General features: G+C 47.2%; 1 long non-coding RNA gene across 1 annotated transcript; it reads left to right on the top strand.

Annotated features, from left to right (window-relative positions):
- Nucleotides 1–26,262: 26,262 nt before the first annotated feature.
- Nucleotides 26,263–38,031, top strand: LOC118498199. The gene is made up of 3 exons (XR_004900722.1): nt 26,263–26,418; nt 29,990–29,996; nt 38,021–38,031. It is a non-coding gene; the product is annotated as an uncharacterized LOC118498199 (long non-coding RNA).
- The last annotated feature ends 34,058 nt before the right edge of the window (nt 38,032–72,089 follow it).

Genomic DNA, 72,089 nt, shown 5'->3' with positions numbered 1-72,089 from the left:
AAATTTGAAATTTGTTTTGGGTTGTTTTTGTTTTTTAGATTTTATCTATCTATTTTTTTTTTTTTTTAGAGAGAGGGGAAGGGAGGGAGAAAGACAGGGACAGAAGCATGGATGTTTACATCAGTCAGTTGCCTCCTGCATGGGCCCTGACCTGGGACTGAATCTGCAACCCAGGCACGTGCCCTGATGGGGAATTGAACCGATGACCTTTCGCGTTACGGGATGACAGCCAAGCCACTGAGCCACACCAGTCAGGCCCCGTTTTGAGGGTTTTCTCCAATGTAAGCAACACTGAGGTGGGGACTGCAGAGCCCGATCTCCTCCCTCCAGGTTCCCGGAGAGTGAATTCTTAGGGCGCGCGGGGACGGCTGCCGTCCGTCACTTTGGAAAGTCGGGAGACTCACAGGGACAGACGCCTAAACAAAGGACACGGGCATTAACAAACCTGGCTGCCCAAAAGTCGGGGCTAATGTCAACCAAGGTGAGCGTCGCTGCGATTCCATCAAGATGTCCTGTTATTTATTTAACTTTTCCATTTTCATTTTTTATTTGGGTAAGATAATTGCTTGCGATAAGCCTCGGGCGGGGAGGTCTGGCGCACACGGAGCGGGAGGCAGCCTGAGCCGTCGTCTCCGGACGCGCCGGGAAGGGAGACGGCGTGTTAACATATTGAAATGATCTCAATTAGTGTCCTTTAATGGTTTTCTTCAAAAAGGAGGACCTCTCCACAGCAAATGGCCTACTTGTTACGAACGGTAAAAAAGCCTGTTAAGAAGATAATGTGTTTACTTGCTTAAGGAAAGATCTCTTGTGAGTGGATTTCATTAGGAACAAATGAAAAATATATTTCTAGTGTTTCTTCTCCCGGGCCCGATACCACAGTGCGACCCGTGTATTTCACTTTCCTGGCACCCACACCAGTGTCTCCCGTGGCTTCTGGCCATGACCGTAAACTAGGCAACCTTAGGGCTTGGGTGCCCTAAGTCCTAATATGGAACTTTGACAAATGAGACCCGCTTATTTAAGCAATGACTTAGCACACGATCCCAATCCTCTGAATGGAAATACAGCCACAACCACAGGCCGCCGTGTGCCGCTGTGCGCCCCTCTCCACCACCCTCACCCAACACCCAGGAGCCTAAGTAGGAGCAAGCCTGTGTGTGGCGCCTGCTCCTGTGAAGCTGGTTACGGCTGGAGGCATAGTCATGTGCTCAGTTGTGTAACGAGGAAAAGAGCCACCGGCGCTTGGTGACGCTCACAACCAGCCCCAGGGGTGGCCTGGCCGGCCTCCTGTGTTTCGGACGAGGAAACCGATGGGGAAACTGATGAGGAAACTGAGGTGTGGAGAGTAACTGGCCCAGGGTCACATTTCTACTGCCACTGCTGAATCCCATGAACAGCATGAGGGAGGGGAGTCACTGAGACCTTCTTCCTTCCCCAAGAAACCCTGCCTACCGAAAACACTTAAAAATAAAAGTTACATCCTTAAACTCCTTAAAAAAAAAAAAAAGACGGTACAGGCAGTCACCCTTAGTAATCTGCGGGCTAACATCACTGGCACTGCTGTCCTCGCTCGGACGCCTCCCGGAGGCTGTCCTGTCTCCATCCCTGAACTCACTCCGCAGTCCAGGTCCGCCCGCCCTCCTCCCCACCGCCTGTGGCTGAAGGGTGCGGTGCCCTTCACTCGTCCGAGGCCCGTGGTCAGTCCCTCCTCCCTCCCACTTGACCTTCTGTGCGTGCGTTCTGATGCCACTTCAATCCATGTCCTTCTCTTTTCCCCTTGTTCTGTCCTCCTCCTCCTCCACGTCTCACCTTTCCTTCCTTCTTTCCTTTTCTTCCTCCACCTCCTCCCTCCTTCAAGTGTGGTGCACTGCTGTGTTTTGTTAAATATGCTGCAGACGATGAACTAGACCTGCCAGACCATAACGCACCAAGATGGGTGACTTAGCCCTTCGTCCATCATCCCAGCGCTGCCTGGAAGCTTAGCCACCAGGTGGGAGGGAAGCTCATGTTCCTTGGAGCTTCCTGTGGCAGCCATCCCCGAGCAGAGCCCATGGCCGGCAAGTGCAAGGCCTGAGACACACAGAACAGAGAAGCAGGAAAGAAGGCAGTGAGTCCTACAGTAACTTACATGTAATAATCACAAAAATTCTAGCTGTGTTTGAATAGAATTGGGGAGCGATCAATTCTCTGGTGGAAGAATCATTCCAAAGGGGAATGGCTTCCCGTTCCACAGAGAAAGGAGTGGTCTCCCTGCGACTCTCTGTAAACTGGACCCACCCTCCTTTATTCTGGGTGCTTTGAATCTGACACTGATGACGCCTAATGGCAGGAAGGTGGACCTTAACTTTCAAAGGGCCTCCCTACCCTTGAAGATGAGCCATCACCCCATGGACCCTCTCTCCCTATGCACACCCCACCCCAAGACGGCTATCTGGAAGCCATGGGTCAGTTCTCCCTCCCACGTAGCCTCAAAACAGCCGGTGAGCAGGTCCTGTCCCACCGCTGCCTTGCTGTGTTTGAGTTCCTCCTCCCCAGGCGGCTCTCCTCTGCGTGGCGCCTGGATCACCGTTTGCCCGGGGCCCCGTTGGGGCCTCCTATGTAGACTCCATGCCACCAGCGTCACCCTTCTCCTCCAGCGTATCACTCAGCGCTGCCTCCGTTACGCCACCCGCCTCTGCTCTGCTCACCACGCCCCGCAGCTCGTCACCAGCCCTGTGGCTGGCTGAGCCCAAATTCTGCAACAAGATCACCAGGTTTCCAGGAACCCCTCCCACCTCCTCTTTGCCACCTCCTGGATCCCCAGCCATACCCATGAAAGTCACTTTCCATTCCTGAACGGGCCTCTCTCTCTCCTGCCTGGCTTTGCATTTCCCGCCCCTTCCCCACGGATGGTCAGTCAAACCCTTGGTGCCTGGACATGGCCCAGTTCCTCTGTCCCTGCTCCCCTGTTCTCCTCAGGAGCCTCAGCACAGCCCCTGCCACCCTGCCATGTAAAGGCTGATTCACTTGTCCCTTCTCCTTGCCTGACACTGGGGGACCAATGCTGTATCTTACATCACCATATACTGCCTAGTAATAGCATCCAAAGTACCAGTTACGTGGTGTTACATGTAACTTTAGAGTCTATATGTTAACATCCATGGTTGAAACTGCACCGTGTCTTCACTAGGTCGTGAATGCCTGTCCCATTGCCCCAAATACATTCTAGGACTCTGAAGACTGAGGACCAGTTGTTTCACTTCCCTTATCTTCTCCGTAGTTCCTGTGGCCTCACGTGGGGAAAATGAAGAGGACCAAAAGTCAGCACCTTGGGGAGAATGGGCGATGCAGCAGAGAGAGAGAGAGAAATGATGCACCCAAACCCGGAGGGAAGGAATCTTTACTTGTGGAGACCCCACCCTGCTGCATCTAACTCAGCACCGTGGTCCACCCCATCCATCATAAGATGGGGACACTGACTGTATTTCCCCGTTCTCCCCCACAAGCAGGAGGAGGCTCTGCTGCCTTTACACCTGTGTGCCCAACGCAATCCAAGAAGATGAACAGGATCACGGATGGCAAATCATTTCCACCCCCATCCCCCGCCCCCCGACACCCGCACACTCGGGTTGGTGGCGGCTGTCTGCAGCGCTGCGCTGAGAACATTTAGGAGCCAAGTCAGGGCTCAGCAGAAAGTGTGGTTACTCAACCAGCAATGGCTTCCAAAGGCCCATGAACAAGACAGTGTCCCACGTGCTAGAGATTTTCCATCCAGACCTAGAGACTTCAGGAGGTGAGGAAATAATTCCTTCTAATCCTTCAGCACTCGAATTGGACAGATATTAAATCACTTCTCCCCACCCACGGATGGAGGGGGGCAGGTGGCAGGAGGAACGGACTAAGTCCCAGAGTCGCGTCAAGCATAACACCACCTCCTCTGGGCCAAGGAATGCCTCTAGAGAACCTCACCCCCAGAACTTGGGGTGCCCTGTTCCACCCAGAAAACTCCTGCTCAGTCCTTGGGACATGCTTGAATGTAAACTCCCTGGTGAAGTCTTCCCCGGGTCCTCCAGCCTACGCCATCCGTGTGCACGGCCCTGGGCCATGTCCCACTGTGATACCAGCGCAGTGGGCACACGCCCTCTTGGTTTCTACACAGCGGTTTCTCCCGCAGACCACAGCGCTCCATGTGCGTGTGCCCTGAGTCCCGTTCCACTCTGCATTCTCGATGCTTCTTCACCCAGGGAGCTGAGTGGACTTGGATTTTTACTGAATTGTAAGCTTCCCTTAAAAAGCAGTTTCGAGGCATTGCTGATTTTAAAAACCAATTAGCAGTGTGCACGTTTTCTCACTGGGTAAACTGAGGTTCGGACCCTTCATCGCGTTGCCCAGATCACTTGGTCCAGTGGCGTGGGCGGATCCAGCAGATCAACCCAGGGGCTCGGATACCCTGTGACGACGTCACTGCTCCCCTCTCCTGACATCCTCCCTTCACTAGAGGCGGCTGGGCGAGCTCGGCACGAACAAGACACAATCCATGCTTTACCACGTCTGTTACCACTTGCTCCAAATAGCACCACTGCAACCTGTGCTGGTGCTCACCTGGTTCGGTCTGACCCTCTGGGGACACGACAGGCAGAACAGAGAGCCAGCATGGAGCAGGGCCCCTCAAAAAGTGCCCCCGAATCCCATTCACTCTCCAAGTGGGAGAGTTTGTACAACTAGAAACTGCTATGCTTCAGGTCAAGCAAATGAGCTGCGGCAACAGCGCCAACCACAGGCAGGGACGTGAGTTCTTATTTATAAGGGCCCCTATCATGTCAGAATGTGTTTATTTTTCTGCAAGGAAACCAGGCCAATTCGTTCAACTGTTTGCAATGCCATCATGCGCTGATGAAGTGGAAGTTTTCTCTGGGCTCAATGTGACAACATGCCGGCTGCTGACTTTTGGGGGCCCATCACCAGGGAGCCGGAAGGGGAGGCCTGTTGGTTTTTCCAGCATTCACTGAGCATCTTCAATCACCCAACACCGCACGAGGCGGAGCATGCTGGAGGGGGAAAGAGGCGAGGGCTGTGTCAGAGTCCCCTTATCTGTAAAATAAGGATAATATCTGCCCTGCCTCCATCAATGAGTCGTGGTATGGATGAAATAGTGGGTAAGAGAACCCTGTGTAAACCACGACCCACAGCTTTCTCTCACAGCACCCTATTCCCTCCCTAACCTTTGTAATTATCCGTGAGTGTTTTGTTCATATTGCTGCTTAGTTTACCATCTATCTGCTCTGGTACAAATGCGAGCTCCCTTTGGGCAGGAATCTAGAACAGTGGCTGATGCTGTGGTCACTGTCATCCTCCTGCTATCCCCCCTCAAGGCATACTTGATCCTGCTTCTGCACTTCTGCTCCAGTGCTCCCTCCCCTCATCATGACAGCAGTCTGAGCCCTAGCAGTCCCTGAGAGGCCACTTCAAGTCTCACTGCTCCTTCCTGTGAAGTTGTTTTCTCATCCCTTTTTAAAACCTCCCTTTGCCAGGCAGTTCTTCACCAGGGAGCACACTGTCCACGGCCCGCGGTCACACAGGTCCTCGCCTGGCACGGGTGAGTCACTTGGTATGTTTTCTCCGCCCTCCTAAATCCAGTGTAGTTCCCGGTCCAGCTCTGATTCCGTATTCCCTAACAAGAGGCATATTTCTCACACACACAACACACACACACACACACACACACACACACACAAACAGAAGAGCGTGTCCTAGAACAGAAGACCCATAATCAAAAACCCTACAACATCCCAGGTTGAAGGAGATGCTGGGCCCAGGATTACTCTGCAAACTTGCCAAGGAGCTGACATTGCCTTCCCGCTCGGTTACCTCCACCACCCTGATGCTTGCTGACCCTCCACACCTGGAAACCGGGGAACTTCCCAAAGGAACTAATTCATTCCTACTCCAAACCTAGGAGGGAGCTTCCCTGGTAACAGTCAGGTGTCCTGTGGGCAGAGGCTCCTGGGAATTTAAACTCTCCCCCCATGTGGCCATCTTCCCCACCCTCTTGGATTCCCTTGTCCCAGATGGATCCACCCCAATGACTCAGCCATCTCACAACCGATTCTCTGCAGACAGTACCTGGGTGTCCTACAAGTCACTTCCACGCTAACACTAACCGCCCAGTTAGCACAGAGCCACAGGGTAAGGACTCAGGCCCACGTAACTGCCCCCCCACTTAAGACACCAAGGGCAAGCAGTGAATTCCCACAGTCATTTCGCTCTGTCCATGTTGGCTATAAATCCGGACTTTCCTCCTCTCCTCTGCAGGTCTGTGATTTCCTGGGACAGCCCACAGAACTCAGGAAGTGAGTTATAAGAACTGGTAAACATACTTGACTTATGTTTACCGGTTTCTTATAAAGGACGCAACCCAGGAACAGCCAAATGGAAGAGATGCACAGGCAAGGCGTGGTGGGGGGTGAGGATTCCATGTTCTCACCAGACCCACCGCCCACCCAGCACACCTCAGTGTGTTCATCAGCCAGAATGCTCATCAGATCTCCTCGTTCAAGAGTTTCATAAGCTTAATTCTTAGCTCCCCACCCCCAACCCCTTCATGTAGGTCGGCGGGTGAGGCTCAAAGTTCCAACCCTCTAGTCACGTGGTCCCTCAGGTGACAGGCCTGGCCTTAAGTCACCCCATTAGCATAAACTCATAGTCTAATCACAACAGCCAAGTGTGCTAAAGTGTCTCTCTTGACTTAGGTGAGTTGGGGGCCCTCTGAGAAGTTATTATGCTTTCCGCTTTTGATAATGACAGATGAATTCATCTGCTTTCCATCTTGCTCTGGCTGCTAGGAAGCATAATATGAAATTTGTTGCTTCATCACAACAATTGTGATCATCTATATGATGGGCAATATTTGATCGCCCTTCTTTGGCTCAGTCAAGTTTTCGGCTTTTATCCTATTGCACTAACCTTATTATACACGGTCCCTTTAGAGTCTTCCTGAAAAGAGATGAGGTATAAATAAACTACCTGACAGCATAGCTGTAGGGCCAGTGTCTAAAGAGGATTTAATAAAATGAACACCCACATGGAGCCTGCTGAGCTATGTCGATCAGCTTCCTCAAAGCAAAGTGCACATACCCCTGCGAAGTCAAGCCTCTGAACAGTTTTGGGGGCCAGTGGGATGTCACATAGAACCCTACCCAACATCATATGTCCTCTGTGTACACCCACGGGGTGTACTTAGCCCACAGGGTTCACCATGCCTGGGGGTGGCAGTGAAGTTTGGAGTGTAGAAGAGGAGAACGTTAGCAGCCGGCCCAGGAATACGGTGCAGCCCCAAATCAGGGCAGACTGCCACAGGCAAAGTTTGTGTGAGTGAGACGGGACTTCAACTGGACCTCTCCTGTTCTGAGCTATGAGCTGCTCAAAGACAGTGGCTGGGTAGCACTTATTTTTCATTCCTCCACACTCAGCAAAGTGCCTGGCACACCCGGGATACTCAAGGTAAGTGTTTGTTCTTCTTTTAGGGTTATGCTTTGTTTTCCTTCTAATGTTGAGGCTTACGACTGGGAGCACCAGGAAGCAAATTGATAAATTTGTTTCCATGGCAGAAGAGAACTCAGTGTGAGGAACCAGCAGACCTGGGCTCTGGGCCCCCTTATTGAGGAACTCTGTGATTCACACAGAACAGATGGCAGCAGTGGGGGCAGCAGCTGAATCAGATTTTGGATTCCCACACTGGCTCCTCTTCCTGCTCTGTGTCTCTGGGCAGTCATTCAGCCTCTCTGTGCTTCCTAGTTCCTCCTCTGCAAAGTGAGGGTGAGCACCTAGCAGGCGTTTGGGGGACTAGATGAGTTACGTTGTGAAGTATTCGGAATACTTCCTAGCATGTATTAACTAACATTCATGTTAGCTTTTGTTATCTTTAATAAGTCACAGTGTGTCTCAGCCTTGACTTTGGGCATCCCGTGAGAGTCAGGCTAGAACTGGACGAGAGGTGTCCGATATGCAGCAGGCCAGCATCACCGCTTTCTAATTCTCTGCCCACAACAGACATCACTAATTGATCACAGCACTCTCTCCCACTAAGCTCAGTCAAAGCTTTAAAATCTTTCCCAGGGCAATACTCCAGGCAGTCACTGTGAGTCTTTCAGAGTTAACACAAGAAAGAAATCCAATTTGCTATCCTGGGAAGAGATTCTCTTACAGATTGTCATTCTTAATGAACAGACATGAGGAAGGGGTGAGGAGGGCATGGGAGAGGAACGCAGCCAGGTGGTTGGGGGCTTCAGGGCCAGTCCAGGTACATCCTGGATCACCCAGCCCTGCAGACACACAGCTTATGACTTTGCTATTCCTCAGCTTCCCCCGGGACAACGACTGGTCTATTTTCTCCTTCTGCAGTGTAATCGCAGAGATAAAATGGCGTGTGGCTAATTGCTGGGTAGGCCACAGACAGAGCCACCCCGCATGCAGTTTCAGACTGGCAGAGGCTGTTAATTCTTCAACATGATACCTGAGCGATCACAGAGGCGTGTGGAAGTGGAGAGGAGGCTGCCGGGAGACAAGGGTGGCTCTGGAGAAAGGCTGGTCAAGAGCAACCTGGCGTAAAAAGGACAGATGTACTCTGGGCAGAAATACAAGGGGGCAGCTGAGGCTCAGACCTGGGAGAGAGGTCTTTTACCTGTGAGAATTAGTAAGCTGCCATTCAAAGTTAGTTCTTAGTTATCCATGAAAATCCACGCATAGTACAAAATAACATGTACCATGTGGATTAAAATAAGCCAGCTGAATGAGCATATTTGTATTCATCTAACCAGAACTCCTTGCTGTTACTATATATATTAGTATCTGTGATGACAACTTTCCTTTCTCCGCTTCCCTCTGTTACTCTGTGATCTTCTTTTGCTCCTCCCTCTCCCTCCAAGTGCTAATCCCATCATCAGTGTGTCCTAGTGATGGTCTTCCTACCTTTCTGTTGTCCCACCTCCAGTGCCACTGCCCTCCTTCGGGCACAAGCATCACAGCTGGCCCCGGGCCCCGACTTCTGGCCCCGGCTCTTCCTGCACATCACCCTCTGGGCCAGGTTTCTCCACCCAGAGCCTCCCATGGCTCCCCCTGCCTGTCAAGTGAAGCCCAAGCTCCCAGCCTGGCATTCGCTCCATCCATCTCTCGGGACTCCCCACTGCCACCTCCACTCCTTCCACTAGCCCCAAAGAGCCTGGAAGCTCCTCATGAGATGTACTGTCTCCCCCTCTTGGAGCCCGTGCTCGGCTGCTCCCCCACGTGAACAGCCTCCCCAGCAACTCTGCAGGCCAGGCCGCGGTGGCCCTGCAGCATGTGTAAGTGTGCTGACGGCTACCCCATTGAGTCCCACAGCCGCGACACCATTCCCTGGGCAACGGGAGCCCTGAACACGTCCTACCTCCTTGGAGCCCCTCCCTGCGTGTCCAGCCCCCCAGGGCAAGGGCTCCTCCAGCCGGGGCCCCAACCTGACCGGCCTTGGCCTGGTGGCAATGGGGGCTCTGCTAACCTGCTGTTAGGAGAGGTGGGAGCTGGAGAAGGGGTTGGCAGAGGAGCATGGTGTGTAAAAATCTCTTTGGAATCCTCTCTCGTCTTTATCTCCTATATCTTCCGTGTTATTCTCTGATTTCCCAAATTCCCTTTCAGGCCATTAAATCAAAGGCACAATCTTCTGATAGGTTCCAAGTCATTTTCCCCCCAACACAAACCCTAGCCAACTAGGTGCAGGCTAAACATAGACCTCATCCCCCTTGAAGTCCTGCCTTATAAATCTGAGGCGGAGGGAGTCGTCCTGACACAGCCTCAGTTGGAAACCAAACCCGCACCACCTCCACTTCATGCACCTCCAGGATGGGGCCGCTTTGGCTGCTCCCCACCCCCTCTGCCCATCTGCTGGGATGGCGTGGTGCCCGCTCACAAGTTGGTTGGAGCCTATGGAGGTGCCAGGCAACAATGTGTTTTGATGGGCAGCCTGCAGAAGGTGGCAATTGCCATCTCTTGTGACTGAAGGCCATAAGCGGTGCCAGCCCTGGCATGCCAGGTCTCTGTACACTTGTTCACACCTGTTGACTCTCCAGTGCCAAGAAAAGCGTACTTGAGCTGGGGACGAGCATGGGGGAGCACACGTTCCCCGAGCGCCAGCCTCTCTGGGCTTCCCTGTGGGGGCGTCCGGAACGTGGAGGGAGGCAGTCAGCCCGACCCAGAGCCACACCTGGGTCCAGCGCTGGGATGCGTGTCTGACACGAGTCTGCGCTGAGGAAACGGTGCCCGGTGGGGGACCGCAACACAGCGCAGTTCCACACAGACACGAGCCGTCTTCCCAAGGCAGAGAGGAGAGGCAAAGCCAGGGCTGGGCTGAGTCTGGAAGAGCCCTTCCCACTGACGGCCTGAGAAGCTCCATCCCATCCACCTGAAGGCCGCCACTTCCTTACTCCCTGACCTGTCCTTGGGAATTGCGTTCCCAGCTGGGGCCTGAGCCCAGCTCCAGAGTCGGACAGGCCTGTCGCTCAGCTCCGCTAACTGACCAAGTTACTAACCTCAGCTGAGCCTCAGGCTTCTCATCTCTAAAATGGGCACAACCACACCTGCCTCCTTGGATGGATGTGAGAATGAGATGGGACAAAATACGTTAATGCCTAATGTGGTGTCTGATACATAGTAAGTGCTCATCAAATTAGTTTCTTCTTTTGCCTTGCTGTTCCCTGTCTTCCTTCCTTCCCCATTCCAGACCGGGAATGTGTTTCAGGAGCCAAACGATACAACAGATGCCAGTCTAGGTAGGACTAAGCAGCTGAAGAGATTCCAAGGTAAACACAGAGGGAGAGAGAAAGGAAGGGGAAGAGATGGAAAGAGGCGAGGAGCACACTGGGATTTCCTTCTGAAAGGCCCCTTCCGTCTCCGCGCTCCCTGGCCAACTCCCCAGCCCCATTGAGCCAGTGCTCCACGCCCCGTCCCCTCCCGAGCTCACCACTGCCTGCCCACTCCTTCCTCCCATCTCCTCCAGATGCCCACTGAACATGAGGACAGACAGCACATAGTGAATCCCCATGTTCTAGAGGCCATGCCCGTGCACACAGACCAGCCTGCACCTCGCCCTTCACACTGTCTCGCTCACTCCCCAGGGAGGCCAGCAGCGCGCCCATGGCAGCGCTGGGCAGAGGGAGGATGACCCGGGCAGGAGTGCTGCCTCCCAGGTTCTCAGTGAAGGAGGAAGAAATACGCTCAGATAACCTTGAACAAGCCAGACCGCACTGAAGCGCCAACCAAGACCCGAGCAAACAGCTCGGGGAAATACGGCTTCAATCTGTCTCTGCCCTCCACCTTTGGCAGGTGCTCGCTCACATGCCATCCTCCTCGGTCAGACCCGCCTGCTGCCACAGGCCCTGACGGCAGGGCCCACGAGCATGCTGGCACGCCGGCACGTGCAGCGCAAGAGGTCTCACCGACCCAGACAGCCTTGTTTGCATCGGAAAATAGGAGAGGCCGTGAGATGTTTATTTGGGTGGCTGGTCCGATCCCTCTGGTTTCACGGCCTTACTTTAATCCAGTGGTGGTCCATTGGATTTTCAGGGTGAGTGACATATTTAGTGACAGATCTGGATGCTGGAATGTCATATGTAGGAACATGTAGGAACATTCCTGTAGGAATGTCACATGTAGAAACAGGATCTTGAGTCTGTAGCTAAAAGCCTGAAAGACAGCTCAGATCTGCTGGAAATCCCCGAGGGATTTCCCTGAGGAACTTCCCTCCATGCTGGATGAGGTACGTGAAAAAGGAAATGAAGAGCAGCAAACCAGTAGAAGAAAATACTCAGGCAAACCCGCACCTGTTTCCCACCATGGGGCAACTAGGTAAAGAGGAGAAATGGAATGGGCCAGGGGGTGAAAATGGAAGACCGAGTCTAGGAAGTGGAAGAAAATTCTCGCAGGGGATTTTGCTGATGCCTCAGGACCTCCAATGGAGTGTGGGCCCCTCAAGCTGCAAGGGCGCTTGAACAGAGTGGGTGGGATGGATCGCCAAATCCCAGACACAGTCTAGAGTTCATGTCCATTGAAGGCCGAGGGAGAATCAACCCACAAGAAAGCAGTCACTCAATTCACAAAACAATGTATTTCCCCTAGGAGCCTCTTTCCAGGGACCAGTGGTGAGCTCAAACACAGCCCCTACACAGTTGTTGGTAATCCTCAAAGACCATGGGACAGAAACAGGAAGCCTCAGGAGGTAAGAAAAGGGTGAACTAGAGTCCTCATTATGTCGAGGTGAGGTAGAGGGGAGATTTAGGAGAGCTAGCTTCTCTGCCTGCCACAGTGGCCGATGGCTGCCAGGGACGCCCAGCACAGCTCCACCGCGACCTGGACCCTGAAAGCCACCGAAGTGCCAGCAGAGCCCGGGCACGCTGCCAGGCCTGGGAGAAAATAGACTGTCCACTCCCCTCCCTGCTCCTCCCCGTCACCCAGGAAGCAGGGCCCTACCCTGCCCCAGGCCAGTCTGCTCTGTGCTGCTGTCGCTCCCAACTGTCTGAGAAGGTCACGGGCTCGTCTCAGCCAGGTCTCCCACTTCCCTGAAGGGAAGGGCCAACTCCAGCCCCAGACCCAGCCCCGCAGCACCAGTCTCCGACTCAGCAGACCACTAACCCGCCTTCCGAGAGAAGAAGGGAGCGTGGGGGCTGCACTTGGGCTTCTCCTCCCAGGCTCCACCTGAGTCCCTCAGAGCCCCTCCCTCACTCATTGAATATCTGTCTGCCCAGGGGGGGAAGTCTGGGCACAGGCTTTCCTCAAAGACCAGAATAAAAAGTCCCATCTCGACCACTCGGTGCGAATCCTCAGAGCACTAAGCCTCAGTCTCCTCATCTGTAAAATGGGGCTGAATACCACCTGCTCATAGGACTATCCCAAGAGGATACAAGAGATGGTGTAAAGCACACACGTGGGACCTCACACATGCACTCAGTAAAGGGTCAATGGCATGGTTATTACCATGAACCTGACCTGCACTAGGCAAGAAGAATCCCTCGCTTTAGGAAGATGAAACTAACAACCCACATTTACAGCCCCTCACAATGACCACTCCTCAGATTTGCTCCTAGATTACTAGCTGTGTGGTCTTGGAGCAAGTCCTTTAACTGTTTTCTGCCTCAGTTTTCTCATCTGCAAAACATGTATAATAATAAATCCCACCTTGTAGGATTGTTCTGATAATTAAATATATACATTGCCAAGCACCCAGTAAACATTTGTTATAGTGATAATTATCATTTTAACTTGGATTATAGAAAGGTCAGTGTGGCTGTGATGGGGGCAAAGTAAAAACGGAGGCAAATGAAAGATATCTTATAGTAAACCAGGCAAGAGAGTGGCTTGGATCAGAGCAACAACAGGGCTGGAGCGAAGTGCCTCGATTCTGGATCTAGACAGAAGGTAGAGAGGGAAAGTATTCGCTGCAACATCAGTGGTGGGGGCGTGAGAGCGAGAGAGCAGCTAGGATGACTCCCGAGTGTGAGGCTTAGCCATTGGAAGGCTGGACAGAGGGAAGAAGGTGCAGGGGTGAGGTCAGGGGTCCCTGATTTTAGGTGCAATTGGTCTTCCAACTGGAGACACCAAGCAGACAGCTCTATGTAAAACTCAAGCTCAGGGTGAGGTGCCCGCTAGAGGTATGAATGTCTATCTAAAGCCAGGAGACCTGGGTGAAATTATTAGAGACCAGGAGTGAATATAAAGGAAAGGTCCAGAGAGCGAGACCCGGGACCCTCCTGCACTTAGACTTAGAGGTTATAAAATTAAGAGAGACCCATTAAGGAAAGCAACAAGGGGCAGCCAGGGTGGCAGAACAGAGAGAACATGGTCTTGGGCTACAACTGAAGCAGGGACTTCTAAGGGAACAACGGATCAACTGGACCGCATGCAGGGCTGTTGCCTGAGTAAGACGGGGCTGAGGACTGACATTGCACTTGGCAGTGTGGGGGAACTGGTTACTTTGAAAGTTTTCTTAGGTGGTGTGGTTGGGGGTGGGGTCAGCCTCAATAGAGTCCATCTAAACAAAAACAAGGAGACAGAAAGTAGAAACAGCAAGTGTGGATGACGTCTTTAAGGAATTGTTCAGGTAATGGACAGGGAAGGAATGGGCTGTCCTGGAGAGAGGGACAGGGTCCAGGGAGGGTCTTAGTGTGTCGGGGTTTTTATCTGTTTAACGGGAGATATTGTGGCATGTTTGATCATTCCCAAAAGTAGTCCCCCACAGAGGGAGAACTGCAGTAGAAAGAAGGGATGCCTCCAGGAGTGATGGCCTAGAGCAACCAAGATTACCTGGGGCAAAAGCAGGTGGACTGACAGGTGTAGCAGCCCAAGTGTTTATTCCCTTCTGCTCACGTGATTTTCTCAGTGAAATGTGAAGCAAGCTCATTACCAGAGAGTCCAGAGAGGACGCCGGAAGGTGACTGGTAAGAGCAAGGTGGTGTTGCCAGCCAGGAGACGGGGAATGTGGTAGATGTGGAAAGTGGGGGGTGGGAGGACTCCTGGGCCCCTTGAGCTTGGTCAACCACGAACTTAGGCAAGGCAGTTAGTGTGGCCTGTGCTGCTCTCCAGCGAGGTCCGGCGTCAGGGTGGAGCACGGGAGGGGAGGAGGCTGGAGTGAACGAGGGCTGGGGTTCTGCCAGGCAAACGTGACGGAGAGACAGGGATGAGGAATATGAAGGTTGATATGCTTGGAGAATTAAATCCGTTAGAAAGAATAAGAGCTTCCCAACAGCTCAGACCCAGCCATCCAAACTCCTAATTCGAACAGTGACAGTGTCACCCTGAGTCATCTCCGTTCCAAGTCTCCTCACCTATCAAATGGGGATCGTAACCCACCTCAGAGGACAGTTGTGACGGGATGTGATAGAGGTGACGGTAATTTATGAGTCAAAGCAAGGCATCATTTACAAGCCGAAATTCTAGTTGGACATTCTTCGTTAGCCCAATGTGACTTACTGTTCATTCTTGAAAGTAATAAAGAATGCATTTCTCTAAAACAGCACTGTATAACTAAAAAATGTTTCTTTACATGTTTTACATGTATACTAATTCACTAGCACTAGATTTACATGTAATGATGCGGAAAGATGTTAAGTGAAAAAAGTTGCAGACCAGAACGTATACAACAAAGATATTTTACTTTTAAATCCATGTGCATATTGTATATGGGGCACAGTGTGTACAACTCACTAAGCACAGAAGTGAATCTAAGACTAAACATATCAAGGTGTTGACAGTGGTTACTGCTAAGAGGTTACTGTAATGGAGGAAACTTTAATTTTGTGTTATATATCTGTGTTGTTGGAATTTTTAAATATATAACCAGTAACTATTTCTTTTGAAAATAAAAAATGAAAAAAAGCTATATTTTTATTTGTTTTTGAAGAGAGAGAGTGCACCCACTTACTTCCTTGAGAATCCCCCAGTGAACCCATGCCTAAATTAAATCCGAGGTCTGTGCTCCCTTGGAGCGAGTAGACATGGTTCTAAATCATCCCTCATGACCCACTGCCTACTCTCTTGCCTTATCTACTCTGGAACTTGGCAGGGGGGGGGTGAATATGGGTCAAAATAGATAAAAAGAAAGAAACGAGAGAGAGAGAGAGAGAGAGAGAGAGAGAGAGGGAGGGAGGGAGGGAGGGAGGGAGGGAGAAGGGCGTGAAAACAGAAGAAGGGGAAGAAAGAACAGAGGTCCTTCTACTTCCCTCTCCTCCCCGTATGTCCCCCCAAGAGCCAGTGGGGGTGAGAAGGAGGGAATGCCACCAGCTGTAAGGACATGTGCCCATGGGACGGGCAGAACAGCACAGGGTTTAAACGCAGAAGGTAAGAACCACAACAGTGACAACTCCCATCACCAGGTGCTGACTATTGGGCTGGATCTTTTACACACATTTGCTCAAAATAAGGATTTTAATACCTAATTATGAAAAGACGCTCACTGTTACTCATCATCAGAGGTATGCAAATTAAAACCACAGCGAGCTATCACTCCACACCTGTCAGAATGGCTATCGTCAGTAAATCAGTAACAACAATTGTCGGTAAGGATGTAGAGAAAAGGAACCTCTGTGCACTGTGGTGGGAATGCAGACCGGTGCAGCCACTGTGGAAATACTATGGAGGTTCCTCAAAAGATTAAAAGTGGAACTGCCTTATGACCCAGCAGTTCCACTTCTGGGTATTTATCTGAAGAAATATAAGGCACTAATTTGGAAAGATATATGCACCCCTCTTCCTACAGCATTATTTACAATGGCCAATATGGGGAGGCAACCCAAGTGTCCACTGGTAAGCAATTGGATAGAGAAGATGGGGTACATATCTACAATGGAATATTACTCGGCCATTAAAAAAAAGAATGAAATCTTGCCATTTGTGACAACACAGATGGACCCTAGAGGGCATTATGCTAAGTGAAATAAGTCAGACACAGAAAGACAAATGCCTTATTATTTCACTTACATATGAAATCTAAAAAACAAAATAAATGCACAAACAAAACAGAAATAAACTCATACAGGGAACAAACTGATGGTTGTTGATAAGAGAGAGGCTTGGGGGCGAAACCTGGGTGAAAAAGCGGAAGGGTTTAAGCAGCACAAATTGGCGGTTACAAAACGGTCACAGGGACATAAAGTGCGGCTTAGGAAATAAAGTCAATACTATTGTGACAAGTGTGTAGGGTGCCAGGTGGGTCCTAGACTTATTGTGGTTATCACTTGTAATTTATATAAATGTCTAGCCACTCTGCTATTACCTGAAACTAATATAATATTGAATGTCACCTGGAATTGAAATTTTTTTCATTTAAAAAAAAATGAAAAGCAAAAACTCTGACTTCTTAGAACGGTAACTTCCCTCATTATCTTAACTTTCTCACCTGTCTCACGGGGAAAACTTCCTACCTTGCTGGGCTTTTGGAGGATCAAACAAGATCCTACATAAATAAAAGCATTGTTCATTCTATAAATTGATGATATTATTGTCACTCCAGCTACTGAGCCAGACTGGAGAATGCTCACTGGCGTGAGGTGCAGCGAACCTGGTACCCAGTGGTTACCATGTGGTTGCTCTGTAGACCTCCAGAAAAATGGTGACTGTGGAAATAATTCTAGTCCCATTCACAGATTTTAAATAACTGAGTGTATGCAGGGGAGAGGATTTGGCTGCGGGGAGGGGTGGTCGCCAGTACCACGCAGCTGCTATGGCTGTGAAAATTTAACCTCAAGCAGCCTAAACATTCATTTTACAATGTACACTGCTGATTACTTAATTATGTCTAAAATATAAGTCAGACACACTACAAACCCCAGGGAGTAAATTACACAGATCTATGAAGCAACGTCTCTGCACTCGGTCTGGTCTCACATTTCTGAATTATCTTTCCCCCCCGGTGAATCTGAATAAGCTCTTCCTTTTCTGCAAAACGTATGGCTATTGCAACCGAACGATCGTTTTCTCAGTATCATAAGGTCCGGGTAGGAGAGCGCCTCTTCAGCAGAGCATTTCGGACTCTCACCAACAGGTTCTTATCTGTATGTATGTTTGAACTAGGAGATCTACATATGCTTGATCTCAGCATGAACTTCCCTATGACCTGATTTTGTTACCATGGCCACCAATTATCAGATGAGTCTTGTTGACTGCAGAACAACAGTCAGAGGATTTCTATTAAGTTCCAGGGTGGAAAAACAGTCGTATTTCGTGAACACATTTTATAGATTATTTTCCCCATTTGCCTGGCCCAAGGTCTGACTCCCTCTATCTGCGGACAACGTAGTTGTTACATAGAATCCAAATGAAAGGCATCCTGGGGCCAGTAATTAAATTTTCCCATGAAATGAATGGACCCGCTGGGACTCCCATTCCCCACTTCTCCCTCTGAGACACAGCCACGTAGGTCCTACCCAGAACCCACCTACAATCCTGCTTTCCTAAAATAATTTCCAACCCACTGCACAGCCTCACAGGGGTACATGTAGGTGAAAACACACTATACCCTCTGCTGATATCCGGCATCCCGTATGTGCCAAACTCCCAAGAGTATTTTCGAAAGGCTCCGCTGGGTGAGTTTTTCATTTAATCATTCAAGCCAGTGGGAGTGGCCCAGTGATCCAATGATCTCGTGAAAACCACACCTGATAATTTACACATGTTGACACTAACAGGTAACACGCAGGCACGGGATGTTTTATGACTAAAGGAGTCTCCAGCAGCTGCCAGAAGCAATTAACGGACTTGGTGACTTAAAGCAACAGAGATTAATTAATTCTCTCAGGGTCTGGAGGCCAACGCCTTGATTTCAGACCCTTGAGACCAGCAGCGCTCTCTCCACAGGCTCCAGAGGAGAATACTTCTCTGCCTCTTTCAGCCTTGGGCAGCCCAGGCATTCCTTGGCTCGCAGCTGCATCACTCCAGTCTCTGCCTCCGTCTCCATCTCCATCTCCGTCTCCACAGGGTCTTCTGTGCTGTGGCTTCTCCCTCTTCTTCCACCTAAAGGTTCTTGTTGTCAGATTCAGAGCCCACTGGATGATCCAGGATGGCCTCTTCTTGAGAACCTTAGTTGCATCTGCAAAGACTCTTTTCCAAACAAGATCGTAGTCACTAATTGTGGAGGCTAAGATGTGAGCGTGTCTGAAGATTTTCTGAAGGTTTTATACAATTAAACTTAGAATTGTTGTATGTGCAATGTCAGGTACTTATCACCAATGTTGAACTTAAGACAATTCCAAAGACTATTTACAAACATGTACATACCTCCCCTGAGCATTTATTAATCAAAGGGGAAAAGTTTGATTTTAAATTGGCAAATCAGGTCTAAGAATGCTGAGAAGGCATAAAACAGCCTAATGAAATAAACATCTTAGGATTTCTCAAAATGGCTTTAAGACCGAAATAAACTCCCAACGTGAAAGGCATTCTGAGGATAATGAAGAAACAGAAGAATGACTGGAATTGAGAAGACCACTGAAACAGCTCAGAATGGATCAAATGGGAACTAATAAAATGGGTGAAAACAATCAACAATCCATAAGCAACATGGAAGACACAGCACTGACACATGCTCATACACACACACACACACACACACACACACATAAAATCAGCAAAGCACTGGGAGCAAGGGCCACCAGGGATCTATTTTGCTGATGGCTATAAGGATGGCTGGACTGGTGCATGTTGCACTGATAAAGCTTATCATCAGTATTACCTTGTAGCATCGTACGTACTGCGTGCAATACTATTTTGTTCTGATGACGGTTGCTTTTGACCATGTAGCTTCATGTTCCAAGCTGTTACAGGTGTGAATGTATTTATTCTCCCCTGTTAAAACACTGTGCATGCCACAGACTCTGAGATGGAAAGTTCAAAGGCTTTTTGTTTTTTTTTTGTTTGTTTTTTAGCTCCTGAGAAATGCAACGCATTTAGAATGGGGAGGGATTAACGTTTGTACTATTGTTGTCGAGAACCCGATGTGTGTGCCCATCCCCTGTCACGCCAGGATCCTAGGGAAAGGAATTATGTTCTCTGTCTCTTCAGTTGCCCCACCACAAAGTCCACCAATCACCCTGGGTAAAGCATTAGTTTCCTGCTGCTGCTGTAACAAATAACCATACACACGACGGCTTACACAACACAAATGTATTATCTTACGGCTTTGGAGGTCAGGAGTTGGAAACGTGTCTTGCTGGGCCACGATCAAGGTGCCAGCAGGAGTCTTTCCAGCTTCTACAGGCTGCCCACAGGCCCTGGCTTCTGACGATGCTCCTCCTCCATCTTCACGCCAGCGACCATGGGGAGGTCTCATCACATCACTCGGACCTTCTTTGCTGCCTCCCATTTAAGGACCCTTGTGCTGACATCAGGCCCACCTGGATAATGCAGGCCACTCTGCCCATCTCAAGGTCCTTAACTTAATCACACTGACAAACTCCCTTTTGTCCTGTAAGGTGATATGTTCACAGGGACTCGGACCTGGCCAACTTCTGGGGGGTGGGCAGGGCAGGGCGGGCACTCATGCTCCCTACCTCAGTAACAAAACAGGCCAACAGACAAGGCAAACTAACTCCTTGCAAACCACACACAGGCCACCCCTCCAGTCTGGGCATGCCTCTAATCACCAGGATTTTTCATTAACTCCCGTGTCCCTAGAGGTAGCTGGCAAGAGAAGAGGAGTGACAGTTAGAGATAGGTGGCTAAAGGTCAGGTCATCGGCAGCTGGATGTTTGTCATGTACAAATAGAGAACTACCCCTTTGCACACAATCGCCCTAAGAATTCCACCCCATGGGAAGCGAAACACAGGTGAGCCTCATCACAAGCGCACGGCACATCAGGAAGCCTGCCCTCGCCTGTGCAGAAAACTCGCCAAATCAACAAATCACAGCTCAGGAGTCGACCAGCCCACACCCTGCTGGAACCCCAGCCGGCCGTACCACTTAAACGTGGACAAATGGGCTGACGCCACTGCTAATGGGCTAACAAGCTGGCCATTAACAGCTTCTTAAGTAGCAGGCTAGGGGAGCTACCAGTGACAGACACTGAGGAAAAAGCTGTTTTTGCAGTTGAGAAAAGGCCCTAAATTGGGACAAGAACTGTTTTCCCTAAAGGTCTGACTTATTTGGCTCCAAACACCGAGGCAGAGGCAGCCACTGTTCAAGTTACCAAGGAATTCCTTCCTTTATAAAGATATTCACTCTGAAGCTCCCTGCCAGGTTCTTCCTCCGGGCATCTAAGTGCTGGTTTATAGACCATGAATTACTTCCAGAGACACTAAAGAACAGAAAAATGTGTAAGTGGAGCCTTAAGACCTACCGTTTAAAAAATCAGTCAGATATGAAGATGGAGCCTCACCACAATTGCAACGTGAACGTCCCCGAGCGTGACCCGCTAAGAGTGCAAATGAAGTCAAGGTCACGTTAAAAGCTCACTGTCTACCACCATTACCACCACTAGTCAAGCCCCTGCTGCTTACTCACTCAGTTGATAAATGCAAACTGAGCACACAGTGCGGAGTGATCTAGGCACCGGAGAACCTCCGAGGGTGCACAGGCAGAACGCCGTGCCGTTATGAAATTTGCACTCTGTGAGCCGGATGACCGAAACACAGAACAAGGAAACGATGTAACATCTTAGACGGTGAAGAGCACACAGAAAAGGCTCAAGGGCAGGGGAATCAGCAGAGCTAGGGAGAGGGCAGCAGCGAGGAGGCCCGTCTCCTTGAGACGACCTTTGCACCAAGGCCGGAAAGAGCTGGGAGGGACGGGCAGGAGGAAATCCGGGCGCGGGCCAAGGCCTGGAGGCAGGGCAGCTTGTAGCCGGAGGACAAGTAAAGATGGAGAGGAAAAGGAGATCAAATTAGCGGAGTAACAGGCCCTAGATGATGTGAGCCGTTAGGCCATTATGAGGGCCGCGGCCTTTCTTCCAAGAGGAATGAAGGATTCCACTCCCACATCAACGGTCTCCCCGATTCTTCCAGGGAACCCCAAAGCGAAGCCTGCAGGTGGTGGTGTTTGCCCATGGGACCCTCCTCACCAAGACACCTCTCCTCAATCCCACCACCACTGCCCTCTGCGCAACGCCAGTGCCCGGCCAGGCTGCTGCTCCCTGGTGCCCCGGGATGGCCAGCCCAGGTGTGTGCCAGAGTGGTGTCAGTCCGTCAGGTGTGACCTTTCCAGCCCTGTCCTGCCCGCAGGGCCTCTTCCAAAGCCACGCAGCTTCACACAGACCCTCGGAGACTTCCAGGAGAACAGCTCCTCCAGTGTCTGGCCTTCAGGCGTCCCGTAAAAAGGGCATTCCCCAACACACCCCTCCAATTCCCGGCATAGACTTCTCCTGCCGTTGAACATCCTTCTTGAATTGGGTCATTTCACAGCTCCATTTCCCACGAGCTGCGTGAATCCTTTGACATCCCCCTGTAGGAGTTTGAAATCTAGCTTTTATTTTCACCTCCCCTTTGAATTTCCCCTATTTGGGAACCCCTCTGATGGCAGGAAATATCTTTTATTGTACTTTTCCCCTGATACTGAGCACCAAGCTCTGCATACAGTAAGTAATTAATACTGGCTAAGTGAGTGTTCATGAATTCCCTATGACCTTAGCCCTGTGCTAGGTGTAAAAGCAGTCACAGAAGTACAAGGCACTCCCTTCTCCAAAACAAAAGCTTATTAAGAAAAGTATGGGAAACGGCATCACATAATGGTACAACATGGTTCATGATAAGAACGGGATGTGACAAATTCTGGCTCCTGTGAATTCAAAGAGGAATGGGTGGGATCGGAGCGATGGAGAATGTCTCCCCCGAGAGAAGAGGCCCGGAGACCTGGGAGGATGAACAGGGACAAACGAGACGGATGGAGTCACCATCCGCCATGACAGAGGGAGACGGAATAACCAGCAGCTGCAATTCGTGTTGCTTAGGCTACTTTTACAACCAGCCTTGTTAATGCCTATGCTTTGGCTGGTAAACCCCGCCTGGAGTTTCACAACATTAAGTTTGGGAGTATAGGACACATCTCAGCAGAAACCCTCTCGATGTTCCGCCGACACCAAAAACAAACCACACCGTGCCTACCTGCATCAACTGAGCTTAAATGACAAAGATCGAAGTGTCTAACTTGTGGGTAAAAGAAGTCAGGTAGACACTGAAGGGTTTGTTTTCGGTATTTAGTATGCAGGGATTGGCACGGAACGACCACAAGTACCTAGTGGAGGGAACTTGTTTAGGGACAGGTGCAGGTAATGCACAGGTGGCAAACACAAGGCCCATGGGCCGAATCCTGCCCTCCACCTTGTTTTATCTGGCCCTCCACCTTGTTTCTACTCCGAAGCAGCACTGAGCTCTCACTGCGCTGTTGAAGAGTCGTTACATTTTTTCAGTCCTAAAATTACACTCGGCCCTGTGAAGTCAACTGTGAGGCTGCTGTGGCCCCCAGTGAAGATGAGTTTGACACCCCTGAGGTAACGTACGGGGCTTAGGAGCTGACAGGACACGTAACTGAAGAGGGAACTACCTTGGTACAGAGCATTACACCAAGAGGCATAACAATGCTGTCCAAAGTCACTCTGGCAATTAGGTCTCCAGTAAATAATTAGCACCCTACTGTAAACAGGAACCCAAGAAGTTGTTGGCAAACAGGCAATTGGACATGTTAGAGACCAAGTTGTGAGAAATCAGTCCGCCCAGGAAGGAAAGAGACCAGATATTCTGCTTTTCATAAGTGTATAAAACAACAAACATTGATAGTTTTCTTCCACCAATGAAAAAAAAACTCAAGCATGTGCTTACTTGCTTCCATAAAATACAAAAGAGCTAAAAATAGCTGTAGAAATCATGAGGTGTCAGTGTAAAAATCAGTTATCTAAGAGATTAAAATAATTTTTATACATTAGCATTAAAATTCCCAATATCTGGATGTTGTCTGCTGAGGGGCAGAAAATTTTAAAATTCATTAACCAAGGTCCAAATTATCCTCCAATAACCAGGAGTTGGTATCTTTTGGTGAGATGCCGTATGTGTGGATCCCAAGGGTCATCATTTGATTCTGCTGCCTGCGCTCAGGCCCATGCTAAGAAATTAAAGTTGTGTAAAGTGTAAAGACTTTGCATTTGCGCAACAGATATTCTCCAGCAAGAGCTGAATACATTAAATCACATACAAAAATAAGTTGCTGATTAGGAATCCGGTAAGTCTTCTCATTATGGGATAATTATTTTGAAAAGTGAATGGCTATTGGCTAATATACATAATGCATAAAAAATAGACTTGCTTTTGGGGTTATCTGAAAGTCAAGTATTACTTGCCTTGCGGGCTCTAATTACTCACAAAAAATATCAACTATTTTTCTTTCATGAAAAAACACCAACCAACCTCCAGAAAGGGGTACAGGGAGGCCCTTGAGTCACTGTTTTCCATTCTGCTCCCTTGCGGTAGTTCCGAGCCAGACTCGGACTTGAGCTGCGTGGTTCTACATCCATCTCAGGCACGGGTTTCCCCGGCAGTGCTGGGTTCCACCGGGTGTACAGGCAGTTATGATTTAACACACCCATTCTGAAAAGGTCCCAAGCTGCATGATGAATTTTAGGGCCACCCTATCTATTACAGATTCTGAAGAGGTAGGAATCGATTGCATTTTGAAATCAAAAAAGGAATATTTTTAATTATATTTTATTGATTGTGCTATTATAGTTGTCCCGATTTTTCCTGCTTTCCCTCCCTCCACCCAGCACCCCGCACTCCCTCAGGCCATCTCGACTCCATTGTTCATGTCCTTAAGTCATGTGTATAGGTTCTCTGGCTACTCCATTTCTTATACTGTACTTTATATACCCATGGCTATTCTCCACCTATTTGTACTTCTTCATTTCCTCACCTTTCCACCCACTCTCCCCCACCCCTCCTCATCTGACAACCATCAAAATGCTGTCTCCATGATTCTGTCTGTTATTTGCTGTTTGTTTTTTTTATTCAATTCTTGATAGATATGTATTTGTTGCTATTTTATTGTTCATAATTTTTACCTTTTTCTTAAATAAGTCCCTTTAACATTTCATATAATAATGGTTTGGTGATGATGAACTCCTTTAGTTTTTTTCTTGTCTTAGAAGCTCTTTATCTGCTCTGCAATTCTCAATGGTATCTTTGCTGGGTAAAGCAATCATGGCTGTAGGTCCCTGTTTTTTAAGACTTTCAATGTTTCTTGCCAGTCCCTTCTAGCCTGCAAAGTTCTTTTGGAGAAATCAGCTGGTAGTTTTACGGGAACTCCCATGTAGGTAACTAACTTCTTTTCTCTTGCTGCTTTTAAGAGTTTCCCTTTATCTTTTAACCTTTGGCATTTTAATTAGGTGTCTTGGAGTGGGCCTCTTTGTGTCCATCTTATTTGGGACTCTTTGTGCTTCCTGGACTTGCACCTCTATTTCCTTCATCAAATTAAGGAAGTTTCTTTATGTTTTCAAATAGATTTCCAATTTCCTGCTCTTTCTCTTCTTCTGGCATCCCATGATGCAAATGTTGGGATGCTTGAAGTTGTCCCAGAGGCTGCTTATACTACACTCATTCTTCTGGATTCTTCTTCTTCTTGTTCTGATTGGTTGTTTTTTGCTTCCTTATGTTCCAAACATTGATTTGATTCTCAGCTGTATTTGCTCTTCTGTTGTTTTCCTGTAAACAACACTCGAGGTGTGTCCTTTGTGTAGGTTGAGTATACCCTCCTCTGGTAGTTGAGCCTTGGTTGCTGTTCGCAGGTCAAAGAAGGGATGTACCCAGGTCAGTCCTGCAAGGACTGGTTGTGACCACCGGCCACCAACCTCCTCCCCTCTGTGGAGGATCAGCTGTGCAGGCGCCAGGTGGTGGTGCTCTGATTGGTAGCTGTAGCTGTCCAGTGGGTGCATAGGCTCAGGTTTCCCAAGTAGTGTAGGCCAAGGTCAGCCCCCACCTGTGTTCTGCCCAGGGCCACTCTGCCTGAGATATAAAGCAATCTGAGATGGCTACTACTTGTGAATGGTTTGGAGATTCCCAGTCAAAGCTAAGCTGTGAATCTAGGCTGGCTGCTGCTAGTGCTGGGCCTGGAGCCACTTATCAAGAGGTATGGGGGTCTGGGGGACTCACTGAGGCTGTCTGTTGCTTGTTTGAAAGGATTTAGGAAGTTGTGAAGCATGAGCCAAGACCAGCCATTCATATGGGAAGGTCACTGTTAACAGTTTGGGAGGGGCCATTAGTTGGGTGGGCCCATTAGCTGGGTGGGATGGAGTCTCAGGGGAGCTCCAGGGCAGGACAAACAGTGTGAGGCAGGTTTATGGAGTCTCAGATACAGCACCCACCTGCAGGCTCTGTGGCTCTGTAGGGGGAGGGTTCAGAAATTGGACAATGGCCTCTACCAGCCTTTCTGTCTGGCAGAAAGTTGTCCCCAGCTCTCGCCTTGATGCCAAACACCTCAGTTCCTCCCTCTATGCCCCTGGTACCTTTCAAGCTGCTACCCTACTGATGGAGCTCAGAGGAAATGAGTCTTGAGTACGCCCGTGTATGGGTTCTGTCAAAGGAACTGCTTGGGACTTTAGAAGTTTTTCCCACTGAATCAATCCCCACTGGTTTTTGCAGCTAGCAGCCATTGGGTCTTACCTTCCTGGCACTGAGCCCTGGGCTGGGGGCCTTGAGTGAGGCTGGGGCTCCTTACTCCTCAGATATCCCTCCCAGATTTTTACCCACCACACGTGGGTGTGGGACCAGCCCATCCCACATCTCTGCCCCTCCTACCGGTCTGGATGGATGTGGTTTCTTTCATTCTTAGTTGCCAGACTTCCATTCAGCTCGATTTCTGAACAGTTCTGGGTGATGGTTGTTCCATATTTTAGCTGTAATTTTGATGAGGTTGCGTGAAGAAGCAAGTCATGTTTACTTATGCAGCCAGTGATCTTGACTGGAAGAGCCAAAGGGCAATATTTTGGATACTATTCACAAACTCACAGCTCTTTTAAAATCCACTTGGAAGATTTTGCTAAGTATTCAAGCTGTACCCCCCACCCCATTCCATGAATTTGCCGAGCGTGCCTTTCTGACCCCAAATCAAAATCCTATTGTTACCTGCGTCTCTCTAGCACCCAGCACCCTTTGTCAGTGGCTCCCTGAGCACAGGAGATATCAGTTGCATGTTAGCAAATGAAGCCAATCAACAAGAATTTATGGAGCCCTCTGAATGTATCTCAGATAATGCAAAGTCTCCATAGTACCAATCAATTGATCAGATTATAATTCCTCACCATGTACAATGCACTGTCCCAAAATTTGTCTTCCTGGTTTATATGTGGAAACTGAGACTTAAGAAAAAAAAAAAAGGAAAAACTCTTTGGGAACACAGCCTCGTAGCAACTCCAAGCTCTGCCCAGCAAACATCACCCACAAACCTGGCCCAAGACAAACACACACACACACACACACACACACACACAAACCCTCCTAGTAATAGCGGGAAACCTTCAAAGGAGACACAGACTCATTCTACAAATGTCCTATTTTCCGGCCCTCTACCTTTTTTATATGCTGAATTGGTAATGGAGCTAATAAAGCTTCAAGATTGCTCTTTCTGGGGGCCAAATTTTTCTTTTCTCCGTGTCATGCTTTTTATTCAGAAAATAATTTTCCTTGCATTGTTTTCACAAAAGCTTTCTAACACCCCCAAATAATGCAGAGAAATTGGCTTTTATTTTTTGAGCTGGCTGTTTTAATGCACACTGTATCTCTCAGCCTATCTATTATATTAATCTAAGCCTTAATGATACAATGGGTAAAAACAGTGTACGGATGTGTATAAATGAAAAATTTAATAGATTTCCCTCTTAATGTAATAGAATTGGCATGAGGCATTGGGAACAGGAGTGAAAGTAGTCACTCAAGCATTGTGTTTACATGATATTTAAATACAAGTGCCTGGGGTATAAGTACTCCTGAGTACACCTGAAAGGGATGGTGCCTTCTAATCATTGTTTCGGCAAGTGACAGTTGTTTACACAACAGCAGCACATTCGCTGCTGATTTGAATAATAAACATGCTTAAATACCAGCTGGATAATAGAAGGATAATTGAAACATAGTTTAAAGCTCTGATTTACAGGCATTGTAGCAACATTTTTATTTGCTGTACAATGCCCCACTTCTGTGCTGCCTCTGAAAAAAAAAATTTAAGGCATTGTTTCAAACACTGGGGTCTATTAAATTTGATTAACACACCCAGAGTACGTATCCATAGCTCAAGCCATGCCTGGGTGTACTTGAGACAGCTATTATGCAACGTGTTTGAGCAAAACACTCGAGGCTATAATAGAACCATTCAAGGAGGCCCGTCGGGCAGCGTGTCCACCCGGGCCTGCGCAGCCGTACCTGACACAGACCCACGGCACGTCACCTTGGTCTCATGACTCACGGGTGAAAGACAAGGGGTTCGACCTGGATAATCTTCAACTGTGACATTTTACAAAGTTATGGTTCTAAACCCTATCCAATCTGTCTCGGTTTCTTCTTTCTTTCCTTCTTTCAATGGCCATTGCTGTCATCTTAGCTCAGGCCAGTTTTAGTTCTTCCCTGGTCAGTCGCCGGAGAGTTAACCCGGGCATCTGCTCCCCGGGCATTCCTGTTTCAGCCGCCCACATCACACCCCCAAGTCAATGGTCTCTCTCCAGGCGGGAGCTCCAGAGCGCAGCTGCTCCTGCTCAGGCTGGCCCTCAGAGCAGGCCGCTCCTGGCAGGTGTTGGTTAGCACTCCAGTCCTCTGATTCAGGGATCCTAAAACACGATTAAACCTGTTCACTTGGAATAGGTTGTAGTTGGGGAAGTTACTCCTATAACCAAATTAGCAGGAGCCTCATTTGCCAACCAGAACACTAATGCGTTCACTGATTTATCAACTTACCATGGGAAATACATCTTAGAGGATCACTCACATGGGCCATTCGGAACGCTCACCCAGAACGACTGCCTCAGAGGAGCAAATTGTGTCAAGAAAGTCACGTAATGAGCATAGAGTAAGAGCAAAAGGAATGGGATGAATTGCTACTTTGCACTCCAGGGAAAAAAGTAATAGCAGCCAGGCGCCAAGCCAGACACCTATTATCTCTAATTCTTATAAAATCCCCCAGGAATTATTTATTCCCTTCGATATAAGAAACTGGGCTAAGGCCACATCCTTGCTGAGCTATAGCATCAAAACCACATATTTGCTCATTATTAATCTTCATACTGATGACCCAAAATAATGACCAGATGTTAATATTTAGTTTCTCCCTCTCCCTCTCATGCATAAGAATGGACAGGTATTTCTTTTCTGGCTCCTTTCTCAGACAGCCACCTGAACCAGTCACCAGGACCGTCTTACACCTTTCAGAACTGGTGGGTGCCCCACAGACGTTGAATGGGTGGCTGAGTAAGAGGTTAAGGAACCTTACATGACTGACTTAATGCCAGACATGTCTTTCTGAGAATACAGCCTGGGGCGTGGTAAGCCACTTTGGACAATCATTGCATATCCAATCCATTAGGAAATGGTGTTGCTCCTGCAAATAGCTAATCGCGTGTGGTATGAATGGCTTGCTAAAATCAAGTTCCCATCACAACCATATCCTGAAATTCTGAAGACGTGTTACCAGCACTCTTCCCTGTACAAAATCCACTTCCAAGGGCCATTGTCTCCCCTTGTCACTCACTCATTCAGAACCAGGTCCAAAACTAGGAGACCCATGGTCAGAGACGGACAGCAGGGCCAGGAGCCTTTACTGCCATGCACCAGCAGGTCGGTCACGGGGCTATCTTGCCCCAAGGTCCCCTTCTGAGAGAATCTGCCCCCATCATAGTCCCTGTTAAAGTAGGTGCTTTCTACTCTCTGGCCCTCGCTGCATGGAAGGGAAAGGGCAATGGCCCAAGCACAGCAGATGCAGGGGCTGGTCAGCAACCTACAGCATGGCCTGAGCTGCCTCCTGGGGCCTTGGAGGCCTTGACCTTACCTCAGCTTCATGGAGCTAGGAATCAGGTCAGTTCCGCAGTACAGAGGGATGCTTTACAATGGGAACAGGGCACCTCTCCCCTTTCCTAAGCAAGAGGTTCTATGCCAGGTGCTTCACTGTTCATTTTAGGGGAAGGTAGAAGAGAGATCAAGCAGCTATAATCCTTTGAAATTTTTTATTGAAATTGAATTAAATCTATAGATTATTGAAATCTTTAAACATTTTTATTCATTCACTCAAATTTGCTCTTATGTCTTTCAATAACATTCTATAGTTTTAATTCAATAAGCTTTTTCCTAGGTATTTTAGAGATTTTCTTGCTATTATTGATATAATGCTTATCAATTTTCTGATAAGTATGATAGATATGAAAGCAAGTGATTATTTTCATTTGCTTTACATAGAGGTACACTCCTGAACTCCATAATTCATTCTACAATGTTTTATCTGATATATTTCCAGATGGATAATATTACCTGAAAATAATAGTAATTTTGTTGAGTCCATTCCAGTTCTAGACCCCTAGCTCCTCTTCTTGTCTTAGACGGTGGCAGGACTAGAGAACAATGACAAGGCAGAAGTGGAAACAGGCACAGTGACATTTAGTGGGCCTTCCTCAAGTGCTGTAAACTGCTGATGATGCTAAATGTTGATGTAAAATAAGTACCGTATTTTTCAAACCATAAGACGCACCTAGGATTTAGAGGATGGAAAAAATTTTGAAGCAAAAAATGAGGTTAAAATATTTAATAACATAAATAACATAATATTTCACCAATGTAAACAGAACTCAACAGCAGCATTAACAACCATTATTCCTCCCAAAATTTGTGGGGGTGGGGGTGCGTTTTATAGTCCAAAAAATACGGTAATCTGCAGCAAGTAAAGAAAACACACTGATGCTATTGAGAAGAGCTGCTTAACTTTGTCAGTCTTTCTCACCACCCATTGAAATGACGTGCATTTTTTTTCTTTTCTGAACTATTATGATTATTATTGTAAGAGAGTTTCAAGATGGAAAAACCTGGCATAACTGAAGTAAAAAATTCTTGGCCATAGTGTATTTTTTTAACTTACGGGTAGATTTTATGTGCTAATATAGTATATACTTCTCTTATGATATGCTCATCATATATGTTCATAATAGATCTACAAGAAATTGGTTGTTAATTTTGGCTGCTTTCTTTGTCAGGTTGTGGAATAGGATTATGCTCACTCCAGAAGCTAGATCACAAATCTATACACTGTTTTCATTGTTAGAAGTACTTTAAAAATATAGTCATTATTCTTTAACAGCTTGAAAATACTCAACATAAAAAGGCCTTGAAACTTTCTTAAGGTAATAGAAAACTTTCTCAACTTTTTTGATCATTACTTTATTGAGTTTTATATTGACATAATTTTTATAATTAGTAGAAAAGAATTTTAGCTAGCAGGCTCTTAAATTTTTTAACTTTTTCTACATATTTAATTACATTCTATTCTGATTCCTACACTATGAGTTTTTTCACTTATATTTTCTGAGCTTTAGTAATATTTTGGTTTCAAATACCTAGATCTTGGATCTATTTACTAAGTACACTCCTTTCTAACTGTTAAAAAATTTATGAATCACTGCTTTTACCTTTATTAATTCCATCAACTTCTCTCCTTGGGACTATTTTGTTAACTCTATTTCTAATTTCATGAGTTGAAATATAATTCATTTATTTTCATTAATTTTTACCTAATAGCAAAAGCATTTAAGACAATGAATTTTAATTCCGTTATTGTTTTTGGTTGCATCCAATGAGATTTGATATGTAGTTTTCTTGTTATTTTCTAAATTACACGTAACTGAAATGTTAATATTCTCATTTACTTACAAGCTACCGAGGGAGGCTGTAACATTGTTTTCTTATTTTCTGGTTTCAGTGGAGCTTTCATTGTGCTTTGTGTTGTTTACTTGGGGCAACTTTCCAAGTGGTTGGGTATATTTTTTCTTAACTTAAACTTTTGTTAATAACTTCTAGTTTTATTACAGCAGAACCAGAGAAGTTAGCCTGTACCATATTATACTTCTGGGAGTTTGCTGAGACTTTTGGTTGAGGCTTAGAGATTGAGCGGATGCTGGAAAAGAGCAAACACGTGTTATACACTGTTTGATAACTGCACATTTCTCCAATTCTTCATATAATTCAAATTCTCTATATTTATAGTTTGCAGGTTTACTCTATCAAAAGAGTGAGAAAACAGTACAGTTACTTAATACTATTGTTTTTCCATTGATTTCTTTCTGTATTTCCAGTAAATTTACTTGATATACTTCAATACACTGCACATGGTACATAGAAATATATGATGCATTATTTCCTTATTGAATTTGACTCTTCATTAATATAAAGTAACCAGTGTGATGGCAGTAGTAAACTGGCTGGCTGAGGAAAAACTCAAAAGCTCTGATCTGTAGCCCCTGCCAGTTCTGTGAGGTGAATGTCCCCAGCATGGTGAATTGCAGCGTGCTAAGGTGAGGTCCCTGGGTTCAGTGATGGGGTGAGCCGGACACAACCGGCTTTCGCAAGCCTGCACCAGCCAGCTGCAAAACGCCACTGAAAGCACAAGTAAGTGTGTTTTACCATCTTTGACTCCACTTCAGTGCTCAGAACATGTACTTGGTTTTTGTTTGTTTGTTTACATCTGCCTGATCTATCTTTGCCTGTTTGTTCATTTTTATTCATATCATGTCACTATTTTTTAACAGATACGTCTCTTGGGAACCATATTTTCAGATGCATTCTGAGTCTTTATGTTGTAATGGACATATTTAACATTTATATTTATTGTTTTTGCTGACATATTTGGTCCTACATTTTTTGTTTTGTTTTAAGCTTTACTTTTCTTTTGCTTTGTTATTGGTCTTGCCTTCTGTCATTTGTACATTTATACATTTCACATTTACTTTTCTAGATTTTATGTCTAGTATTTATTACCTTTAAATTTTTTCGAGAAATACACCCTTTGGGTGTATTTCTCTAATTGTAAGATTCAAGACTGAAACAGTGTATTTTGTGATATTTTGTGATTCTCATATTTAACAGCAGAAGTTTAGGACACGAGGAGGGGTTGTGATTTCTCAGAAAGCTGGGAGAGAAGTACTCATCACACACACATGTCTTGGTGTTCAATTATATTATGAAAGCTTGTAACCCCCGATCATTATAATTACTTTATATTATTTTATACTCCTTTTTAAGAATAAGGCATTTGCATTCAGTTTTATAATCATACATAAAAAGCAAAGTACATGTTATAATCTGTACTGAATACTTTTGGAGCTGACCGCCAGCCTTGTAGGACGAGGAGGTAATGTGGTATGAGGGTGAGGAGGAAGGGCCCCGGCACCAGACGGCCTCCGTCCAAGTACTGATTGCACCACCAACCCGGCATGCCACCCTGGGCACGGTCATTGAGCTTCTCAGGCTCTCAGCTCCTCGTCTGTAAAAGGGGCATGTTAAGAGTTCATGCTTCGTCATGTGGTGTGAAGTGTATGTCAGCTAATGTGAATACAAGTCTTAGAACAGTGCCTGGCACGCAGCAAACACTGCACATGTTTGTTGTTGTTATTGCCATGATTATTATTACTATTATTTTATTTTAATGTTGTTCTCTCTCTTTCTAAGGACTCTCTCCGAGGGAAACATCTTGAGTAACATTTCAAGATGAATGTATGAGGTATAATTTCTAAACTCAGGGTAGCCAAGGCTATCGCTTCACACATTGAAGACAGTATGACTGAGCTTTAAATTCTTGGATCCAAAGTATTCACCCTCACAATCCTACAGATAATTCTTCAGTACTTGCTGAAACTTAATGTAGCTAAGAAATCTAAAGCTGAACTTGTTTCTTTGTAGGTAACCTAGTGAATTTTTTTAGGATTTTTTTCACCACCGTCATAATTCAAAGTTTTTGTCAAAAGGTCTAGGTATGGTTTTCTTTTCACTAGTTTTGTCAGGAATAGTCTTTAAAATCTACCTACAGTCTTTCTTCAGTTCAAAACATGTTTTCTTTCATTACACATTTACATTTTGTGGGGTTTGCTCTTTTCTATTGATTCTATCTTTACTTCAGAGACGCCAATTATTCATGAGTTGGCTCTTTTATTCTCTCCACCATTTCTATCATTTCTCTCTTGTAATTCTAATCCGCTTTTCCCCTCAGCACTCCTAGACAGCCTTTAAAGTTTGTCCTTCAAGACAATGTGATTTTCTAACATATTATTTAGTGTTCTCCACTGACTCCATTTTACATCTAAAATTTTGGGGGGGGGGGTGCAGTGCTGGTTCTGTCCTTCCATCTCTGTCCATCTTTCTTTCTCGCCTCATCCTACTGCATTTTTCTTTCATCCACGTTGATTTGGACTCAACTGAAGGTGTCCAAGAATTTTCTAAATTTTAAATCTGAATCCCGACACTGATAAATTTTAGCAATATTCATTCCCTTAAGTCTTCCTTTATTCACAATGTATTAATAGTTCTTACCTATCCTTGAACAAGATAAACTGTATCTACCCTTAGCATTTGTCAAAAGACAGGGGGAACTGATTGCATCACTCTCATTTCTAAATGTGTTTGGCAGTCTCGTCTCAATCATTCCCATAGCTGGGGAGCAGGCTGATGGCGTAGCTCCACATTTAATTCCCAAATACAGCAAGTTCACCTCGGCCAGATCACCTCTGTTGTGTGAAATAGCTTCATTTACTACAGGAGTTCTCAGATTTCATCATGCATCCAAAACACCTAGAATGTTAAGCCACAGATTGTTGACCCCTATCCCCAGATTTCTAATTTTGCATTTCTAACAAGTTCGAAGATGATGCCTCTGGCCCAGGATGATGCTTTGAGAACAACTGATCTATAAAACCACTGTCTGGTTCTCCAATCCTCTGAAATGAGGTCGCTTACAAAATGCAACAGTTTTCAGCTCACGCTTCTCTCAGCACAGCCTATAGTGTTTCACTTTTGGGTTCTTTAGAAAACCATGTGCCTCCAAAATCCCTTAATTCCACTTCCTACCTAGTTATTTTCTAGGAATCTCTGACTTCAAGTATTTATGAAAATGTCCCTGGCTGCTGTGGCTCGGTTAGTTAGAGCATCACCACATAGACCAAAATGTTGTGGGTTCAATCCCCAGTCAGGACACATACATAGGTTGCAGGTTCAGTCTCTGGTCTGGGCGCGTAAGGGAGGCAACTTGATCAATGTCTCTCTCTCTCTCTCCTCCCGCTTCCCTCTCCCTCATGCCTCACCCCCCTACTGCCTTCCTCTCTCTAAAAAGCAGTGAAAAAATGTCCTTGAATGAGGATTTAAAAAATGTCACATCTACCAAGAACTCGATTGATTTGCAAAGGGTTATTACATATAATTGTTTTAAAAAAATGATGGAGGGTAGAAAGAACTCTATCTAGAGAAGACAGCAACTCCCCCAGTGTCTAAACTTTGGGAACGTTGGGTTGGTGCCTGTAAAACTCAGTGCCTGGGTGATGGAGTAGGGGAGCACACCTAGTGCCTCCCTACCTGCCTTCTCAGGTCGCCTCTGTTTCCTGCAGCCAGGAACGCGTCGGCCTTTACCTGTTCAGTGCTTTGTTACGGGCAGTACAGCTTCATCTTACATTTTGGCACTTGGCTGTGTGCCACTCCATTTTTAATGTTCATAAATGTTTCAGGAGCTCTTTCATGACAGCTTTCTCAGAGTCTATGGGCCAGGCATCATTTCTGAACTAAGACATCATTTGAACCAAAACTCTTTTTGCACAACTTGACTAAGATAGAAAGTTCAGGGATCCTGACTTCTCACTTTCACATCTACCCCAATTCCTGGCTCCATACCATTAGCATGAACCCAAACACATAAACCACATGCAACCAAAGGTTTCTGACACTAAGAGCAAACTGCCACTACTTTGTAACCGAAGCTACTGAAGGCAGTCTTTCACGAGCAGTGAAATGTTCCTGTGGAACCTGCCCCTCCTCGTTTTATACAGAACATGTGACTAGGACTACAAATGGCGTCTCTTCTGGTATCCCCACCTCACCATGGATGGCATTACCAATCTCTCTCCGCCACCCCCAGCCACCACCCAACCCCCTTCGGAATGCGGCCACTTGTAAACCACATCAGCCAGCTCAGGCCAGCACTCCACCCACCCTGCCTTCCGCGCGCCCAGCAGAACCCTGCCTGGGGTCTGCGGGAGGAGGTGGCCACAGCGGTTTCCCAGGGGAACAGGCGTTCCCACACAGCATCGCAAGGACATTCCTGCTTCAAAAAGGTGGGGATGAACATTTTCAGAAATTGCTCACAAACACGTTATTATGAGGAAGAGACAGCACATGTGCCAGAACGAAAGTAAGTCCAGCAGCGCTCGGAAACACGGAAAAGGACATTTCTCGATTGGTGACAATGCCTATTATAGGGCATTCAAATACCACAAGTGCTATTCAGCTGCTGGGAAGTCACGAAAGGTGAGTGAGAAAACAACTCCTTTGTAGAAAGGGAAAAGGAGGTGGAGAATCCTTCACACAAAGATCCACTTTGACTCAAAATACAGGGTACGCCGTGCTAGAGACCTACGTGAACAAAGCCCACCCATTACAACTCCGAACAAACAGGGCGCTTCAATACCGCAAGGCTCCGTGGCTAGTGTGTGGTTAGTTATGTCAAGGACACTAAACAAAGCTGCTTTTCATATGTCAGCTTGCACCGTCCCCATTGATAACCACGGAGACTTCGGGGCCGCAGCCCCAAACGGGTGGCCACACTGTGCAGGAGGAAACAGCGATGGGGGTCCCAGTGCGGACAGCAGGTCCCATTTGAAACAAGCTGCTTGTCACAGGCCTAGAGAGCAATTGAGTGTCTCTCACTACCTTTCTGTGACTCCCAGCGTCCTGCTGTCCTGAACCTCCCATCCCTGCGTGAGAGGCAAAGCACTGGCCTGGACCAGGCAGCCAAAGGCCAGTGCCTCTTCCCTCCTCCGATGACTGCGGACAGCTGCAGGCCTTCCTGAAAGGGCCCACCTTCTGCGCTGGCCACGGAACCATCGTCTGAAGCCCAAACGCAATGAACCCCTGCGAGTGCACAGAAGTCCAGGCAGAGGCAGCGCACGGCCCAGCTGCGCCCGCAGTGGAGTCGGGAGGAAAGCTGGCAAAGGCTGGCCTCCGAGAGCCCCTCCGTGCGTGTCACCCACACACTGACCTTGGCCTCTGCTGCCAGCGCTGCGAGGACCCACATCAGTGGTCTTTCCCTCAAGTGCAGTCCATTGTGTTTGTTCTCCTGTTAAGCAGCTTTCAACTTCTGCAGGGGAAGGAGGGTGAAGGCTGAAGGAAGGGAGCTGGAATTTGCATTCAATAGGACGCTGATGGGAATGGGAGTCAAAGAGCTTCTTTCCAGATAAAGTTAGAAACCACAGGGGGTGGGGCTTCAAAACCAACCCTTTCTCCAGATCCCCCCACTGCCACTCGGTGGCCAGGACTGTCACAGAACCCTGCCGCGGCAGGCCCTGCCCCGGGTTCTGCCTGGCTCCACTCTGTCCTTCCCAGCGTTTCCAGGGCCCATCCTGGAAATAATAGCAATCACGCTGCTCCCTCGTTGGACTCCCCAGCCAGCCCCTCTGGCTCCAGGCTTCGTCCAGCTTCCAGATAAATCCCATTCTCTGCTGCCACCCACCATGTGCCCCGTCCCTGTCCCCCTCCGCCCATGCAAAGCTCTAGCCACTCTGAACTTCCTGCTTTGAAGAAATTAGGCTCGTTCAGAATTCTAAGCCATCGGGATACTGTTGCTCTTGCCTGAAGTGCCTTTTTTTGGCCTGTGGTTACTGTGCATCCCAGCCACACGTCACCTTTCTTGGGAAGTCTGTTTGGAGTCCCTCCTCCGCCGGCTGCACCGGACACCTCCGTCCCGGTCTGCGGCAGCCTGTGGTGTAGACTCCCGTTCCTGGGTCTCCCCGACTCCCCCCTGCACTCCTCTGAAAGGAGGATGGTGTACAAGGGGGGGCCCAAACAAAAGAAATTATCTTCAGGAGGGTGGGCCCCTTGTAGTCCAGGCTTCCCCCGCTAGGTGAGTGTTCTAGGCACCCATCTGTATCAGTCTGCCAGGAGGCGTTGTTGGAAGGTGTGTTTGGCTTCAGTGAATTTTTTTTTGAAGACTCTTTCATCACATTTGCCTGTTTCACGATGGGTGACTTATGATAACACCTGCCCACACTGCGCTGAATGTTCAGTGTGTTTGACCAAAAATGGCATGACCTCCCGGCCCCACTCTCCCTGATCACCTGACATTGCCTGGAGTGACTTTTTTTGTTTGTTTCCCTGGATGAAAAAGGTACTCAGAGTGAAACATCTTGCCAACGTGGAAGAGGTGAAACAAAAAAACAGCAATAGTACTAAAAAGCTCCCAAACTGACAAGTTCAAAAACTCTTTCGAGCCATGGAAAGAACATCTCAATAGGTGTATTGCAGCAAATGGAAAGTACTTTGAAGGTGACTAAAGTTTAAACATATGAGAATAAATATACATTTTTATAAATAAATCCCTGGGTTTTGAGGGAATCCCCCTCGTGCCATGTTCCTTGTATCCTCAGCGTCTAACACAGACTCTAGAATCAAGCAGATGCTCAGGGAGTGTTTGCTGAATGGAGGAGCCTGAAGGAAACCAGCCTTCTCCACCCTTCGACCTATGACATCATCCACATAACCAGCTGGGGGGCTGGGAGGGGGTTTGGTTCCCAAGCACTGTGACCCTGACCCCATGACCACCCAACTCCCATTTGCTTCTCCCCCGCTGCTGGCTTTCCTGCCTTTCACCTCCCACCAGCCCCCTCCCCGTGCCCTCCCCGAGACTCCTTGCCACACCTACAATATCCTCCTCCGTACCTAGAAAGATGCTCAAAATTAAGCAACGGCACTCAGGTCTGGTCACTCACTCCCTTTGCTGTGTCCCACACCAGGTTAAGATGCACATTTCATACTACATTTATTCTACTTTTGGAGTCTTGGAATGTATTTTTCTCTTGGTTGTGTATGTTCCAGCTCGCTGATGAGAGCTCAGACTCCCTAGGAGCATGAACTTCCAGATCCTCCCGAAGCTTCCTGCCCACCGCATTGCAACAGGTGTGCTCTTGGTAAGGGGCAGTGGGAGAACACAACACCAGCTGCTCTTGACTTCGGGTTTAACTGGGGGACAATTATATGGATCACCAAAGGATACGCTGCAGTGTTGTACTTCCACGGAGTACTTCACTTTTTTAGCATGTCCCAAGACAGAGAGTCCTATGGTAACTAAAAGGTTAGGAGCCAAATTCAGAGTCATTGCAAATATACAACAAAATCTTTAAAGAAACTAATTTATTAAAAAAAAAAAGGAAAGAAAAAGAAATAGGATTGCCTGTTGCAGAATTATTTCTTACATACCACTTTCAAGGAAATGAAACATTCTCAGAACCTGGACCCAATCACAGCATCCGGGTGCCTATGCAATTTGCATATTCCCTGCCCCAGTGCCCTGGGGTGGAGCCCATCTACTCCAGAGGGCACTGGGCGGAGGCCTTTGCTTTCTTAGGAAAGTTCACGCTACTCTAAGAGACCACCAGGAGCTGCTGGGCATGAAGGAAACAGACACTGCAACAGACAGCTCTCACTGTCACCTCCCGGCCACTGGGAGGGGTCTCAACAGCTACTTCCTGTTCGTCTGGACATGGATGGACCTCTAGGCAGCAGGAATCTATGCTCCCATAATAGTTTATAAACAGTCCTGTTGCAGCATGTTGCAGTATATGATGGACAGTTCATCTACGTTTTATTGCTAATAGTCATCCTTCCGTGCCAGCTGCCTCTGGGCACCGTGCATAGACGAGGTGAGTAAGGTTCACAGGCTCCCAGATGCAGGCAGCTTGGCTCTTTCCAAGAAGACAGAAAATATTTAGGTGACGGTAAGTGCAATGAGTGTTACACAAGAAAGGTACTGGGTGCTCCGGGTATCTACACTAGAGAGGAACTGGTCTGGGCTGGGGTGCTGGCTGAAGGGGAGGAGAACACCGAAGAGTCTCCCGGAGTGCGACTTTTCACTTGAGGCCTAAGGATTAATAATGGAGCACAATCCAAGGAGATAGGGGAGAGGGGAGGGCAGGCTTGGGTTCAAACTACCAAGCTGATGGTGAGTTCATGGACATGATAGCATGCCAGAAGGGGGGAAGAGGACGGGGGAGGAGGAGGACCCAGAGAGAGGTTATATGTCACACCGACAAGGCCACAGCACAAAGTGGCAGAGCCACGCTGGAAACCCAGGCAGCCAGCCTGCATACAGATGCGGAAACACTGTGCCCCACCCCCACCCCACAGGAGGCCATGCTGGGCAGGGCCTCGTAGGATTTTGCCCCAAGAGAAATGGAAAGAACTTGAAGAGCTGTATGCCAGGAAATGGCATGATCATTCTTGGACCTCTAAAAAATCACTCAGGCTGCCATCTTAGAAATGGATTGGGACAAAGATGAGTTCAGGGATACCGCCAAGCAGGAGAGATGACAGTGACCATGACCCGGGGGAGCAGTGTGGTGGAAGTGGACGGACCCAAAGATGTCCAGGTGGGAAAGAAGTCAGCACTGACTGACTGACTGGATATAACCAGGGGGCAGACACTACCATTCAGCTGGATGTTTTCGTATGCTTTGATTTAATAGTTCCAATACTTCTATATATTTATCTTAATTTCCTGCACTGGGACATGAGGATCTGATGAAATGGGTAATTTCAAGGTCAGAGAGGCTGTAAATGGTGAAGCTGGTATTTGAAACCTATGAATACAGGTCTATCGTTCCTGCTCTTTGAGGCCTAGGCCCATGTCGCGGTCATTTTGAACTCCAAGTCCATGAGGCCCATGCCTGGCGCATGGCGGGGGCGCAATACATTGAGTTAAACAGAAGGGAGCACCCGTGGGCTCAGCTCTGCCCTGTGACATCATCCCACAGTGGCAGGAACGGCCGTCCCTGAACAGCACCATCGGGATCTTCCGGGCCTACTGAACAGACACGTTCACCCCAGAGTGTCCATGGTCACCTGTCTGTGGCTTACTGTCAGGCCCCAGGTGGTGAGACCTGCCTACTGGCCCTCTGTCACCTGACCATCTAGGGACCATCTATACCTCATAGCCTCATCAGTCCCTTAGACTGAAAAAAAAAATTAAGCCAAATTAAGCTGGACAGCTCAGGTATTATTTAAGTTCTTCCAAAGTCTTAATAGGTTTCACAAATATTTAACCAGCAAATTAATTTATGTAAAGATCTGTACATATTTGATAAACTTGAACCAATTTAATAAATCCTGTCCTGTTTTATTAAGTGCTGGATTAGGGTTAGACTCCCTACAAACAGAAAATACATAAAGAAAATATTTGTTATGTGTGTATATATACTGTACCTGCCTTTTCAAAGATCAAGAAAAGATTATCTTTGCCACAAGGACTTTACACCCTGTGCCGTGTGATGTTTGTTGGGAAGGAGAGAGGAGAGTGAACTAACATACGTTCAAACTGCCAAGCGGATGGGAAGCTCATGCACGATAGCATGCCCAAGGGCGCACCCGAAGTTCAGACTGCATAAAACCTCCAGGGTGGAGTACAGACAAGAGTGGGAGCGGATCGTAGCTCAGACTTCCACGGCTGCATGAACCTTCCTTAGCCTCTTCTCCACCCGCAGGCAGAGTCAGCCCCTGCTCTCCTCGGACCCCGTGAAGAGCTGCGGGACAGAGCTTCCCCTGCTGCGGACAGCACCGGGTGAGTGTGTCTCCCTCACTGCACTGTGAGTTCCTTCAGGGAGCAACCATCAGGAACTTGCATTCTTTCTACAAATATTTGTTGAGCAACAGTATGTTCTAAGTGTCATCCTAAACAATGACAGAGCAATGGAAAGCAAATGATAGACAGATGGCTCTTGCTTTCGTGAAGCTCACAGTCCACACAGGCTGGGTACAGCGGTCGTTGCTGGTGTCCCACCCATATCTTGTCAGCATCTACCTCCATTAAACAGTAGGATTAGAAGCGGGTGGAATGGAGTGGGGTGTGGAGGCACGCATAGCACATGCAAGGCAACAGGAGTGCCAGAGAATGAATTACCCTACAAGTAGCCCTCAACCAACGATAGATGGAGAGTTTGTAGATAAATAACCCAGCTTCTTAGATCCTTGGTTGGAATAACACTGTGGCTTGTTCTTTACTGTTTCTCGGGTCCAGCAGGATTGAGCTCCAGCTGCCCGGAGTAGTAGCAGGCTTGAAAACATTCCCTTTGTAAGCATCCTTGCTCTTCTGATCTCACATCCCCATTTGCTACCAGATTTTCCCAGGAGCATCTCCCAAATAAACTATTTACCACTGAACACTTTCTTTAGGGTCTGCTTTCCGGGGAAACTCAAACCAGGACATTAGAAAAGAAACAGCTAAGAAGCTGTGTGATCCCCATGCCCTGGTATTCACATTCTTGTGTATCCCTCACCCCTTCAGTGTGGGTGTGTGGGCTGGACTTACTGACTTGTCTCTGGGGAACAGACTATGGTGTGTGTGATGGGATGTCACCACCGGGATTCGGCTGTAAGGAGACAGTGGCTTCCATTTTGGGTGCTGTCTCTTGCTTTCTGTAGGGGAAGACGGCTGCCATGTTGGGAAGCAGCCCTGGGGAGAGGTCCATGCAGTGACAAACGGAGGCCTGCCAGCAGCCAAATAAATGAGCTTGGAAACAGATCTTCTGAGGCCTGCCAACCACGAAGTGAGTGAGCTTGGACGCGGATCCTACCCCATTCGAGCCTTGAGATGATGGCAGCTCCAGCCAGCACCTTGATTGCAACCTTGTGGGAGAGGCTGAGCCAGAAGCACCTGGCCAGGCAGCACCTAGGTGCTGCAGCTATGGGAGATAACAAATGTTTGTTGTTTTCATCTGCTAACTTTTAGGCAATTTGTCACGCAGCAATAGGTAACTAATACAAGTGATGTAATAGAACTCTAGTAAGATGGTGATATCATTATATGGGCTGTCTTCCTCCTTTTATTAATTCACGAATGTGCCCTGAGGCAATTCAGTTAGGGTAAAAGAAAATTTTGTCACATTACTGAAAGTAAGGAGTGGGGTATCACCTACATACCTGAAACCTCGGATTCCATGAAGACAGGATCCTCGATTACCACTGGCCTACCCTGCCTGCGCCTGGAAGAGACCCTTCTTCCATGTCAGCTATGCCCCTGCCTACACGGTCACCACATCCAAGCAGAAAGCCTTAGACTCTGCCAGGCAAGCAGCTTTGGAAAAGGGTTTACACAATGCAAAGGAGGAGTCCCCTCTGCCATGTGCCTTCCCTTATGGGGCTTTAGTTGCAACCAATAAGGCCACAGCTCCTGCTCACTCATCGGAGTCACTCCGCAGGCTAGGAGCTGTATCTTCTGTGAGCGCAGTTGCTGTGGAGATGCTGAGAGGGGCCAGAAAATGTTGCCGCAACTGCCCTTAATAATTGGATCCGCCCTGGGTCTAATGCCTTTCCAATAGCTTCCAACTTAGACTTAAAATTTTTTTTTTGAAAGACACAAACTACCAAAGCTTGCTCAAGAAGAAATGAAATTGCTGATGGGAATGGAAAATGTTTATAACCTCTGAAAAACATGTTGTCAGTTCTTTTACAAAATTAAATATGCACTTACTATATGACTAATCAATACAAACATTTGTACAACCAATGACTTGTACATGAATTTCCATAGCTTTTCACTAAGTCCACAACCTGTGTTAAGGAGAGGGATGTCCATTAATGGGTGAATAGACAAATTGTATTATACCCATAAAAAGGAATAGTACTCAGCTATAAAACACATGAACTATTGGTACATGCAACAACATGGATGAATCTCAAAAGCATTTGCTAAATAAAAGATATCAAGCATCAAAGAACAGAATAAATAATTCCATGAAATTCTAGAATTCTAGAATTACATGAATTTCTAGAAGAGGCAAAACTAAAGGGACAGAGAACAGATCAGTGATTGCTGAGGGTTTGGACAAAGGGGAGGGATTAACTACAAACTGGGAAAAGGGAACTTTCTGGGGTGATGGAAACACTCTACATGACTGTGGTAACGATTACCCTACTGTACATATCTGTCAAATCCTGACTGGTGTACTTATAAATGGTGAGTTTTATTATATGCAAATCTTCAATTAACTCATTTTTTAAAATAGCAGGCTTCTCTTTAAAGCATTGGGGCAATCTGAAAACAAGAGAGAGTTAATGGAATTATTTTTAAATCACAAAAATAATAATTTGGTGGAGGAAGTAATAGCATAATGCATGTTAATGGAAACCGATTTGTGTTTTAGAACATTGCCTTGAGAAATTCTTCCAAAGTACAGGACAAAAAGAAAGTATTGAAATTTAAGGGAGAAATGATAGGAGGCATGGAGAATAGGACCAAGAGAACCAATATCAACACCAAAAAAAAAAATGTCTAAAAGAAAAGTAATAGATGATAGAGAATAACTAAAGAATTAATAGAAGAAAAGTTCTCACTGAAAAAAGACTTAATCCTTCACATTGAAAAGTTTTGCCAAATATCTGAAGGAGTACGAAAATGATCAAAAATAAACATTTCTTGGCAAATATATAAAACTTTAAGTTTCATACATATTGTATAAGTTTCCAAATGGACAAGATAAGCCACAATTTCAAAAAAAAACTCAGACTGCCATTGAAATCTCATAAGTAACCATAAAGATAGTAATGTTTTATATATAATTCTTATAGCAAAGATAGTGAAATCCTCTACCCAGTACAGCAATTATCTCTCCTGAGAAAGGGGACTTTGGCATGCGAGTACTCAGCAAGTCCACCACTGGGTCTCTTTATGGAAAGTCACCTGCTCCAGCCCACCTGGAACATGACTCACTCCCTTGTCAGCGTATCCAGGCTGGACACACTCTCTGCCTGTCAGACACTTAGTAGCCATCTGGGTTGTCAGAGTGATTGTCACAGCATCACTACGCTGTGCTCAGGTCGCCCTTATTTTACCTACAAATGGCCTCAAAGCACAAGAGTAATGATGCTGGCAATTCAGAGATACCAAAGAGAAGTCATAAAGTGCTTTCATTAAGTGAAAAGGTGTGTGTGTGTAGGGAAAAAACATACTATGTATCTATACAGGGTTCAGCACTATTTGGTTCCAGGCATCCACTGGGGATCTTAGTCTGTATCCCCCATGGAAAAGGGGTGGGGGGGGCTCCTGTAGTACAGGAGAGGGTGGGGATCCATTTTCTTCTTACTTTCATGGGAAAGCACCTGAAATTGTACCATGAAGTTTTACCATTAAATGTCCTGGTAAGCAGGACATTTAATGGTAAACAGTTTCTGGTATACGCCCTTCATCAGATCAAGGGCATTCTCTTCTATTTCTCATTTATATGAGTTTCTCATCCTGATATAATTCTTAGCCAAAGAAATAAGGCTGTTGTTATTTGAGGATAAACTATTAGAACTGATCAGGAATACAGGGAGATTGCTAGACATATGATAAACGCAGAAATATCAATGGAATCCAGATAGCATTGATAACAAACCGGAAAATAGGAACAAAGCGGAATCCACAACAGCCGTGAAAATATACCCCACTTCAACGAACGATCACTACCAAAGTGCATCTAACAGACTACCTGTACAACCTTATGGGAAAAGTGCAGAAAACATCCTTAAAGAACATCAAAAGAAAACCCGGATAAATGGTGATTATGACCATGGTCATGGATAGGAGATCGATACTACAAAATGTTCTTCCCTGAATTTTTCCATAAATTCCATTCTGATCCAAATCCCAATGGAATGCTTCCTGGATACAGAAACACCAACTCTGAAATTTACGTGCAAGAACACATACCCACAATTACCCAAGATGCTTCAGGAAAAGAGTGAGGAGGAAGAGTCACTCCACAAAACATCAAAATTCTCTATAAAGTTATGGTTTAATAAAAGTGTCATACTGTTGAGAAATGAATAAATAAATGAAACAAACTAGAAATGCCAAAAACAGACCCAGTACATATGGTTCGTTTGGGTAACACCAAGGAGGCATGAAAGTGAGTAGAGATTAATGGACTGCTCAGTAGAGGAGGCTGGGAGAACAGTTTTTCTTGCTTAAAAAGGGGTTGATCCCAGCTCCCATCATATCCATTTTAAATTCTAGTTAATTAAATATCTAGACATAAAGAAACAAATTTCTATAATTTTAGAATAAAAATACAAGAATGTCATTAGGAGTTCAATTTGTTCTAATTGGATATCACATCTACCTGATTGGTAATTACTTATGCTGCACTGCTATTTTATACTGTATTGTTTGATACTTTTAATATCCTCTCTGCCAATAAAACTTTCACACCCAGAATACATGAATAACTTTTATAAATAAGAAACATCCCAACAGAAAATGGGTAAAAGGGATGAACAGATATGAAAAGGGTGTAAAGGGAATTCACAAGTGAGAAAATGGCCAGTAAGTATGAAAAGTGTTCTGCCTCAACAGTAAAATCAATGAGATACAGTTTCAAAGACAAACAAAGCAGCAAGACGCTAGTTCACATCTTTTAAACTGACCAAAATTTGAAAGTGTGACCACACCGACGATTGGTAAGAATACAGAATAAAAACCTCACATACTTCCTTGTGGATATCAACACAATCACATGTAAAAGTAATTTGGCAATTATCTAGTATAAGAAAAAAAAAAAAAAACCCTGCACATTACTTAGAAATTCCACTTCCAGTTTCTTCCTCTAGCAAAACTCTTTCACAAAAACACAATGAGACTGAAGTTCTGTTCATGAGAACAAAATTAGAAATAATTCAAGTGCCTGACATCCAGGAATGATGCATGTGTCAGAATACTCTATATTAGTTAAAATGAATAGTATATCTATGTGTATTAACATGGATAGACTTTCCAACAACACAAAGTTGGAAGAAATATATAAGGTATAGTATGAGATCTTTGAAGTAACTGTTAAAAGCAACAAAACATGACTATGTGTTACTAATAAATCCATGTAGTGACTATGTGCAGGTCTAGACTCGATATACACCACACTCATGATGATTGCTTCCTTTCGGGAGGGATAGAAAGCAATTGGATTAGAGATGGAAATACAGGAGAGATGAACTTTCTGTATGTTGTTTTATTTCTTTAAGAATAAATGTTTTTACTGGAAGAAAATATTTGCCAAAGACATGTCTGAAAAAAGAATTGTTATCCAAAATATAGAAAAAAACACAACAGTAAGAAGACAACCGGATTAAAAAGTGGGCAAAACACCTAAACAGAGGCCTCACCGAAGATACACAGATGGCCAATAAGCATAGGGAAAAACACTCAGCATCACACATCACCAGGGAAACGCAAATTAAAACGACGACGACACCACCGCACGCCATCCGGAACGGCCAAGATCCAAATCACCGATGACGACGGCAGACACTACCGAGGGCCTGGAGCAACAGGAGCGCCCACTCCCTGCCAGCGGAATGAAAAATGGCACAGCCCTTCAAAGGAAGGTCAGCGTGACAGTTTCTTACAAAACTAGACATACTCTTAACATACGACCCAGTCATCACACTCCTTCGTATTTACCCAAATACCCTGAAAACTTATGTCCACACAAAAACCTGCTCATGGGTCATTCATAACTGCCAAAAGTTGGAAGCAACCAAGATGCCCTTCAGTAGATAAGGGACAAACCGACAATGGAGTATTATTTAGTGATATGAGGATATAAAAAGACATGAAGGCCCTGACTGGGTGGCTGGGTTGGTTGGAGCATCGTCCCATACACCAAAATGTTGCAGGTTCGATGTCTGGTCAGGGCACATACCTAGGTAGCAGGTTTGATCCCTGGTTGGGGCGTGCAAGGGAGGCAGCCGATCAATGTTTTTCTCACACACGGATGTCGCACTTGCACTTGCTTGCTTTCTCTCTCTCTCTCTCTCTCTCTCAAATCAATAGGAATATCCTCAGGTGAAGACTCTAAAAAAGACATGAAGGAACGTTATTACTAAGTGAAGGAAACAAATCTGAAAAAACCACACAGCACTTGATTCTGACTCTACAACATTCTGTAAAAGGCAGAAACGCGGAGACAGTGAAAAGATCAGTGGTCCCCAGAGGCGCGGCGGGGGAGGAGTGGAGAGTGGGGGCACAGAGAATCTTCGGGACAACGACACTCTGTGTCACACTGTAACTGTGGGTCCTGGTCACCACACATTTGTCTAAGGCCACAGAACACACTCCCCCTAGAATGAAGTCTACTGTGAACCATGGACCTCGGGGAACAATTAGGCGCCCATGTTCACTCACTGATTAGAACAAACATACCTGGTGTCGATGGTGCGTGATGCAGTCTGTGTGTGGGGGGAGGGGGGCTGAGGCGGGATGATTTAGGAACTCTGTACTTTCTGCTCAATTTTTCTATGAACCTAAAACTGCTCTAAAAAATAAAGTTTATTAGTCTTTGTAAAAATCTGAAGTACACGTGAAAAGTGATAACATTTGTTCACTTAGGGTGGGAATCTAGGTTTTATTGTATCATCCTTGCAGTTTTCTTTGTTAATTTTTAATTTTTTAATACAGCATTTTAAAGAAAAATGCTCAAAATGATATATCAGCCAGCTATAAAGAAAATAAAGATAAATATTTTATGGTGATAAAGAGTATAATTAACAAAGATAAAACCATCATAAATATTTGTGCTTCTAAAAAAGTCAAAAATTTAGATAAAATTTATTAGAAACAACATAAGAAAGCATCAAGAAAACCCCCATAATAGGGATTTTCACTTGCCTTTCAAAAAAAATTGATGGGTTAAATAGATGAAAATAAGGATATAACAGATATGAAGACACCATTGCAAGCCCAATTTAATAAACATATTTAGAACTTGGTAATATATACCATACTACAAATTTTGAATTTCATATCTGAAATTCTTTTCAAATATCCTTGGAACTCTAAAAATTTCTTACATATGAGACCACAGATAAGACGTGAACTAGCTAGAAACTAGAAATATGAATGCCTGGCGTCCTGGCCAGACACTGGGTGACACCAGGAAGGAGGCAGGTGCCAGTCTCGGGCACACGGAGGGCTCAGCGCAACCCTCAGGAGTTATCTCAGGGCCGCGCCTCACCACAGCTCCTGCGGGGCCGGGGCCACCAAAGACTGGGCAGTTGTGCCCATCTCCGGGAATTCCCTTCTGAGGAGGAATGAGGGGCTGAATTGAATGCAGCACTGTCCCACCCTGGATCCTCCTGGATCTAACCCACGTTAAGCCACAGATCACAGCCTCGCGCCCTCTCTGGTAGAGCACCAGGCAAGGATCCTCTGTGAATCCCTGGATGGTCTCACTTCCCCTCAAATGACTTGGCTGTTTGGAGCGAGCGAGGCAGCCGGCAGCCAGGGAAAGAGCACGTGGCAACAGTCAGAGGAGAGAGGAGGGTGAGGAACTGGCGGGTCTCAAATGTCAAAGGGAAGTCCTAGCAGCACGTGCCTCAGGCTGCCTAGACGAAATTTTTCTCCGGCTAATTTAACATAGGTGAGCTGGGCTTGCTCACTGTGGCGAGCAGAGCGTGTCCGTTTCCACGGCCACCCATAAAACCCAGAACAGACCGAGGTCTGTGCCCTCCCGTACACCTGAGCCAGAAATAAACGGGAAGATTTATAAAGGGGAGGTGCAATTCTTCTGCTACATTGGTTTGAAGATGGTGAAATAAATGAGTTAAACCGTTCACTCAGAGTGTTTCATGAAGCAGATCTAATGTGCAATTTTGTGACCTGACGTGACTTTACCTCTCCAGTAAATCAAAAAGCTTAACAAATATTAAGATGGCAAAGATTACCTGTGTGGGACAGACCTGTCCTTCCACCCATCACCATTTCAGGAACTCAGGGCTCCAGAGAAAGCAGCCAGCCTGTCACGTGACCGGGGGGCGGGCTCTGAGGGGCGGCAGAAGAGGCCCAGCCCAGCCAAGACCTGCAGAGTGCGTGCTGGTCTTTCCTGTCCTCCTGGAAGGATTCCTGAGACTGACATCTGGGGAAGTTTCCAGAAAGCGAGGCCAGCCCCTTTGCTGGGTGTTTCCCTGGGGCCTGTCTTTCAGCTCCTGACACCCCTCAAAGCGGAGCAGTCACACCCCCCCACCCGCCAGTGTGCTCCCCAGATGCAAGGCATTGGTTCTTCCGTGGGGAAGCATGGTGAGCGTTGCCCTGGGAAACCCCAGGCCACCTGGGAACAGGCCACAGGGGAGGTGGTCCCTCCCAAGTGTGTTCTAACAGCTCACTTAGGAAACTCTAAGTTTTAAAACCTTTCGGTCTGAAGAGGTCAAAATCGGTAGAGGGGCAAAAGCCAATGGCTTCACCCTCCTTTTTCCAACACCAGTGGCCAGAGATGGCCATCTGCCCATGAAACACCTAAAACCTCCCAGCCCTAGAGCTGGAAAGAGTCACCAGTCATCCAATCTTGGCGATTCAGTGGCCTGTGGAACCCTGGACCTTCCTGTCCCTGGGGACTACCAAAGGGCCGAGGGAGAGGCGGCTTGACTAGTGCATCTTCTGCCCACTGACAATCTGCCTACGATATCTCGGGGAGAGGAAAGGCAGCCTCTGCTTATTTTACAGATGCTAAAACTCAGTCAGAGAAAAGAACAGCCAGGCGTGGTACCTAACCAAGTTGTAGCAGTTTCAATACTATAGGAATTCAAAGGAAGAAAAACAGATCGGTATATGCTGGGGGCAGGGGTCCCTAAAACCCCTCTTAGTTAATATGTCTTTGAAAAAGGAGATGAGCAAAGAAAGTCAAGGTTCTGGACCACCAGAGAGACGGGTGGCTGTGTTTGAAGAATGGGTCCCAAGTTGAAGAGGGGTGGAGTGGGCACCCTGGCAGAAGCGCTCTATAACCCCAGGGCACCACGTGGCTGCCTTGCAGGTTCCCCAGGAAAAAGGGGAGAACTTCACCCGAGCCGGCTGGGACCTGTGCCTCCCCGAGGTCCCCATCCAGCCAAGTGCCCACCCCACCCCCCGCCAGGGCAAACACGTGGGAATTGATGCCCGGACTGCGTCCAGTGGCTTCCAGGGGCCCCAGCCACAGGGGACATTCTTGCTCAGGAGGCTGGAGACCTCAGTGGTTTCCCAGAGCACAGGAAGACACTTTCTCTGGCACAGGACTGTATGACAAGGGAGAGACTCAGGAAAGAAAGAAAGGAGTTATAGAGGTTCATAGCTGAATTTTGGCCTAATATCTAACCAAAATGACCTTTTTAAAAAAAGTTTTTTGTTTTTTGTTTTTTTAAAAAAAAGGAGGTTTGAATTTTTAAAGGTATCAGCCTCTGTTATTTGTCTGGGAGTCCATAATAGCCCCATTTTTCTAGATCCAAATTTCCTATTTAGACAACAGAGCCTAAGAGCCTCTTCAGAACAAGTAAATAATATGCATTTTCCAAAGTAATTTGCAGACACAAATACATACGCACTATGCTCAGATTACCAAAAGGACAAAATCACCGAGAAGATAAGGATGTTATTTAATCATTTCAAAACTAAATATTTCCGCATCCAAACAGAAATACCTGCAGCGTCCGGGAAAGGTCCCCTTCAGCCTGCGCGATAAATTGTACCTCATTTCACCATTTCCATATGCCATTTCTGACGGCTTTGAAAGGCAGCCGGGAAAAGATCCTACTCAAAGCTGCATGCTATTTTCAGGAATACATTCCCCCCACCCCATCCTTCTCTCACTCCCATAATCGCCCCATGAAATAGTCTCGTGTCCACGCTCAGAAGCCACCTTCGGAAGGGGATTAGGGGACTTGTGTGCCACAAGCTCCAGGTCCCTTCTGCAGGCTGCCTCCGAGCTCAGCTCCGCATGGGACTGGGCCTCGGCCAAGGAGAGCCCTGTGTGGCTGACTTCCACCGAGCACCCACAGGCAGATGGATGGGAGCAGTTGCTCCATCTACCCCAAGCCCAGTAATAGTTGGGCTAAAATTAGTCGGAGGCCTGGGGACAGACAGGCTGCTGGGAGAATAGGGAAGAGGGGAGGAAGGGGACAGAGCAGCCTGGGTCTGTGCCTGCGTTGGGTGGCGGCTGCCTGGGAACCTCAGGACACGCCTGAGGTCAGTTTCTCCCTCTCCACTCAGGAAGAGCCAGTCCGATGCCTCGCCTGAGATTCCCTTCCCACTCCTTTCTGCTGAATCTTGCTCAATTCCTCAGAGCGCTCCTACATCCTCTACAAAAGTTACCCTATATTAATCCCGATTAGTTTGAGAAGATTTCAATTTTTTAGACCGCAGCCGAAATGGTGAAACAGAACCGATGACTGAAAGTCCTAGGCAGTACCTCTCGGTCATAAGTGGGCTTGTGCACGTACCCCTAGACTGGCAGATGCGGGCGTGGGGGGGGTGTACCTCTTAGGGACGTGTCTTCGTCCTCCTCATCTCACCCAGGGGTTCAGTTTTCCTCTCAGGAAACTGCTTAAGGCAAAAATAATAATCCCAACCAGCTGTCTCTTACAAGAGGTCTACCACTTTTAACGAAGCAAACAACACAGAAGCGGAGCTGGGCGCCAACCTGCGGTGACTTCCACAGTCACTGCCACCCAGTGACGTCCTAGACACACCCTCCCACTCCACCCCACACCCCCTCATGGGCAAAAAATAGGGAAGCCAGGGACCGGGGTGAGGGGATGGGACCTCTACAGTTCATTGTGACCAATTTCATGGTTACCGCAAAACCAAAGCCAGCTTTATGGTTAATGAACAAGGCCCCCGGCACTGTTCAGGGACAGAGGTTCTGCCCGGAGTGCAGAACTGTGTGCCGGTGATCAGTGAGAGATCAGCTGCTGCCAGCTACTGCCCTCGGCAGGCTGATGGCCATCGCGGGCAGATGAGGGAGATGGGCCTTCACCTGTACCTGCAGTGTCACTCAGTATGTCTCGGTTTCCTGAACCAGGGTTATCGTCCTGGTTACCAGAGCTGAGCAGATGCCCCACCCCAGGCACTGAAAGCTCCAAAGACATCTCCCAAAGCAGAGCTCACCAGGAGAGGTACCCTGATGGCCATGCTGATATTTTTGAGGAGATAACATTCAAGAGGATATATAAATTCTGATTCACTCTGAGATCACAGAACTTTAGTCATATCTTGATGTAGGTCCACAAAACTACGTCCAGTTAAATACCTAGATGTCTCTGGCATGGGAGTCCTTTATACTTCCTTATAAAGCTCTTCTGGGCTTTTTTCCCATTAGACTGTGTGTTCCCCTAAGAGAGGAACAATGTTTATTTCTTCTATAGACACCCCAGGACATACCCACCCTGGGGCCCCAAACCCCAGAGCAGCTAACGGACAAGCATGCCAAACAGGTGCTGATGCATGATGGGGGCTTCCTGGCTCAGTCTGCATCTCATGAAGTCACACACACACAGAACCAAATGCCCTAAGAAATGGCTTTAGGGCACCCACTGGCCAACCTCAAACATCACCGATGTCCCAAAGCCTCCCGGGCTCCATCAGAAGGCCAGCAGAGTCACAACGGCTACTTAATGAGGAACCTCTTCCAGGTGCTTTGATAGTGACATGGTCCAACGTGAGGTCAAGCTGGACAAATAAAGGTTAACATATTCTATTAGTCCCAATTGTCATAAGAATTTTACCTAACAATATGGTTCATTAAATGCTGAATCTAACAATTATGTTCACCATAATAGAAATTATTCAGACTGATATGATCTGAATAGTTGTGATGTATTAATTTAGACACAGATGTAATTAGCAATGGATTTCAATTGTGTCTCCCCCTGAACAATAAGTTTGGCGGAAAAGCATCCTGGAAAAAAAAAATATCAACTAGGAAATAATCGGGTAACAATAAGGGAAGCAGCCACTCCACTCCCAGAAACGCTATTGGGACTTCTCCCTGAAACAGTAACAACAAGAGCAACTCCAGGCAGCTTGAAGAGCCGGCTCTTCTCTGTCCGTCTGGAGCACTGCTCCTGCCCCCGGGGGTGATGACACCCCAGTGAGCTGCCAGCTGCGGCCCTGCGGACACAGGGCAGAGGGCGTGTGGGAGCCCCAGGGTCTTCTGAGCCCATCAGGAACCCCATCTCCGGCTCCAGGTCTAAATGCAAAACTATCCCTGGGGCTTCCATCTCCTGGCCCCTGAGGACCCCTGAGAAAATCCACGTGACCCCTCATTACCTCCACAAATCTCTGCTGTCTTACACTTGCCATCAAACTTTCGCATTCCTTTTTTGGTACTAAACACGAAACAATACTATCCACAGTCCGAAAGAAAAACAGAGACAAGACTATAAGTAGAAAAGAATGCTTTGTTGTTGTTTTTTTTAAAGGAAAAATGGTCATTATCCTCTCAGCGGTCCTTTAATCGATTTTCTACACCCAACTCCATTCCTGCTCCAAATGGATCTGATAGGCCAGGAGCAACTTCCCATTTAGAGGAAGGAACTATTAGTCCCCTCGTGATGCTCAGAGGGCTGGAGTAGGTGATGACGGGGAAGGGAAGGTGGGAGGATGAGGCAGGAAGAGTTGGAACAGATGCCTTCCTTCTCCTCATCCCTCCTTCCGCCGGCCTCAGCCTTGACTGGCTTCCCTCCTGCTGCTGTGCTTGGGCTAACAAAGGTCGTTACCTGTGTTTCTTTAGCAAATACATGAATTAGCAATAGAAGTAGACATTTGGAATTCTGGAATGAAAATCCTTCTACATTCAGATTATGGTTCCTCAATATAACTTTCCACTAAAAGAAATCTGGGATCCTTGGTGGAATGGCGGATTCTGGGCCTGCGGTAAGAAATCATACAAGATGAGCCTAGAACGTCTAGTCCTGTCAGGCCACCAGCGAGGCCACCGGGTCTCGTCAAAAGGACTTGGGCACCAACTTAAAGGAGGTCCAACTTTATTGAAACACACCAAATACACAATAAATTCATGATTTCCTAATGATACAAAACAACAACACCTCATTGGTCACCTCTGTAGAAGAAAAGAAAATCCACTCCTCACCCTGAAAACCACAGAGGAAAAGGATCAAGCATTTACCTGCCTTTTCTGTATATATGTCCCTAAAGTAAGCAAGTAGTTGATGAGAAGCTCCTCTTTGTAGATGTATTTCAGCTGACAAATAGAGTAAAATTTGACTCTCTCCATTTTGTAACTCTAATAAGTCATGAGACCAGGCAATGACCTTCCATGGTTCCAGACATCACCAGAAGAAAGATGACCAGATGTGAAGTTGCCTCTGGCTGGAGGTTCAGGACATCATCTAGGACGTATCCTTGCAAAAACATTGAATCTTGTTGCATTGGACTGAATGCTTGTGCCCCACCCCCGCACCCCACAACAAATTCCTGTGTTAAAACCCTGATCCCCAGCATGAGGGTGTTTGGAGGCGGAGCCTTTCCGAGGTAATTAGATAATGAGGGTGGGGCTCTCATGGATGGGACTAGTGCCCCTGTAAGAGGCAGCGAGAGAGCTAGCTAGCTCTAATTCCCACGGGAGGATGAAACAAGAGGTCAGCGGTCCGCAACTGGGGAGGCAGCCTTCCCCAGAACCCACCCAAGCTGGCTCCCTGACCACCTACGTCCCGTCTCCAGGACAGTGAGACATGAGCTTCTGATGCCCATGAGCCTCCCAGCCTCTGGTACTTGCTTCAGCACCCGGAACTAAGACACTGGTCAAGCTGCTAGACTTGATTGCCAGTTTACTGGACATGCTGGAGGCAGAAGAATGTGTTCAAGGATCGCACACAAAGCATCTAGCAAAATTAAGAACATAGAAACTTTAGATCAAGTTCCCTTTTTTAAATCTATAAATCATAAGGAAAATTTTTCAAAATCACAAAAAGAGAAATGGGGAAACCAATGGATTGAAAGACTTTCTTTGAGCTGCATTAACCACGTGTGGACATGGTTTGGGTTCTCCTTCACACAGACCAGCTTGAAAACTAGTGTGAAATAATCAGGAAAATCTGAATGCAAACTGGGCATCTGACGATATTAAGAATTGTTATTTTCAAGTGTGACAGTGGTAATGTAGATATGTGTGCGTATGTTTTTTAAATTAAAGAGTTTTTGTCTTACCCAGACACATGCACACTGAAATACTTACTAGTGAAATAGTATGATGCAGGACCAGGGCTGGGGGCAGGTCTGCAGGTCATGCAAAGGCAGGGGTGGCACCTGGGACGAGGTCCCCTACACCCTATGCTGCACCCTATATTACTCACTTACCTTACCCCTGGCCCTCATATGAGGTCTATAGTTGGCTTCAAAATAACCCAATAATGGGGAGAGAATAACCCAGTAGTGGGTGGAAATATACATGAAACAAGATTTGAGACTTTCTACAACAAAATTTACAATTTTTTAAATTCTTAAAACAGGTCATGCTATTTTAAAAAATTGAGTTGACAGTAAGTTTTGAAATAACTGTCAGTAAGCACTGTTTTCAGATCGACCGCTGCTCAGCGCTAGGCTGTGCGCTCTTTCACCCCGGACCACACTCAGCTGGACTGACCATCGTGCATCTCCGGGAGCCGGAAGTGCAGCGTTGAACAAGAAAGTCCCCACCCATAGGACACTTACATTCTAGTGAAAAACAGAGACAAAAAGAAACAAATAGACCCGAAAGGGAGGGATTGTGGAGACAGAAAATCACAACAAAAGGAGATGTATGTGAGGATGGGAGGCCAGCAAGCTCCTTCTCAGGTGGGGCTACTTGAACCGGAGACTAAACAAGGAGAAGGAGTTGCCCTGTGAAGAGATGGGGGGGCCCAAGGGGAGGAGCAGAACCTAAGCATGAGAAGGTCTTCAGGTAAGAAAGACCCACCGATTCAAGGAAAGAGAAGACTGGTGAGGCCAGCACACGGCCAGCAGAGGCAGACAGAAGCGGAAGAGGAGGAAAAGAGACAGGCACTGGCTACACCGTGGAAGTGTCTCTAGGCCCAATAAGGCGTTCGCTTGTTTGCTTGTTGTCTTATACCCACTAGGACAATCCGAGTTGCTGCTGCTGCTGCTGCTGCAGAATAAACTCAATGTGTTGATCCGGGTTACTCGTTCTGTATTGGGGATGGTGCTCTGTGGGAACCTCAGACATAAGCTCTTTATGGACTAATTTGTAAATTTGTATTAACCACAGTTCTGTTGATTTCTCAAGACCCTGTTGACTTCTGGAAACCTGTTGAAATTGGCCTGTTTAACTCCTTCCCTGCCACGGCACAGGCTGGGCTGAGAACAAAACGTCAGAGAATCTGAGAGTCCTTCATGTGTTTCCACGGCTCGAAGGGAGCCGCAGGGTGGAAATCACTGGGCGGGCTGGCAGAAGTGAGGATTGGGCATAGCCTCTTACCACCAGGGGCATGGAGTCGAACAGTTTGGTTTCCTAATTCGGTCTGAAATAAGTTTCTGGAATGTCAAACCTCCTCCTATTCACAGGTAGGTACAAGATGTAGATTTCAAAGCCAACTGAAAATGTCTTTCGGGTGATCTGCCGTTTTCTATTACTGGTGATACCGTTACCCTCATTTAGTGCTTATGATCAAGAGTTAACATTACACCTCAAATACAAGTGAGTGGGAAAGGTAACAGAAGGGAAAGGTTTCCAAAATAGCCTGAAATAGAAGCAATTTGTCCATGTCTAGCACATTGGGCAAAAGGACTTTCACCTGTTAGGGGAACAAGGTAATCTAGTTTGAGGTCCTGAAAGGGAGAGCAAAGAGAGCGTTCTCTTTCTTCATAATTGTTCGCATTTAATGGCATTACAAGGGCATGTTAGCTATTTCAACTGAAAGCAATTTAATGAAAATGTATGCATATTGGTGGCATTGATATGTTAATGCCGGGAATGAAATATAAACCTTTGGGGAAACAAATGTTAAAGAGGACACCAAGAGGCTTCCTTCGCCAACCCACTGGGGACTTGGGCTCCAGAGAAGAATAACCTGGAATAAATTCTCTCTTCCTGCAACCTGGGGGCTGCGGGTGCTGGGAACACAGGTAGATGGGGAGATTGTCGGCCGGGATCTCCATGACCTGAAACCACCCCCTGAATTTACCCCTGTCCTCAACCTCAGTCTATGTCTTCATATATCTAAAAAAAAATGTAAAATCCATCTCCAGTAAGTCTTTATTCCCTGATGCACCCCATCCAGACTGGTCACCCCTCTTGGGTTGCGTCTCACACATGTTGATGCATTGCTTCAAAGAACACAATTTGCTGATATAGCGTTCCAGGTCACTTCATCTGAGTATTTTTGTATTCGTTCGAGAATTCAGGTGCCTGGAATTGTTCCCTCTCATTTGGGAATTCAGGTATAAAGTCAATTTTCTATAATTGTTGGTGGCACTCTTCCCGGAAGGGGAACTCTTGGATGACATTTCCATTGGAGATGAAAACTGACCAGCCATTTTGTTTAAACATTGCTTGGTCACTGAAATTCCAACTCGGTTGGCATGATTTGTCTTGATTCCTTCCATATGCTTCTTCATCAACTCCCAGTCATCCCCACTTCCTCCTCCTGCCCCTTTATCCGCGGGCTCGGGCGCGTGCACCTCCGTCTGGAGGCGATCGATTCTGCTGCCAACGTGGACTTTCACACTCACACACACAAAAACAACAGTCTAAAAGACACTAGTAAAAAAAAAAGTAGGTAGGTTTTGACGTATTTCCTTAAGGCTCTTGGATGTGCTTTCTATCAAATTCGTGGACTGGCTTCTTCTGGTCCGCAGACAGGCAGGACATGTGGTCATTTTTTATGTTCATGGCTGGCCGGTCACCTTCTCACAGGAAACCAGTGGCCTGCCTGTTAGAGAGAACCGGAGCCCCTCCAGCAGCCCCCTCCTCCTTACGTCCTCATCTGTACCCCCAGATCTCAGGAGGACGGTCCAGACCGTGAACCAGAAAAGCAGCATCGCGGATGCACGTGATCTGAGGCAGTGACAGCAGCCCTCGCCTGGAGCGGACTCCGAGGGCCTCAGAGCACCTAAAAAGCTGACCATGACGTTAGCTTCTATTCATTTTTCCACAGGAAGAAGCACACAACACGCACGATCAGGAGCAGAATAGATCGCATCGGCCCGCCCCCTTTTCTCTTCCCCATTCTCTGGCGCCAACTCAAACTCCGTCCCCTCGGGGAGGTCTCAGGAGCCCCCCTCCCGGCCACACCTGGAGCACATAGCACGCGCCTGCGGGGCCAGAGCTTCGCTCCAGACCACGTGCTCTGAGGGGAGCAACAGGCTCCCTCAGATTTTATTCCCACAGCTACCAAAATAGCATCAAAAATAGGTTTTCAATAAATACTGATCCATCTAAATCATCAACTTTTAAGGGACTATGTCTTTGCTACTTATTGTGTGAAATATCTCATCTTAGAACTAAAAAAAAAAAAAAAAAAAAAAAAAAAACAATTAAAAAAGAATTCGAGAACGCTGCCTCTGGGCCAGAAAGTGGAAAGCCAGTCAGGATTTGAGGTAGGTGGAGGCCGGGGGTGGAGGGGAAGGGGGTGTGAAATAGCAAAGGAGTGGAAGAAACCCATGCAGTCTTCCCCACTCCGATTCACCCTGAGCCCCTGATCATCATGAAAAGCAAAAGATTTTGTCTTCTTCTAAGAAGAGAAAGATGGTCCCTAAGGCCTGACTCCAGTGTTGGCGGTGGTGGGAAGAGGGTGGAAGGAGGACAGGTGGGGATCGAACCCCGGGAACCCTCCACTGTCGGAGTGGACCGGGCCGAGGAGATTCTCGAAGGCCAACTCCCACACTGAACGGATGCGGAAGGCGAGGCCCGGCGAGGGTAAATGGCTGACCCTGGGCCACAGAGCTGACCCTGGGCCAAACGGGGATCTGAAGCCAGGTTTCCTGACCCCTGCGCTTCTATATTTTGAACTAAGTCTATTAACTCTCTCTCCTTCATTAACATGGTATTAATCATAAAAGTGAATGTGCAGAGTTAACCCATTAAAAGCTGAGATTCACTAGTCGAATTTGTCAACTACCTGTAACCTCTCTCTGAGAGGCGCAGGCAGAGAGACCCAGGAGCCCTGCAGTGAAGGAATACAAGGTGGCAGCAAGGCTGTGGGCACGCCACTCACGGGAGGGCGCGCCGGCAGAGGGGCCACCTCGGAGAACTGGTCGGCAGCGCCTGGTCAGGTTGAAGGTCACATTCCCTTTAACCCTGTGACCGCACTTCTAGGAGTAGCAACTCTCACACGCGTGCATGAGAAACAAAAATGCACATTTGCGTGAACTACATTAGAAATGACGACTAAGAGACAGCCCCATCAGAGATCGGGTTCCCCAGGAAACAGACTCGGCACCCGCATGCAGGGGGGTGTTCGGCAGCACCCCCGGGAGCAACACCTGCGGGAGAGCGAGGGAAGCAGGCCTGGGCAGAGGAAGGAGCTGAACAGCACTGCAGTGGTAACACAGGCCTCAGCCAACCCTACAGAAGTTTCTAGAACTGAGATCACCCCTTAAAGTTGTATCAAACCGAGGCGAGAAGTCCAGGCCTTGGTGTCCCTTATCAGCCTGCCGGTGGATGTGAGCTGCTCTGGGGCCCCAGCAGGGGCGGGACGGCGGGAGAGCAGCTGTTTGGCTGAAGGACTGGGCCGAGACCCAGTAGCAGCCAACATTCCCTGCACCGGGAGGAGGGGTGTGTTGGTCCTAAAGGAAGAACCCGGCAGCGCACCACGCGTCCGCTGCAGCACCCCTCCACCCCCAGATGTGCAGCAGGGAGTTTGCACACGTTATGGAAGTTATCTGATTAAAGGAGAAATAATGTGCAAACAACAAACTATTTAGAAATGAACAACAGCCCTGGCTGGCGTAGCTCAGTGGATTGAGCTCAGGCTGTGAACCAAAGTGTCGCAGGTTCGATTCCCAGTCAGGGCACATGCCTGGGTTGCAGGCCATCACCCCCAGCAACCACACATTGATGTTTCTCTCTCTCTCTCTCTCTCCCTCCATTCCCTCTCTAAAAATAAATAAATAAAATCTTTAAAAATATTTTTTAAAAAAGAAAAAGAAATGAACAACAAATGGAATATGATAGACCAAGGTCAATGGCATGTGCCCCAAATTATAAGAAACTCCATGGCCTTCATACATTTGATAGACAATAAAATCATTAATAAACTAATTAAAAATCTAGAAAGTGAAATAGAAATAAACCAGATAAAGCAGAAAGAATGAAAAACCCAGAAATTAATGAAAGATATATCTTTTAAAAGCACTAATCAATAAAATTAAGAGCCAAGTCTTTGAAAAGAACAAAAAGAAAATTATACTGGCCAAGTCTGGTCAGGAAAAGAAGGAAAGCTACAAGTAAATGGAGAAGGATATTTAAGTATGGTTTTTTTAATTATTAAGAGAAGTATATGTACAATATTATGCCAATAAATTTGAAACAGATTAAAAATAATGATTTAATAGGAAACTATAAATTATAACAACCTCAAGAAGAAATATAAACATCAATGAGCCAATAACCTTTGGAAAAATTCTACCATTCAAAGAACAGGAAATAACCAATTTATACCAAATGCTGCACAGCATGGGAAAAGATGGAAAGCCACTAAACTCATTTTATAAAGCTAGCGTGACTCATACCAAAAATAGGCAAATCCAATGCAAGAAAATAAAGCCCTAAGCCAGTATCACCTGGGAAAAGACATGCAGAAGTACTAAATAAGAGCTTATTAGCAGCATATTAAAAATAATAATCATAATCAAGATAATTTTATCCTATAAATATACAAATGGCTCAAGCTTAAAATATCTATTAATGTTACATATTGCACTAATATATTGAATGAAAAATCAATATATTTCTTTCAATAGCTGCCCCCCCCAAATCAGTACCACTTTATAATGTTGATTATTCATGTTATCAGTGACTACAGTGGCCTACGGTGGCTTAAAAGGCTCATAACAACCAACACAATCCAGCTTCCTATTATCTCTCGACTTCATCTTTTCTAGGTCACTGGATAGAGGAAACAGAATAACATTAACGGTCGCCACAGTGACTGAAATCTAGGGAGCAGAGTTTTCAAAATAGAAGAAACTGGGGGAAAAAAAAGAGCCCCCAACATCTGCATAAAATCCACCTCGAGCACATGTCCAGCCCCTGAGGGTGAGACTTCAGAAGACCTCACTGACGACAGCCCTGGGAGGTAAGGAAGTTTCAGAAGTCGTCCGCTGCAGGCGGGGTGCTCCGGTGCTGGTCCAGCCCGAGTGGGCGGGCCCTGGCCAGCATCTCCGGCTTCCCCAACCAGAAGTTTACGGTGGGGGACTGCATGTGGCCTGCACAGGGTCCCGCTGTGCTGTTTCTTACAACTTGCGAATCCATGAAGATCCCAAAATAAGGATTTTAATGAAGAAAAACTGAAGGCAAAAAGCAATGTTCTCAAATAAGCCGAAGGTGAGGTAAGCTGAGCAAATTCACCACCAGCCTTTAAGGGAAGTTCTTCGGGCCAACGGTGGTCCCGATAAAAGCACAGCTGTGCAAGGAGGAATACGGTAAATGTGGGGGCGGATATAAAAGGCACTGGAGAGCAGGAATACGAACAGTATCTAAACTAGCAAGCATACACACACACCACCACCACCAGTGGTAATCCCACGTCTCAGCGTGTGTCCTAGGGAAACGTGGCAACACTGTGCACGCGCACAAGGAGACGCGTACAAGGGCAGTCACTGCAGCTTCGTCGGCAATGGCAGTGAGTCGAAAGTAACTGAATACCCATCCACAGGGGATGGTGAAACACACTTTGCTGTGTACGTACAGTGAAAAACTATGCAACAGTCAAAAAAGCAATGGGGTGACCATGTATTTAAGTATGCTGACAGGGAAAGAGTTTTTAAAAAGGAAGAGAAATGTGTACACAATGTGACACCATGTATATCACAGGCTATAATGTTCTAGAGTGCGTATATGTACATATAACACTTTCTGTCAGTTTACTCTGCCAGACATTGTTGCCAGAGCTTTACATGAACGAACTCTTCTTTTGACCGTATAAAAACGCTATGACATGGGTGCCAGTGTCTCCATTTTTATAGGAGAGAAAACAGACAGAGTTAAGGGACTTGCCCAAGTCACTCAGCGGGTTAAGTGACAGAACTGGAACCCAAGCTCCAGAGTCTGTGGCACTCTGATAGCACCCTGGAAAGGGGCTCAGACGGCGCACCCCACATCCGTCCGTGACAGTGGCCCCTCCAGTGAAAAGGGTGAGTCTGCGGTGGAATCCAGGGGAACTTCAGCTCAGTCTGCGCGGTTTGAATGTTTAACAAGAATAACCTCAAGTATCTTTCAGGAGTTTATAAACAACTAAAATTGAAAAGCAAAGTGATGAACTTCACTAGAAAAAAGTTAGAAACGAATTTAAAAGTTTAATTCATTTGGTGACAGAAGATGATTTGACTTTGAGTGGTGGACACATGATGCAATATACTGATTGTGTATCAGAAATGCAGACCCAAAATCTACATGATCCTATTAACCAATGTCACCCCAATATATTTCCATTTTAAAAGTTTAGTTCAGTGGTGGCGTGCTTCTACACCAAAAAATATGCTCTCTACATAGAACTATGTGTATACATAAATACAAATGAAAGCAATTTATAATTTATAAAGTAGTTTCAGGTGATACTGTTATAAAAATATCTCATCTTGCCCTGGCTGGTGTGGCTCAGTGGATTGAGCCTGGGCCTTCAAACCAAAGGGTTGCTGGTTCGATTCCCAGTCAGGGCACATGCCTGGGTTGCAGGCCAGGTCCCCAGTTGGGGTCGCACGAGAGGCAACCACACATTGATGTTTCTTTCTCCTTCCCTTCCTCTCTCTAAAAGTAAAGTCTTAAAAAAATATATCTCATCAAATTAAAGGATAAAAGTGTTTACAAAAGTTGGAAAGTCACAAGATAAGAATGTGGTTCTGGAGAAAGCCAGGAAAGAGTCCTGCCAATATTTTCATAGTTATGAATTTGGGGACTCACATAGGTCTCGTCCTGTTCAGGAGTTGATTGAATTAAAACATATCCAAACCCAGAAAATAAGCTGCTGGTCTAATTGCTCCTTGCAGTGGACACACGGATAGTACATTAAAGTCACCCCGCCCCAAATCATTTACTGATACATCTAGAGCACTGCACCTGCTGCCTCGCTTTGCGGAGTGGTCCCCAGCCCTTATTTGCGATTTCGCTTTCCGTGGTTGCAGTTACTCATGGTCAACCAAAATACTAAATGGGAAATTCCATAAATAAATTTTAAACTGTGCCCTGTTCTCCCACTGTCTGTGGTGTCCACACTGTACATGCTCCCCGCCAGTTAGTCCCGCGTGGCTGTCTGGGCAACCTGATCAGCTGTCACAGTATCACAGTGCTCGTGTTCGAGTGACCCTTGTTTCACTTAGGAACAGCCCCAAAGCACAACAGTGGTGATGCTGGCCATGCAGATGTGCCAAAGAGAAGCCATAAAGTGTCCCCTTTACACGAAAAGGTGTGTACATAAAGGGAAAATATAGTATATGTAGGGTTTAATACTATTCATGGTTTTAAGCATCCACTCGGGGAATGGGAATGTACCCCCAGAAATAATGGGGGACTAGTTACCCTGAGCCATACCTGGGGACTCAGTCATTAGGCCAAACACCGATGAGATGGTTGGTTGCAGAGCTGAGCTGTCCGGTCAGCCACACAGAACCAGTGAAGTGCAGAAACGACAATGTGAAGGGCGGAATCTGCTCAGCACCGGAGGATGCCCGGGAAGCCCCTAATGAGTTAACGAATGGAGGCAGGAGACCCCTGGAAGGGTTCATCAGCTCTACAGACCCTCAGGCTTTCCTGGAAGCCCAACAGTCAAAGCAAATCAGAGGAGCCCACCGGTGCTGTTCTGGAGCCCCCACAGCACCGGCCAGCCAGCTGGCCAAGGTCCTGCGCTGCCCAGGGCGGTGGGGAGCTGGAGGTTTCTCACTCAGAGCCCAGGGCTCCGGGAGGCAGAAGCTTGGACAGCACACACACAGCTGCAACAAACAGAACAATCACAGCCAGAATCTTGGGGCTGGATCAGACCTTGAGAAGTCATTTAACTCTTGCCCTCGGGCCCCCACAGCCGAGGACAAGCTCCCCACCCCCTTTATTATCGTTACTGTTATTTCAAAGGAAACATTCCGCAAGCTCCCTCTGTCAGCAAGCTCCCCCTGAGCGCCAGCTCAGATTCTCCTTGGCGTATTTTGCACCTTGTTCTGTCCCTGGAGCACTTAGAGATGAAATGCAAGTCCCCCAAAACGTGCTAACACACTTCCTTGGGTGAAAGGGAGATTTGCACTCAGTTTGAGAAACTAATACGAATTTGTGTTCTTATAAAACAGCTGAGTTGTGGGGACAAGGGGTAGGTAGAGAAGGGAAGGTGTGTTTTAATGCTACAAAGGGGGTTCTTCTGAAGTGGAATTATTTTATGATTCTTGAGGGTGAATTGCCAGGTATACTTTAGTGACTATTTACAGAAGAGCAGCTGCTTGAGAGAAATTTTAGTAGGTAAATTGGAAGCTAAATTACCCATTACCCTGTGTACCTGTAAATCATGAACGTGCATGCTCTCTCTTGTGGGTTGCGCACTCCCTGCCCCACCCAGCCAGAGCATGAGTTCCACTGGGATCTGCGTGCGGCAGATAGCAGAGGGAGCTGTGGGCCTCGTCAGGGAGGCCAGCAGTCGGCACCGGAGCACCCAGAGGAAGCTGAAGAATGGAGATGTATGTCCAGAACAGACATCAGAATCGAATACACCCAAACACCTGCCAACCAGGTGTATTGTTCTGCTTCCTGGGAGGTTGTCTGGAACACAGCCAGGGGCCGGCACACAGGAGGCAGGGTACGGTCCACCCTCCTTAGCTGAACAGGAAGCCAGACCCCCAGGCACCGGACACTGAGGCAGACGCCCGACAAGAAAACACCCTGTTGGGCAGGCACAGTAGGTGCCGAGGTCTGAGCACAAAATGAATCCAAATGCCACGTACCGGAAGCGACGGGCACCTCGTTTATATTCAGACCTGGTTCGCGCTGGCTGTGAGCTGGCTGATGGCAGAGGCCTGCTGGGGCTGAGGCAGGTGGTAGCAGTGGTGAGGGACCCAGTGTGAGGAGGTTTTATCAAGTTGCAAAGATTCTCAGACATAGATTGTTAGAGATTATTTTATTCAGTGCATTTCAGACTCTGGGACAGGACCTATTTGTAAGTGAAACTGGTGGCTCTCAACCCACCACTTTCTAAGTTTTGTTATGAATGTCACAGAAGGGAGTGGAGTGGTGGGTGGGGCGGCCTGGAACCAAGCACACTGCATTCAGTAAAGCTAACCACTGTTTCATGAAAATGTATTAGACACGTGTGCGTGTGTGTGTGTGTGTGTGTGTGTGTAACACAGAGACAGAGACAAGAGAGAAACAGAGATACTGTGATGTAAAAGTAATTTCCACTATGGGCCACAGTTAAAAAAAAAAAAAAAAAGCGAAGTCACTGAACAAATTGACCCCTCTCATCTTACAGGTAAGTAGATTAAGGACCAAGAGGGGGAAGAGGCCACAAAGGGACAGCCTTGTCTGAGCCCTTGTGCCAGGCCGCCTGCAGAGACCATGCTCTCTGGACAAAAAAATTCAGGACACATGACAAATTTATTTATATGAATACTCTTAATAGATGGCAAATCAAGTTACTTTTTTGTTGTGCACTTAACAAATTGTGCTAATCGAAAAGAATAAAACTGCACACAAACAGGACTTTCTCAGGAAAACTTCAGCTATTTGGTTTCTAACTATAGCCGATAACCTCTCAATTACAGTTACTACAGTTATAACCTGCAGCTTGCTTTGCCTGCCCCCTAAAAAAAAAAATTACCTAAACCTGCAATTTAGATATTTGGCCACCAGGTGCCAGGCCATAGGGACACATTCTGAACAGTAAGGCTCCAACATTTTCTATTGATGAAAAAGTAAAATTTGATATTAAAATTCATAAGTATAACACAGCTCCAAAAAAAATAGATGATTGTTTTAAAGCCAAAAAACATGAAAAAGTCCTAAGGTATAATTTAGTATCTTTCTCTCCGATCCTTACTGCAACTGTATCAGCTCACCCTGAATTTTAGCTCCATCAAAAGCCCCTGCGGGGGTGTATCCTCAGGCCCTAGGTTGCCTTGGCACCAAACCCTCTCAGCTACCCAGCTCCAGGGAGTCTAATATAAAGCCATCTCTCTCTAGACCTCTGAGATCATTAAAGGAAAGAACTTAGTTTGTTCTTTTCAAGCTCCCTGTTCACAGGAGGGACAGGGAGAGAAGGCTCTGGGTGACATGAAGCCAAAAGTGCCAACCATGGTCTTGCCCCCCAGTACTTTTCTGCTTCATTTTTTTTTTACTTCTCCCCAAGCCCTTCTATTTTTTCTGCTGGGACTTGGACTGAATGTGCGTCCTGTATCCTGCCCCTCGGCGAGTCACAGCCATTACGCAGCGCAGTTCTTGGAACGGCCCAGGCGGAAGGCAGAGAAGGTAATCCCATCCCCGGTTTACGGACAAGGAAGTTAAATTCGTAAGGGGGAAGTGAACTTTCAGTGTCTCGCCACTAAGAACGGTGCAAAGTCAGAGTCTGTGTCCCCAAGTGAGCGTTCTCGCTTCCGCTCATCGTACTATTCGCCAGGAGGAGTCAGCGAGGAGACAGAGCCGCACGGTAGTCTGCACAAGGGAGGTCCGCTGCAAGGGTTATGAGGGGTAACAGGGAGTTGGCTGCTAAGGGATGATAAAGAGAACTCTGCAGGAGGGGATGGCAGGCATGAGGAGCAGTGCCCACTTCTGGGCCCCGGACAGAGCACCCAAGGAGGTGACCCGCCCCAAGGGGGAGGGGCAGACACTGTTGGGGAGGACTGGCTGTAGCCCACTGGGTGGTGGAGAGGCTGGGGTGCACTGGGGCTGGAGAGCACAAAACTCTGCCGGGCGCAGAGACGGCCCCAGTGAGACCCATGGGAAGCCTCCGACTGGGGTGCCAGCAGAGCTCACCGCAGGGCGGGTACCACCGATGGCCTGCCAGTCGCTGGCCACAGGGCAGGAGTAAGAAGGGAGCAGCACACCAGAACCAGGAAGAGAGGCCCCTGCCTGCTGCAGTGTCCCTTCAGCACCCTCTACTGGCAAGGGTAATACTGCACCAGCTGTCAAAGTGCAGCACCATAAAGCTGGGCACCGAGGCCTGCGTTTAGAGCTGAGAGGCAGTGAACGGATGGGTGGCTCATTTCTTTGGAATTTGAGGACAGTGTCCCAGTAGTAATGGAAGAGGGTTATTTCCCTTTTAACGATGATACCACGAGCTGTCATAAGAGTGTAAAGACGATGGGAATTACAGACTAGGTCAGCCCTGAGGGAGAGGCGGGGGGAGTGCTCAAGGGGCTGCTCAGAGAACCTTCAACTGCGCTCAAGCAGCAGGGGGGGCTCATGGATTGTGTTACAGTATTCTAGCCTACACCTCTTTTATTTTACCCCCAATCCTCACCTGAGGACGGACTTACTGATTTTTCTTTAGAGAGAGGGGAAGGGAGGGAGGGAAACATCAATGTCAGACATCGGTCCATCAGCCTCTCATATGCACCCTGACGGGAACCAAACCCACAGCCCAGGCCTGTGCCCTGACCAAGGAGCGAATCTGTGACCTCTCAGTCCACGGGACGACACCCAGCCAACCGAGCCACACCGGCCAGGGCTAATCTACACCTCTGAATGTCGGACATACTTCATGGTAAAGACAGATGAACAACATAATGAAGATTATTTTTTAGACATACTGAGACAAAGATTCAGAATTGCTTCTTGGAATTCATTATCTTTTCCTTAGTGTCTTTTGTAGCTCTCTAGTCCTTGGGTTGCTCCTTCAAGCCTTTTCTCAGGGTCCTTTCCTGGGCCCTCCCCCTCACTCACTCCCCACTCTCCCTGTGTGATTTTTATCTACTTCCAGTACTTCCTTCTCTACACGGATGACATCCCCATGTCACATTCCTTACCTAGACAGGGCTCCCAGGCCAGAGCCCCTCCACCCAGCTGCTTCTTGAACACCCCAGGCTGAACAGGCCACAGGCACCTGAAGCTCCACGTGCCCGGGATGGACGGACTCTTCCCCCTGCGTCCGCCCCTCTGTGCCCCGCCTTGGCCGCTGGCACTGCTCTCCACCCTCGTGGCTCAGACAAGAGATCCGGGAACTGACTTTAATGTGTCTCTCAGTCTCCAAAACCAGTCCTGCTTTGTAGTGTTTCTGATTTGTTCTCTCCATTCCCACTGTGACTTTCCTAGTTGTGACCACCATGAGCCCTCTCCTAGGTCGCCCACCTGTCTCCCTCTGCCTCCTTCCTGCTCCTCTCACCCCGGTGTCCACCCTGGAGTCAGACAAAACCTGGCTATGGAGCAGGATGGCCCAGAAGCCCCCAGGGGTGCCAGTGTATTGAACACCCTGAAACATCTCTCATGAAGATCAAACATGGGGTGCCTGCTAACTCGGGTTCCCATGAGCGACATATCATGACAAGACATGAAATGGTCCCCATTCAGCCAGAATGGATGGTGTCCCGTATGAGCGGATGACCCAGTGCTGCAGGGTATTCCTAATAGTTGGCTGGGATCTGCTCACTGAAGACTAGGTCACACCGCCAACCCGAGACCAGCCAGAGGGCAGGCCTGTGAAGTCACCCAGCTCTGCGGGAGTTTGAGAGTCAGTTCTTCACGGTGGAGTGGCCTCTCCTCTCCATCCGAGAGCAGAAACAAGTCCTAATACTGTGAAACAAGTGTTCTGTCTTACCTAATCTGAAGCCTCTTATTAAGCCTTACAAAAAAGTTGTTTCATTCAGAAAATGACACATAATAATAATAATAATAATAATAAAAAGGCAAGACAGGGAAAAGAGAAAAAAGAACTCGGGAAAGTAGAATGCTTTCTCTCTCCATGAAGGCCCCCCAAAATTTTTAAAATAATTTTAATGAGGTTGTGTAAGCACATCTGTGTGAGCTATGCCTGTGCACAAGGAACACACCCAGGTATCTGTATTAGTTTAGAAAGAAAAAAAATAGTCTAAACATGTTAAATTGTGTCACTTTGGGGGGGGGAGAAATAACTCCTTATTTTGAACACAAGGGAAGAGATATACAATTTTTATACATAGAAAATTAGTTTCTCCTTATCTTCTAAAAGTACATATTGGAAGTTTCATAGCCCCGTGAAGTGCTGTCCGACTTCCTGGCCAGCCCTGGGCACTGGTGACGATCTCCCTCAGGCTGTGCAACCGGCAAAGCTAAGTAAATGCAGAGTCCTTACCACTTCCACCAGGGACCACGACCCACCCCCGTCGCCCCTGTGTCACCAGCCTCTCCCCTCTCCCTCCAGCCTGTAACTCTGCTCCAGCCAGTCTGGACTCCCTGCAGGTCCTCAGCTCCCCCCACCTGGCATGTCCCTTTGCTGGCCCTTAGCACAGGGAGCTCCCTCTGCCCGGAACGCCCCTAATTCCCGCCTCCACTCCCCATCTCTGAACAACTCCTGCAGCTTTTCAGGTCTCAGGTACGATTTCTCCTCCTCTTCCAAGTCTTTCTCATTTCCCCAAGAAGTCTTCGTTAGGTAGCCCTTCCAGGTGATCGCACAGCACCTGCTCCTGTCCCATCAGTGATTGATAATTGTCTGCGGACACGAGTACCTTCCTCACACGTGTGTAAGCTCCATCAGCTCCCTGGTGACTTCAGCATCGTGTCCCCAGCCTCTAACAATGCCCAACATGCAGGACAGATGTCGTAACTATGTGATGAATAAATGGATCAACTTGTAAACTGTCTCTTCCTACCATCAGAGAATAGAAATGCATCCAGATACTGCAATCTACCTGGATGCTTTGAATGGATGAAAATAAAAAGCTAGAAAAAATGGCCACGAGACGGAACAATGGCAGGACAGCCTGCTCAGTGACGCGCTATGGGGGTCACCTCTGTCAGATTCTCCTCCCCAGACAGATTTCCCTTCCACCCCAGGACGTTACTGGGGTGCAGCCCTCACCAGCAGTCCATGGGCACATTGGAAATGTGGAAGCAGTCAGGTAAATCGGGCCTGGGCAAACGGCATAAGGCCGAGGAGAAATGCATGTGGGATTAGCCCGCCACTTGTGCAGACACCTGAGGGTTCTTCCAGTTTGGGGCGTGTTTGCTTGCGTACTTTTGAACACGGGCCATAGGGCCCGGCCAGCCTGGGGGAAGAGTGGGGCCGGCGGGGGCAGGGCAGGGCAGAGCCTGCCCTGCAAGGAAGAGAGTAAAACCTACTGGCCATCATTGCAATCTATTAGGTCAAGGGCCCCGTGAGGAACCATTCTGCACCAAGTTCTTTCATTGTTTCCCTCAACCCAGAGGGGAAAAAAAATGCAGAAAGGGCTACCAGCCATTCTATCCAGGTGCCAGGAGCTCCCACCAAGAAGCAATAAAAATTTGAATAACAAGTACCTTGTTTTCAGAGAACACAGGAAAAAAAAAAAAAGAGGACAAAGTGACCCCCACACCCATGCATGTATGCCAAGTCACAAATTTTAATTAAGAAGATAAGAATTGGGGGGTGAGATTAGGTTGATGTTTTTTTTTTCCCCCTAGACATGAGCTCAGAGGAAAGGAGAGAAATAATTTAAGCACAGAATTAACATCTTCTAATAATCTTAGACAAAACCGGACTCTGTTTGCTTTGGTTTGTAAATTAGCTCATGATTAAAGTGTCTCTTCAGCCATGCGCCATTGTCTTCCCCGGCCTGTTTGCTGAATGCCACCCTGACCCCGCCGCCCTTGCAGCTCAAGCATAAGACTCAAGAGCATGAGGGAACAATTATTATAAAGCGAAGTACTTGCAGTTTTGCTGCAAAATCAATGAACTTTTCAAGTGATTTTTATCATACATCGCAGCTGTTCTGTTGGCTTTTGAGTGGCTAGCACACCGTCAGCCCCGGTGTTGTAAAGAGCCTTGTTCATCTCCAAGCCTCCGCTTCTCCAAGCGCAGCCAGCCCCGCCCGGGCCGGAGAGGCAGGCTGCCTGTGAAGGGGCGTGAGGGGCTGGTCCAGTGAAGGACGGGGTTCCCTTCTGAGCCTGGGTCCTCGCCCTACCTCTGGTTTACCTGGCTCGCCTTAGAGACAAACTCTGGGAAATCCCATCCTGCATCTTCCAACATCACAGGCTGATGGGGATACGAAGCACTTTAGGGATGAACGAGCCACTGGTTTGCCAATAGGAACATGACACTGGCCAGACTCGCCTAAGAGAACCCAACAAACTAGAACAACGGGCTTTAAAGACGGAAGGTCCATGTCGGCTCAGGGGCCGTGGGTGACTGACTGGTCCACGCCTGCCGGGGGGGGAGCCCAGGGGAGAGTAGGCAGCTGCAGTCAGCAGCGGCTGAGAAGGACACAGAAAAAGGATGCCCTATTCTGGGCTTGCAGACCAAACTCTGTCCTTTGGCCACGAGCG

This window comes from Phyllostomus discolor, chromosome 14 (genome assembly GCF_004126475.2).
Source record: "Phyllostomus discolor isolate MPI-MPIP mPhyDis1 chromosome 14, mPhyDis1.pri.v3, whole genome shotgun sequence".
Classification (NCBI taxonomy): domain Eukaryota; kingdom Metazoa; phylum Chordata; class Mammalia; order Chiroptera; family Phyllostomidae; genus Phyllostomus; species Phyllostomus discolor.
The sequence above is the reverse complement of the archived record's forward strand: the minus strand, read 5'-3'. Positions and strand labels throughout refer to the sequence as shown.